The sequence below is a fragment of the Staurois parvus genome, unplaced genomic scaffold, assembly GCF_062004578.1.
Source record: "Staurois parvus isolate SC_StPar_1 unplaced genomic scaffold, SC_StPar_1.0 ptg000420l, whole genome shotgun sequence".
In the NCBI taxonomy this organism is placed as follows: Eukaryota; Metazoa; Chordata; class Amphibia; order Anura; family Ranidae; genus Staurois; species Staurois parvus.
The window spans coordinates 1,463,658-1,535,746 of record NW_028318216.1 but is presented as its reverse complement, the minus strand read 5'-3'; the positions used below and the strand labels follow the sequence as shown (position 1 = coordinate 1,535,746).

Genomic DNA, 72,089 nt, shown 5'->3' with positions numbered 1-72,089 from the left:
TCCCACTGAAACCAACGATAGGATACTATTCCTACCGATGACACCAACAATGGGAAGCTATTTCTTCCCTTAATACCAAAGATGGGGCACTACTCCTCCCAATGAAACCAACAATAGGATACTATTCCTACTGATGACACCAACAATGGGAAGCTATTCCTTTCCTTAACCTCCCTGGCGGTATTCCCGAGTGTAGCTCGGGGTAAAGTTTCAGCACCACAAGCAGTAACCCCGAGCTACACTTGGGCTTACCATGCGGCGCTGCTCCGCGATCCCTCAATCACTTACCTTGTCCTTCGCTCCCGCGATGTCCCTCCTGCAGTGTCCCCGGCAATGTAATCCAGCAGATGCCGGCATCTGTCATCTGGGTTCTGTCCCCTGCGAGCGTCGGGACGTACGGGGGACGGAACGGCGGGAAATTTTTTAAAAAGTACTAAAAGTGACATTCACTAAAATCACATAGTAAAACATTACTGTATCACACTATTTCACATACATTTTGTCCCTAGTGCTTTGTCCTGTGCCCTGCCTGCATTTTTACTGTTCTTTCTGCCTGGAAACTGAGAAACGTCCATGGCGTCCAAAAAGCATCCCTTTAGGTCAAAAGTGGTTTTAGACCAGCTAGAGAACAGCGATAGTAAATTAGAACCACTTGCAGAATTGAGTGATAATGATTCGTGGGGAAATTCATCATCAGACACTGAAAACGATTTTGCGACTTTGCTCAGTGATGTGCGAACTTGGCGCTATATTTCAAATGTCAGTGTTTTTGGTTTGATTATATTATTGAATTAAATTTATTATTATTATATTATTATTTTGTATGATTATTTATTAAATTATAATTTATGAATTCGTGTTTCAAGTTTTATCCTACTTGGGATGTTTACTAGACTCTTGTTCGGACAGATTTCAGTGAGTTATTCCTAAAAATTACAGGCCTAAAATAAAAAAATACATATTTCCATGCAAAAAATGTACCGCTTTGAGCACAGAAATATGGACATAATCAGACCGCTAGGGAGGTTAATACCAAAGATGGGGCACTATTCCTCCCACTGAAACCAACAATAAGATACTATTCCTACCGATGACACCAACAATGGGAAGCTATTCCTTTCCTTAATACCAAAGATGGGGCACTATTCCTCCCACTGATGCCAGGACATTTTCTACTTCCACTGGTCACAGTTCAGCCTCCGAAAGTCTGGAGCACAGTCATCTGGCCTGTTGTTTAGAAAGTTTGGAGACCCCTGAATGTGGCCGTAGTAATATGAATGTACAATATATAATATGTAAAGCGCTGTGTAAATTGGTGGCGCTATATACAGTCACGGCCAAAAATATTGGTACCTTGCATTTCTGTCAGCTAATTCACCACTTCACCCAGAAAATTGTTGCAATTACAAATGCTTAGGCATTCTCGTGTTTATTTCTTTTGTTTGTAGTGATATAACCCAAAAGTTGGAGAAACAAAATACCAAATCTGCCACATTCCACGCAAAACCCCAAAAATGGACCGGAAAAAATTATTGACACTCTTAATTTAAAATGGTTGTAAAGGCTGAAGGTTTTTTTACCTGCACCATGTTTGACTGTAGGGACTGTATTATATTCTTTAAAGGCCTCATTTCTTTTTCTGAAAACAGAATGATGGGCTTTACCAAAAAGTTGTAATTTTGTTTCGTCTATCCACAACACATTCTCTCAAAAGGATTTTGGCTTCCTCAGATAAGTTTTGTCAAACTCCAATCTGGCTTTTTATGTTTCGGTGTCAGCAGTGGGTCCTCCTGGGTCTCCTACTATAGTGCCCCTTTTCATTCAGATGGCTCTGTCACAGCAGAGGGAAGGGGTTGTCGCAGGAATATTATTGTTTTGGGCCAAAGAACAAGGGTCGTTCTTTACAGCATGCTGGCAGGAGATAGGCTTTTCCACTCAGGCTGTAGATACTTGCCTGTACAGCCTTAAGGGCTCATTTAAACCTGCATCGGTCTCTGAAAAGCTATTTGCAGTGGATTGCATATCACAGAGCAGCAAAGGAGCATCTGACAGGCATTCAGAAGAGAATACTGCCGCCTCCTGAATGCCTGTTTTGTTTTTTCAGCCAAATGGTGTTTTGTCAGTGGGAATACTGTGCCACAACTGCACATCTTGAATGGGTCATGCAGGCAGCCAATGGCTCAAAGCAAAGACAGAACCCCTACAGACGGGCACATTGAGTGAGGAGTATAAAGGGGGTGAGGGTGCGATACTGATGTCTAAACATTTTTTACCTTAATGCAGGGAATGCATGATTAGGGTAACAAATGTTTAGGCTTTATAACCACTTTAAAGTATTAGTTCACCTTTGGTTTTAGAAACACTTTACACTGTTAGTTCTTATCGTCAGGAAAAAAGAAACCGCAAACTAACACTGTACACCCTCCCCACCCCTGGTCCCTGCTGCATTTACCTCTGGGGTTGTTGAGCTGTCAGTACCCATGGAACTGGTCAAGCGGTCCAGGGATTTGAAATCCTCACTCTCCCTCTTCTCTGTGCAGTTCTTCTGGGACGAATCATAGGTATTCACTGTGCTGGCACTGACCCCTTGATTGGCAAGTGGCTGCATGACGTCATCAAGCACTCATGTAAAGGAATCTGTCATTCCAGTACAGCTGCAGTCTGCACAACTCAGTGTACATTCAATAGAAGACATTGCACATTCCTTCTGCAATATAGAGCTGCCTGCTACAGTTTTTTTTTAATTAATTATCTTTATAAGCAGTTTAAGGAGAAACACATTTTATTTATTTTTTAAAAAACTGTATTTTTTTTTAAATTTACTATTAGCATTTCTTTTCTGGTTACCATATACAGATTGAGGCCTAGTTCATACTAGAGCGACCTCTAATTAAACTTGAGTTGCACAAAATCCCATGACAAGGAAGATCTCATTGTTTTCAATGGTGCCCATTCTAATCAATGCAACTCAGAACGGTGCAATTTTGGAAAAGGTTCCTGCACTACTTTGGTGCGATTTTTAGTGAGATTGGCCTCGTAAAATATGTGCAGTCGCATCACATAATCGCACTGTAAATTGTATCAAAGTCGCATCACAGTTGTGTGAACCAAGCCTGAAGGTTGGATCTTTGATCTACGTGTGAATGGTACAACGTACATACAAAGTAACAATACTGTTGTTGCATTGTATTTTTCAGTGCTCAGCTCATTGTTCAGGAGCTCTAGTTTAACCTGTTGGTGCCCTTTAACAGTTTCAGAAGCCGGGAGGTAGGGTGGGGTTTTAGGGTCATGTGACCGCCGTGATTCACGATCACGGCGGTCACATGATCGAAAAGGTTCCGATCGAAAGAGGAGATCGGGACCTTTCCGGGAGTAGCGGACACATGTGCTGGGAGCGCGCAAGGCACGCGCTCTCAGCACATATGTATTTTTTAATTGCACGCAAATATGTGGCCGCTGGACGTCAAGGCCCAGACGCCAAGAGGCCGCATATTTGCGTGAAGGGGTTAAACAGCAGTGGCTGTAGCTAGTAGTCATTTTGATAGCTGGTGTTTGCAGTAACGCTACTTTCACATTGATCTGCTGCAAAAACGTGGCAAAAACACATAAACGTTTTTGCCACGTTTTTACTGCACTTTTGCATTTTTTTTTAAAGCAGAATTGCACAATTGCAACGCACACGGCCCTGCATCAAAGAGTGGCTATATCAGTGGTTCTTAACCTTTTTGGAGGTACTGAACCCCACCAGTTTCATATGCGCATTCACCGAACCCTTCTTAATTGGAAAAATAAAATATGATTTTTAAAATTCAAAACATAGGTATATATTTATACATAGGTGCACAAAATGAACAAAACCATTAAGAACAAAGAACAAAACCATTAAAACATGATTTTCACACAAAAACAAAATAATGAATATTTACCGCAAATCAGTGTGACTTCTGCTGTTGTCTTTCAGAGGCCAGTTCAGAAATGCGCGACATTACCTTGGCAAGTGCCACTCTCATGTCATTTTCGCAACAAAGTCTGTTCCTTTTCTTCGTCTTTATGTCCAGCATCCTCGAAAAGGATTGCTCGCAAAGATATGTTGTAACAAACGGTATGAAAATTCATCCCCCATAGTAATTCATCCCCCATATAGTAATTCATCCCCCATAGTAATTCATCCCTCATAGTAATTCATCCCCCATATAGTAATTCATCCCCCATATAGTAATTCATCCCCCATAGTAATTCATCCCCCATATAGTAATTCATCCCCCATAGTAATTCATCCCTCATAGTAATTCATCCCCCATATAGTAATTCATCCCCCATAGTAATTCATCCCCCCATATAGTAATTCATCCCCCATATAGTAATTCATCCCCCCTATAGTAATTCATTCCCCATATAGTAATTCATCCCCCATATAGTAATTCATCCCCCATAGTAATTCATCCCCCATAAAGTAATTCATCCCCCATATAGTAATTCATCCCCCATATAGTAATACATCCCCCATATAGTAATACATCCCCCATATAGTAATTCATCCCCATATAATAATTCATCCCCCATATAGTAATTCATCCCCCATAGTAATTCATCCCCCATATAGTAATACATCCCCCATATAGTAATACATCCCCCATATAGTAATTCATCCCCCATATAATAATTCATCCCCCATATAGTAATTCATCCCCCATATAGTAATTCACCCCCCCTATAGTAATTCATCCCCCCTATAGTAATTCATTCCCCATATTAATTCATCCCCCATATTAAGTCCCCCCTGTGTCAATTCACTTACCTTTGCTCCGCGCGTTCCTCTCGCTGTATTCCCGCGCCATTCCGGTCTTCAGGGCGGACTGTGAGAGGAGCCTAGCTCCTCTCACGTTCGTCACGCTGCCCCGCCTACACACATCCTGACAGCCAATCACTGGCTATCAGGATGTGAGTGGCAGCGAGACTGGCCAATCATTGCATTTGAGTCCCTGCCGCCCGAGAGGAGGGAGGGGAGCGGGCGCCCGGTACACGAGAGCCGCGGCTTGCCGACCACTGGGCATGTCATCACAAATCATGAGTCGGGTGTGGGTCACCTCCGCCGAACCCCCGAGACTGACTCACCGAACCCCTGGGGTTCGATCGAACCCAGGTTAAGAACCACTGGGCTATATGTATAAGTGGGTGCTGCAGTGACCATCGGCTGGAACCGAGAAGCATCACAGGAGAAGAATGTCACCAGTAAACCAAGGTTCTCCAGCATGGGTCCGAAGCTTTAACAAGCAATCACATAGTTACAGCAAGAGCAACGCTTCGGAGTCTCGCAGGACCCCTTCATCAGGCATGTGACAAGTTGTGGTAACACAGAGAAACGATTTAAAGAACCATTCACCAATCAGAGCAAACAAAATGAGTCAAGCCCCGCCCCTAAACATCATATTCCCTCCATATATATGTATAAAAAATGTAAACATCATTGCTTGTTGCCTTTATAAAATAAGTTACAAAACAGAGATCACATATGTGGATCGTGTAGTACATAAGGGGTATAGAATATGGTCACCACTTGCCCTCCAGAGGATTTACCCCCCTTCCTGATCAGGCCATTTTTTGTGATACAGCACTGCGTTATTTTTACTGACAATTGCGCAGTCATGCAATGCTGCACCCATTTATGTCTTTTTTTTCCCACAAATGGAGCTTTCCTTTGGAGGTATTTGATCACCTCTGCGTTTTTTATTTTGTGCGCTATTAACAAAAAAAGACCACCAATTTTGAGAAAAAAACCCAATATTTTTTACTTTTTGCTATAAAACATCCAGTAAAAATTTTTTAAAAATCTAATTTCGTCATAAATTTAGGCCAAACTATATTCTGCTACATGTATTTGCTAAAAAAAATCCCAATACGTGTAAAGTGTTTTATACTAGTAATGGTGGCGACCAGTGACCTATAGGGACCTATGGTGGGCATTTTGACACTGGGGGGGAACTGACTAACTGCCACTGATATCTCCAGTGACGCTAATACAGTGATCAGTGCTAATAAAAAGCACTGACACTGTACTAATAGCACTGGGCAGAGAGAGGGGGCGATCCAAGGGTTAACTGTGTGCTGTTTTACAAACTGTGCTGTGTGTATTTTACTGTGGAAGCACACTGCTTTGTATTGCTCTGATATGCAGAGCAATACAAAGCAGCATGCTGGTACTGACGGGAGAGATCTGTATTGTTTACATACTGTCCTCTCCCCTGTCAGTGTTCCTTGGCGATCGCTCCAAAAATGCTGCAAGTGGGGCTTTTTACACCACAATGGAAGCGCAACGCCCCAGTGTGAAAACATACATAGAATTTAAAGGGAAGTATTTTTCTTGAGCTTTTCATGCTTTTTATATTGCAAACATGCTTCAAAAACTCCTCAGTGTGAAAGCAGCTTAATAGCAGTCGGGCAGATGAAGCATGTCCAGAGTGCGGACCGTGGCACTGCTACAAACGGGACATTTCTTTGTCCCTACCACCTTGTAGTGTGCGGTTCCTGCAGTACTTTTCTTTGTGGCCAATCATCCTTTTTTTCTAGGGACTGTTCCAAGAATCATATGTATTTGGAATGTCCCTAATGTTTGAACACTCTGCTTTTTCTGATCACTTTCAGTTCTGTATTTTGAATTTTCACTTAGTCAATTGCATGTCAAAGTAGTTGTAAACCCAATCACTAAAATCTCAAATAAGCAGTAACATGTTAACCCCTTGATGCCGACCGTACGCAAATACGCCGCCTCTCGGCGGCTGGGCCCTGACGCCAAGCGGCAGCATATTTGCGTACCATTTGAAAACACATATGTGCTGAGAGCGCGCGCCCTGTGTGCTCCCAGCACATATGTCTGTGTCTGATGGAAAGATCCCGATCTCCCCTTGCGATTAGGACCTTTTTCAATCATGTGACCGCCATGACAGTGAACACATGACCCTAAAACCCCACCCTACCTCCCGGAGTCTGAAACCCCTTAAAGGACCGGGAGGCACCAGCGTGAAGAGGTTAATGTAAGTTTAACCACTTCAAGTCTGGACACTTTCACCCCCTTCCTGTCCAGGCCAATTTTCAGCTTTCAGTGCTATCACACTTTGAATAACAAGAGATAGAGACAAGGCAGGTTTTATCTTGAAATAAACAGAAGGGTGTACTATCTGTAGCACCCTCCTAGTTAGCTAGGGGGAGCTAGAGTCCTGATTGATAGAGAGGAGGGCTGAGTAGCAGCCTGGGTGTAATAGCCATAAGATCAATTCCAGCCCCTCTGGAATTTCTTGCTCTAGGGCTTTGGAGGAATGCCTAGAGGCAGTGGTTGGATCTGAGGAGTGGCTGGCTTGGACTCTTAAGGAATCCTAGCCAATCCCCAACTGAAGGTTTGAGAAGGGGCTGTGGCACTCTTAAAAGTGTTGGAGCCTGCTCAGTTGCAGGAGAGTTAGAGTGGAAGACATTGAGAAAGATGCGAGGCTGAAGGCAGGAGGCTGCGATGAGGCCCAGTGGGATAGGGCCTACCTGCAGGCCTGGAGCTGGAAAGGAAGAAAGCTCAGAACTTCACTGGCCCCCAGAGCGAGGACCACCTGTATGGCAGGGAAGGAGTGGCCCAGCTAAAAGGCCTGGTTGCAGCCACCAACCCACCACCGTACAGGAGAGAATCTGAGTGAGTACCCCTACACCCCCTGGGAGGATAGGGGAAGGAGTACTCTGGTGGGAAACCAAATTCGCTACCTGTTTGGGATTGTCCACTTTTAAAGTAACAGGCACCAGATCCCCTGTTCAAGGATGCCTCCACATTTCTGGGTGAAGAAGAGGAGTTCATCTAGGGTCTGGGGGGTGCATTAAATAGACGCTGGATAGCTCTCCAACAAAGACTGCTGCAGTGAAGGTTTGTAAAGAGTTCCAGGATGTTGTCCTCAGTTCATCAGTTGCCTTGGGCATCCTGTACACCCCTAACCCTATCCCAGTTCAAATCCCCTAAATTAAACAACAAAACCAAAGCTAAAGGACTGATCTCTGACTCTGGCTGCAAGCCTGTGTGAAGTTGCATGTTGACTCGCTATGCAAGGCTATAGGGGGACGCAAATGTTCTAGAAACTCCTAAGGGGGTAGTGCTACATATCTGATAAACATTAGCTACAAATATTTAAAGTGCCAGAGCAGTGAAATAGGCCACAAACTTCAAGGTGCAATGCAGAATTTGCCCTGTGAAAAACTTTGGAAATTTGGCAGCTGAGATCCAGCTGTGGAAACATTGGATGGCACCTTTTCAATATTTGGACACTGAAATAGGTCACAAACTTTGAGGCACAAAGCAGAAAACATTAAAATTTGGCAGTTAAGGTCGAGCTGTGAAAACATTGTGTGGCACCTTTGCCATGTTGGAGCACTGAAAGAGACCATGAACTTCGAAATGTAATGCAGGATCTACCCTTTAGCAAATATTATACATTTGGCAGCTGAGTTTTAGCTGCAGAACTGTTGTGTGGCACCTTTTCAGTGCTGGAACACTGGAATAGGCTGTAGACTTTGTGGCTCAACAGAGTATTTACTACTCAGCAAACATAAAAAATTTGGCAGCTCAGATCCATCTGTGGAAACGTTGTGTGGCACCTTTACAGTGCCAGAGCATCAAGATAGGCCACAAATGTCAAGGTGCAAAACAGGATTTACCCTGCATCAAACTACAGAGATCTAGAAGCTTAGGTCCAGCTGTAGAAATAATGTCTGGTGGATTACAATTTAGTTTAGTTAAATCTGTAGTATCAAGGGATTAGTTGTCATTGGTTATCTAAGACTTGCTCATTTTAACGAACGTTAACTGATTCAAACTGTCAGGGGACAGACATATTGAACTCTCCATAACAAAATCTCTTGCTGCACAGAAGCCCCTTTCAGACAGAACATTGGCTGTAGGAGAAGCCAGAAGATCTAGCACATATTGTGCAAGCTCTGGCAAGTGGTCCAGCCTGGACACCCAATAGTCTATGGGGTCCTCACTTCTAAGAATGTCCACATCAAGCCGTAGTTAGTGATCATGTGGTTCAGGTGCTGCTTGTGAGTGTTGCCTGGCTGCTGTGATTAAAAAAACAAAGGTATAATGGTCATCAGAGGGAATTTTACCACCATCAGGAAATATGGTAAAGAGGTTTTTAAGCTACACCTTCTTAAAGTATTGCATTTTGGGCTCCTTCTGGGCTGGTGGCAGTAAACAGGCTGTTTTACCCTTGTGCAATAGGGTAGACACCCAGTAGTGGTCTCTCTCTTGTCAAAAATTGTGTGTGTGTTTAGTTACTATTGACTTTTATTGTAAATATGTAGGGGGCACACTATAAAACTAACTGGATGAACGATTACCCGATTTTTCCTCGATTGTTCACAGTTGGGCGAAAGCGATGTGCTTTTGTTGCATGAAAAATATTGTACAAAAACGTCATAGCATAGCTGTGGAAGTGATATAATGTATGTGTGACCCTGTAGCCACACCTTTCAGTGCCATAATTGTTATCTCCCCATCAACAAATCTTTTGTGACGAATTATCGGAATAGTTATGGATACCATTTACGAATGTTATCAAAATGCAGCAATTGCCATTATGGGTTTTGGAATTCTGGCCATATAGAGGCAACAGAGAAAAAAGACAAAAGGGAGGCTGTGGAGCCTCTGGGTCATAAGCAGCTTCCGATTATGCGTGGTCTTTTGTATCCAATTTTCCTTGTACGAAAATAGTACACATTGAACGAAAATCGTTCATTCTGTTCCCATACGACAAAAATTTAGCAGTTTGTCTTTTCTGTAATTTTCATTTTGAAGGTCTGAATCAGCTGTCGAAAATTATGTACACACCATTGGAAAATGGCACGATTGTTCATTGTAGGAATATGTTCGTCTGATTTTCTTAGCGTGTATGGTGCATTACTCAGTCATATGAGGGGAGCAGTAGATGGGGAGCCCCTTTTTTAAACGAGACTGCCGGATTATAAGCCCCCCCCCCAGCCTGCTGACCCCTACACCCTGGGCCAGGGTTGTGGGGAAGAGGCCATTGTCCTCATTTACATGGGTACAAAGTTGCTCTACTTTGTGGTTCCCCAAAATACCCTCCTTATGTTGAGAGTATGTAGCCAGGTATGGTTCAGGAGTGGAGGCACACTCTACCCCCCTTTTCCTAGCCACCCAGGCCGCATGCTCAGATAAGGGTGAAGTATGGATTTTGAAGGGGGGGGGGTGGCATGCACTTTTTTATGGAGTCCCCGTTAAAATCCATACCAGACATAAAAGGCCTATAATGAATTTTGGGGGGACACCACGTTTTTTTTTACACTGTATCCACAGTTTGTTTGCATTCACCTCTCGAAAATTTCCATCTGACAGCTGAATGTGTGCTGAGTCACTGGTTGTTTGGATGCCAGTGGGTGCTGGCTCCTAACAAATAGGAGGAAGCTGTCACATTTGCAGTAATAATAATATCAATGCTAAGCGTTTCACTTTACACTGCAGCTGGAGGTTCACTCAGCTGAACGCCCATTTATTTGGCAGTTTGAAGAGAACTCTCTTCTTAGCCTATAGTGGGGTTCAGCAACCTGTTGATTGAGATATACCCAGTGACTACAGGCAGGTGATGAGTAGAGTAGATCGTGAGCATGTCCCTGCCTTGCCAACTCTCGAGTGCCTTTCCCTCCAGAACCTCAGAGTGGCGTAGGCACAGGCTCAACTAATCCTAGGCTGCAGAGGCATTCCCACACTGCTTGCATACATGTATGGGAAAAGCCTATGGAACAGCTCAGGTGGGTTCTGGCGTTTGTCTGAACATGAGCTATGAGTGTAGTGTACTCAACCCACTGGCCCACCTCTCAGTTTCATCCAAGACGCTTGTGGGTGATATCACGTGGGATGGACGAGAAAGAAGGATTGGTGGGGATCAGCACCAGAAACGGTAGATGTGTCATTGCAGATCTTTGCTGACACCATAGCTAAATATTCTTACCCTATAGCGAGCATGCTGGGGCTTTGATACCTTTTATTCTTTTTCTGAAATGACATTGAAGTACTGACCAATAAAATATGATATATTTTTGTACATATGCTCACTTGTGTAGTCAAAAAATAAAAAGAGCAAAGATGTTGTGCAAAAGGTAAAAACCCATAGCAACATCACATTTATTTTCTTGTAGGCAGAGCACTGCAAGAATAATTGTAAGTGGGTTCTATAAGTTTCTGATTTTTGCACTTCTCTCTTTTGTCTCTTATTGAATAAGATTAGTACATTTTGTTTGTTGAATAATAACAGTTCCTAAAAAATATTAAACAAAACTCTATCCTACTCCTTTTCCACACATCAACCCACACCAGGAACTGCGGCACTCCCCATCTCGGATTTCTCCATTCAGGCCTATTGAGAAATGTCTGCAGTATTCTTTAAACTCTTATTGTCTAGCTAGTTTGCATTCTAATGATCTGTAGCTGAGGACATATGACTTTTCAATGTGCAAATGTAATACATCAGCAGTGTGCAGTAGACATGTCTGGTGTGTACATTGTTCCCATGGGTGTTATGTATATACAAACCAAGTGTTATCTCTTACAGTTGACCATGAGCAAATATATCTTTGTAGATGTTCTTTGGTATTGGTTTTTGCACTTTTGGTGTAGCTAGACCTTGTTCACATGGGTATACTTATTTAAATGTACACTCATGTGAGGGCTGTCCTTTACCTGCACGGGATGCACCGGGGTTCCAGGTATCTGTGTGCAGGCAGTCATGTCAATTGGGATGCAACAGCTGAATGGACACATTTGAAATCTGTGTGGGTGTGGGTCTTCAAGCACATACTGTACAGTGGGACAAAAAAAGTATTTAGTCAGCCACCAATTGTGCACGTTCTCCCACTTAAAAAGATGAGAGAGGCCTGTAATTGGCATCATAGGTAGACCTCAACTATGAGAGACAAAATGAGAAAAAAAATCCAGACAATCACATTGGCTGATTTGGAAAGAATTTATTTGCAAATTATGGTAGAAATTAAGTATTTGGTCAATATCAAAAGTTCATCTCAATACTTTGTTATATATCCTTTGTTGGCAATGACAGAGGTCAAACGTTTCCTTTAAGTCCTCACAAGGTTGGCACACACTGTTGCTGGTATGTTGGCCCATTCCTCCATGCAGATCTCCTCTAGAGCAGTGATGTTTTGGGGCTGTCACTGGACAATACGGACTTTCAACTCCCTCCAAAGGTTTTCTATAGGGTTGAGATCTGGAGACTGGCTAGGCCACTCCAGGACCTTGAAATGCTTCTTACAAAGCTACTCCTTCGTTGCCTGGGCAGTATGTTTGGGATCATTGTCATGTTGGAAGACCCAGCCACGTTTCATCTTCAATGCCCTTGCTGATGGAAGGAGGTTTGCACTCCAAATCTCACGATACATGGCCCCATTCATTCTGTCCTGTACATGGATCAGTCGTCCTGGTCCCTTTGCGGAGAAGCAGCCCCATAGCATGATGTTGCCACCCTCATGCTTCACAGTAGGTATGGTGTTCTTTGGATGCAACTCAGCATTCTCTCTCCACCAAACACGACGAGTTGTGTTTCTACCAAACAGTTCTATTTTGGTTTCATCTGACCATATGACATTCTCCCAATCCTCTTCTGGATCATTCAAATGCTCTCTAGCAAACTTCAGACGGGCCCAGACATGTACTGGCTTAAGCAGGGGGACACGTCTGGCACTGCAGGATCTGAGTCTCTGGTGGCGTAGTGTGTTACTGATGGTAGCCTTTGTTACGTTGGTCCCAGCTCTCTGCAGGTCATTCACTAGGTCCCCCCGTGTGGTCCTGGGATTTTTGCTCACCGTTCTTGTGATCATTTTGACCCCACGGGGTGAGATCTTGCGTGGAGCCCCAGATCGAGGGAGATTATCAGTGGTCTTGTATGTCTTCCATTTTCACATTATTGCTCCCACAGTTGATTTGTTCACACCAAGCTGCTTGCCTATTGCAGATTCAGTCTTCCCAGCCTGGTGCAGGTCTACAATTTTGTTTCTGGTGTCCTTCGACAGCTCTTTGGTCTTCACCATAGTGGAGTGTAGCTTCTCGGCCTTTTGGCTAAGATCAAGTGTAGTATCGACCTTGCCTTTAGGGGTGTCCCTGCTTCCAGCTAGGACGTTGAGAACCACTTGCATCTATCCCAGCCATTTGGTCTGTGTGGGGTACCCTCTTCTCGGCCTTGTAGGATCGTCGATTAAATTCGGCTTCACCTGCTTGCTGCTATTGGGTTTGAGGCTTAGCCCCCACACAGAACGAGTTTGTGATCTCCCCCCCCCCTTGTTCACTCTGCGGGCAGTAGACGCTCAATAGCCTTTTCAAAGGCTAAGCAAGCGAGAGTGAAGCCGCCGAGGAAGAAGAAGGAGAAGGAATCCGATCAAGATCTCTGGGAAGCCCTCCTGAGAACTTCTCTGCGACAAGATGGGGAAGAATAAGCAAACCGCGAAGAAGCCACAGAACGCCACCACCGCCAAGACCCCGGGAGAAGCCCCCTCTGCCTCCACCTCCACCTCAGATCGCTCCGGCCCTGCAGACGGTCTCCCTCCACTGGAGCCCTGGATGAAGCAGACAGTAGTGCTGCGGCTGAAAGAAGTGGACGGCAGAGTCCCGGACATGACCCCGGAAGTCTTCGGGAAGAAAATGATCCTTGAACAAGGATTTAGCAAGGCAGAGACCCTGTCGGTGCAATCCTTCATGAAAGGTATTTTCTTCGTAACTTTTGTTTCTCTACAGGTATGCAGAAGGTACTGGGAGGCAGTGAAGACCTCTGGACCCGACTCCCTCTTCCGAAAGTTCATCGCGAACTCTCCCATTCAAAGGGACGAAAGGCGGATCACGGTGTCCATGAGGAACCCTCATGTCCCTGGTAGAGACATCGCCACCTACCTCCAAAGGTTTTGCGTCGTGTTGAAGGACCCAGTCCGGATACTAGACGCCAACGGCTTCTGGACAGGTAAGTGGTCTGTGTTTTGCAGATTGCTGAGAGATCGTCCCGCTGGAGATCTCCAACACCTGCAACAGTGCTTTTCCCTGGGAGCGTCAGCAGGACTCCTACACTACCCGGATCAACCCCAGTCAAGCCGCAGGTGCGGACAGCCGGGGCACGAGGGTAAGGATTGCCAAGTGCTTTCATGTAGGTTCTGTCGGTCTGCAGGTCACGAGACCAAGGATTGCCCAAGGTCCAAAACCTGCAACCTCTGTGGACGGTCAGAGCACGTCTACAGGGACTGCCCAGAGAGAAGCAGGACGTATGCTGGGGCCCTGAGCAAGGGCCCTGCCGCCAAACCAGCAACACAGAAACCCCCAAAGGACCCAGGTAAGAGGAACCCCCCTCCTCCCACCCCTAGCCCCCCCGGACCCTGCCCCCCCCGCCCCTGGCCCTCCTGCCCCTCCCGCCCCCGCCCCTCCTACCCCCCCGCCCCTGGCCCCCCTGCCCCTCCCGCCCCTGCCCCCCCGCCCCACCCCTCCCGGGCCCGGTTCCACCCCCCCTGACCTGTCCTTACAGGAGGATTTCCCGCCCCTTCCCTCTGCCACCCCCGTCAGCAGCTCTGCGGCGGGGATCAGGAAGCGAAAGAAGGAGCAGGCTAGCCCGGCGGCGGAGGAACCCTCCTCCGCCACCAAACGGCCTGCTGTCCTCCAGAATGCCGCAGGTCCCGACCCCGTGGGGGAGGACCTCGACACACTGGAGGAAGAGGTGGAAGAAGAGATGGCTCTGACCCGGTCAGGGCCAGATCTCTCCACCGACTTCGATGAGGTCCTCAACGAGGTCCTCAACCAGATCGGACTGAGCCAGGACCCTGGCCAGGCCGCAGAGGTCGCCCCCCCTCCCCAGGGGAGGTAGGCACAGCCCCTGCCGACTAACCCCTTCATCTCTTTCCCATGATGGCTGAGATCTCTATCTTTTCCATTAATGTGAGGAGCATCAAGGATGTGTCTAGGAGGCAGACTGTGCTGACCTTTCTTTCCACACAGCAGAGTGATGTGTACATGCTTCAGGAGTGCGCACTTCCCCCTCTGAGGAGGTACACTCACTTGTCCTCCCAGTGGACCCACGGTCCCTCCTACTGGTCTGGGGGTGGCGATTGCAAGTCCGCAGGGGTTGCGGTTCTTATCAGGGGAGGACGTTTCACTGTTGACTCCGTCCATGAGCTCGTCTGTGGCCGCCTTCTGGTCATAGACGGTTCGTGGGCGGGGGAGCCCGTTAGGCTCATCAACGTGTACGCCTCCCCGGAGAAGAACGCGCGGCTGGAACTTTTCCAAACCCTGCGGACGCAACTCGTCACAACGAGAACAGTAGTAATCAGCGGTGATTTTAACTGTCCGATAGAGGAGGATGGGCGCAGCTCCAGCATGTACGCAAAACTCGACGCCACCTCGAAGCTGCTCCGGGAGATGATTGCGGAGGCTTCCCTGCGAGACGCAGTGGGATCCGTGGGGCGCGGTTCCGTGAACTACTCATGGAGCCGCCCCGATGGATCTGTGCGCTCCAGGATTGACTTTGTGCTCACCTCCAGGGCAGTCAGGCACCGCGGGTTCTCCATGGTTCCCTGCTTTTTCTCTGACCACAGGGCCATTCACTTTCAAGGCGATCTGGGAGAGGGCTTTGCCCCAGGCCCAGGCTCCTGGAAGCTGAATTGCACCCTGCTGGACGATGAGGAACTGCTAGAGGAGCTCAGGGAAACCTACGGTGCCTGGCGAGGGGAGAAGTCTTTCTTTCCCAAGGTAAGCGACTGGTGGGAGTTCGTGAAAGTCAAGCTGCGCAGCTTCTTTCAGGCCAGGGGACGCCAGCAAGTGTGCGCCAGGAGGAGGGAACTCAGGAGGCTGCAGCGTCAGCTGCAGTCCCTGCAGGACCTTCATCTCTGTGGCTGGGACGTGAGGCAAGACCTGGAGGACACCAAGAAGAGCTTGAAAAAGCACTTTGAGGAAGAATCCAGGCACATTGTCTTCCGTGCCAAGGTGGAGCATCTCGAGAAAGGTGAGAAGTGTAACTCTTTCTTTTTCAGGAAACTCCACTCAGGACACACTCCCCTGTCTGAGCTGCGCGACAAGACTGGAACACTCCAGAAGGGGAAGGAGGCCGTGATGGAAGTGGTCAGCGACTACTACTCCGACCTCTACTCCCCCAAAGCAACAGACACGGCAGCGGCCAACAGGTTCTTGTCAGGTATCTCTAATGCTATTGATCCTGCAGGTTTGTCGGCCACCAACGCCCCCTTGACGTTGGAGGAACTGCACTCTGCCGCTAAATCCTTTAGGCGAGGCAGGACCCCGGGCTGCGATGGTCTCCCAGCGGAGCTCTATGTAGCGCTGTGGGATCTCGTGGGCCCGGACCTGCTCGAGCTGTACGAGGAGATGGTGGTGGAGGGCAAGATGCCTCCTTCGTTGAGGGAGGGGATGATCACGATCCTGTACAAGCGTAAGGGGGAGAGATGTGACTTGAAAATTTGGCGTCCCATCTCTCTCTTGAACGTGGACTACAAGATCCTCGCCAAAGTTATGGCGAACAGGTTGAAGGCTGTCATCGGACAGATAATCCACCCGGATCAGACTTGTGGCATTCCTGGCCGCAGGATTGCGGACAGCCTAGCGCTTGTCCGGGACACGGTCCAGTACATCAAAGACCGCCGTGTGCACGCGGCCCTGGTCAGTCTTGACCAGGAAAAGGCCTTTGACCGTGTCTCCCATGGGTTTATGTGCAGAGCCCTGCGCAGGTTTGGTCTTGGGGAAATGTTCTGTTCGGTTGTGGATATGATGTATAACGGCATTTGTAGTTCCGTGCAGGTGAACGGCTGGAAGACTGACCCCTTCCCGGTCCTCTCCGGGGTCAGACAAGGCTGTCCTCTCTCACCTCTGCTTTTTGTTTGCTGTATAGAGCTCTTCGCCGAATGCATCAGACGGAATCCAGAGATCGGGGGAATCACCGCTCCGGGACCAGACAGACGGGAAGTGAAGTGCTCGCTCTACATGGACGACGTGACGGTGTTCTGTGCCAACCAGCGCTCCATCGACCTGCTCGTCCAGACCTGCGAGGACTTCGGCCAAGCTTCGGGGGCAAAGGTCAACTGCGGGAAGTCGGAAGTCATGCTCTTCGGAAAGTGGTTCCTGCCTTCTTCTGCATCCATGCCCTTTGGCATCAAGACAGACTTCATGAAGATTTTGGGGGTTTGGTTTGGTGCCGAGGGCGCAGCCCTGAAGTCTTGGGAGGAGAGACTGGCCAAGATGCGTCAAAAGTTTGGACTCTGGAGCCTCAGAGACCTCTCCATCGAAGGGAAGACACTGGTACTCCGCAGCGAGATTCTCCCTGTGTTGCAGTACCTCGCCCAGGCCTGGCCCCCTCGGGTCAACACCTGTAAGGCCATCACCAGGGCGGTGTTTCACTTCATCTGGGGCTCCAAGATGGACAGAGTGAAGCGGGCAGTCATGTTCAAGGAACCCCTCAAGGGCGGTAAGGGCGTGCCCGACATCGCCACCCAGCTGAGGGTGTTCTTTGCTTGCAACTGCATCCGCAGAACTTTGCCCAGACGGATTATGGACTCTGGCGGGAACGCAATGTCTCGCTTCTTCCTGTTGCCTCTCTGGAGGTCCCTGGGGTGGGACACTTGGGATAGTTCCATCCCCTACAACTGGGACACTCCTTGGTACTACTTGGATACCTTCAAGTGCATCAGGGAGCAAGGGCTGCAGGGAGTCAAGCCTGACTTGTGGAAGCCAAAGACTATCTACAAGCTCATCCGAGCCAGCGACATTTTGGAGTCGGTTCCAGGCCTGCCTTCAGACACCTGCAAGGTGGTCTGGAGGAATGTTTCTTCCAACATTCTTACCAACAGGCACAAAGACCTGGCATGGATGGCAATCCAAGGGGGGTTGCCTCTCAGGACATTTATGCATGCCAGGAACCTGAGCAGATACAGACACTGCCCCTTCTGCATCATCCACGAGGAAACGTCTTACCACGTTTTCTGGGAGTGCTCATTTGCTCAGGCCCTGTTGGGGGCCCTGGAACCTGAACTCAAGGACTTTGTACCACAGACAGCCATCACTCACTTTGGGGTGTTGAATGGACTGTTCTGTGGAACCTTTTCTCTGGAGGACATTGACGGTGCCTGGTGGGTGCTGTGTTGCTTTAAGGACGCTTTATGGTGCGCCAGAAAGCGCCTCATCCACCAGCGGGAGAGGATGTCCATTGAGGACTGCCGCAGACTGATCCTCAGTCTGCTCAGAGACTATTCCTTGATGGACTTTAAGGAGGAAGAGGACGTCTGAAGATTTCCCCCTTCCCCCTACGTGTCTTTGTCTTTTCAATAAAGCTTCGGGCCTGTGTTTCCCCCTTTCTTCCCTTCCCCCCCCCACACACCCGATGCCTATTGTAAATTGTGATTTTCGTTTTTTTCGCTTTTTCGCTTTCGTTTATTGCATGACTTAGTACTGTGTATCAGGATGCTATGGTTTTTGGGGTAAGCGGCGTCATGCATGACGTGGCGGTCTGGGGATTCATCCTCTGCACATCACGTCAGGCATCATACCGCTGAGCGAATGTATTTATTTCTGAATGTATTTATTGTATGCTTGGAACTGTATTGCTATGTGGTGCGCTGCGTCGCAGTATAGGGTGAGATGTACCCCGATTACACGTATCATGTTGTTTTTGATGCTTCTGTAATAAAAGTATCTTTTCAATCAAAAAATAGTGGAGTTTGGAGTGTGACTGTTTGAGGTTGTGGACAGGTGTCTTTTATACTGATAACAAGTTCAAACAGGTGCCATTGATACAGGTAATGAGTGCAGGACAGAGGAGCCTCTTAAAGAAGAAGGTACAGGTCTGTGAGAGCCAGAAATCTTGCTTGTTTGTAGGTGACCAAATACTTATTTTCCACCATAATTTGCAAATAAATTCTTTCCAAATCAGCCAATGTGATTGTCTGGATTTTGTTTCTCATTTTGTTTCTCATAGTTGAGGTCTACCTATGATGCCAATTACAGGCCTCTCTCATCTTTTTAAGTGGGAGAACTTGCACAATTGGTGGCTGACTAAATACTTTTTTGCCCCACTGTATGTGTTTGAGGACCCTCACCTACATGGGTGGTGCAGCACAGCCTCTCTTTAAAATCTTAGCGGCTGGCCAAGTATATGTGAACTGCGGTCATATTAACTGTAATGGAGAGCTTTGGAATATGAGTTCAAAACCTAACTAAAGATGGGTACACACAGATTGAAATATAGGTGGTTGAGCAGGGACAGGACGAATTTTGATCTGTATGTAGTCCTCCCTGTTCAACAGAAGCTGATCCTTAGTTCGACTTCTGTGGAATGGGACTGCTGAAAAACCTTGATCGATCAGTGGCTTGCAGCCAATCAGCTGCAGCACTGACCAATGTATTTTGAGAGCAGGAGTTCCCGCTGTCAGAATACAATATCCTGGTGGGGGAGATTCCTGTATCGCTTGTGCCAGAATCCATTTTTTTTTTTTTGGTTCAGTCTGCTGCTTGGACAAGATAAAGTGTGTACCCTGCTTAACTCTCTGTAGGATGTAATGAGAGGGCAGAGTGCATATGCATACAGTACCTACCAACCTTCAGAGAGGGACGTCTTTTAGCACAACATATTGAGCAAAGAACACACCTACTGCCACATGAACCACAACAAACATATGGAACAGTGACAATTAGGGCCCATTCACACCACAGTGAAGCAAAGAACACACCTACTGCCACATGAACCACAACATACATACGGAACAGTGACAATTAGGGCCCATTCACACCACAGTGAAGTACACTACAACTAAATGAATGAGCTGAAACAGACTGCAACATATGCAAAATTGGAACAATCTGCATTTTTTCACCACGCAACACACAGGAAATTACACACTGTGCTGCACTGTAGCCGGGTGCATTTTAAAGGCGTGTTGCGGTGCTATTTACAATGAATGGCACCGTAACGCACTAACACACACATAACATGCATTACGGCATACAGTGTAGTGTGAATGGAACTTTAAACCCACTGGGGCTTTTTTGCACCACTACTTTCACTCTGTTAGCATTACAAAATAACACAATAATCTGAAGGATGGATAACATTTAGTGTAAAAGAAAGTGCAATAGAAAGAACTTTAGCAGCCAAATATAACACTTATTTACACAAATCCTATCTACATAGAGCTAAAAGAGATACATTTGTGGAGGAACAAGGTACAAAGGGACTTGGTTTCAAAAGAGGGACTGTGACGGGAGTCGCTTTGGGTGGGGGGCCCATGGAACCCAGCTCACTTTGGAGAGGTGGGGAGACCCCTGTCTCATATCCCTCTTATGTGCAAATCTCCCTGTGCCTGTTAGGGGCACAGGGTGATCTGTACTAATATTGTGTGGGCTTTGTCTCAGACTGTGCAGACATGTTTAGGAGATAGGTGGGGGTTGTTGATTGTTTAATGTCATGTGGCTGCATCCCATTGTTCTATTGTTTGTCCAGCTTGGGAGCAAACTATTATTGGATGTATGTGTTTATGTGTATTAGCTAAGTGGGGGGGGGGGGTGACTCCAGTGTCTCCAGCAGCCTTCCCTCCTGATGGGACTGTCTGTTGGTGTGAAGTTTGAATACCTGTGTGTCTTTTGTTACTAAATGTAGATTGCCCCACCCTGTGTCATTATACAGGGAGGGGGGATTGTCCCTCGAGTGTATAAATCTTGTATCTGTGTTCAAATAAAATAGTTTACCTTTGGATTACTTCAAGACTGGTGTCGTCTAGTCTTGTATGGTCGGCTGTGTTGTCTGTTGTCGGTGTTCGGACGGGGAAGCGATATTCTAACAGAAATACTCAAGCGCAGTCTGGGTCGGTTCCGTTACAGGGACCTATGCATGTGTGGGCCCCACCAGGAAGTTTTAGACTATGATGCATGAACTAAGGGGACTATAAAGGCTCGTTCACACAAGGTGCATTGTTCAGTACTGTTCAACAGAGGCTCAATGCATGGACCTTGTTCACGCAATTTATTTGCAACGGTGTGCATTGGATAAATTTTTTTTTTTTTTTACGTAGGAGAAAACATCACCAATCAAACACACTGTGGTACATAAAGTAAACAAAAAAAGTAAACAGTGCAATGCCTTGTTAAAACGCATCACACCACCACTGCATGATGCACATCAACACGCATATTATATAAAGCATGACACATACCTGCTAGTTTAAATGGGTTCTAAAGTATAATTAAAGGCAGAACTGGTAGTGAAGGGGTTATAACCACTGTCAGGTTTTTATTCATGTCTGTATTACCATTAGGGAGATTCACCCCTTCTAATTGTCCTGATCACCATTGTCACCGAGAATACAAGTGAAGGGAATTCTAAAACTTTGAGTTGCCGCCAGAACAAGAATAAAAGGGAAAACGTCCCTCACATTGGAAAGATACAGTATCTTCTTACTTCCTTTTGAATCATCAGGAATTCTGCCAAATCTTACTAATGAGATACAGAAGGAAAAGAAAAAAAAAAACACCTTTCCTACTCTAAAAAAAAGATATACTTAAGGCTTTGTTCATACTACCTACACTGCAATAATGCACAGTAAAATGCATGTTTTAAATGCTACACACAGTAGAGCAGTGGGCTTATACATTAGTGCCATTCTTTTTAAATGGCACCCCAGTGAGAGTCCAGTGCATTGCAATACACTATAACACCACAACATGTGTTGCATGCTTCAATGTGTGAAAACCTGTGCATTGCGGCGCACGCGTCTTGATGAATTAACCCTTATGACATTGAAAGACTGCATCATATACAGTATCTCACAGATTTTATTATATATTTTCATGTGACAACACTGAAGAAATTACACTTTGCTACAATGTATAGTAGTGAGTGTACAGCTGTCCCCTCAAAATAACTCAACACACAGCCATTAATGTCTAAACCACTGGCAATAAAAGTGAGTACACCCCTAAGTGAAACTTTCCAAATTGGGCCCAATTAGCCATTTTCCCTCCCTGGTGTCATGTGACTCGTTAGTGTTACAAGGTCTCAGGTGTGAATGGGGAGCAGGTGTGTTAAATTTGGTGTTATCGCTCTCATTCTCTCATACTAGTCACTAGAAGTTCAACATGGCACCTCATGGCAAAGAACTCTCTGAGGATCTGAAAAAAAAAAATTGTTGCTCTACATAAAGATGGCCTAGACTATAAGAAGAATGCCAAGACCCTGAAACTGAGCTGCAGCACGGTGGCCAAGACCATACAGCGGTTTAACAGGACAGGTTCCACTCAGAACAGGCCTCGCCATGGTTGACCAAAGAGGTTGAGTGCACGTGCTCAGCGTCATATCCAGAGGTTGCCTTTGGGAAATAGACATATGAGTGCTGCTAGCATTGCTGCAGAGGTTGAAGGGGTAGGGGGTGTCAGCCTGTCAGTGCTCAGACCATACGCTGCACACTGCATCAAATTGGTCTGCATGGCTGTCATCCCAGAAAGAAGCCTCTTCTAAAGATGATGCACAAGACAGCCCTCAAACAGTTTGCTGAAGACAAGCAGACTAAGGACATGGATTACTGGAACCATGCCCTGTGGTCTGATGAGACCAAGAGAAACGTATTTGGTTCAGATGGTGTCAAGCGTGTGGAGTGAGGAGTACAAAGAGAAGTGTGTCTTGCCTACAGTCAAGCATGGTGGTAGGAGTGTCATGGTCTGGGGCTGCATGAGTGCTGCCGGCACTGGGGAGCTACAGTTCATTGAGGGAACCATGAATGCCAACATGTACTGTGACATACTGAAGCAGAGCATGAACCCCTCCCTTCAGAGACTAGGCTGCAGGGCAGTATTCCAACATGAAAATGACCCCAAACACACCTCCAAGATGACCACTGCCTTGCTAAAGAAGCTGAGGGTAAAGGTGATGGACTGGCCAAGCATGTCCCTATTGAGGATCTGTGGGGCATCCTCAAACAGAAGGTGGAGGAGCGCAAGGTCTCTAACATCCACCAGCTCCATGATGTTTTCATGGAGTAGGACTCCAGTGGCAACCTTTAAAGCTCTGGTGAACTCCATGCCCAAGAGGGTTAAGGCAGTGCTGGAAATAATGGTGGCCACACAAAATATTGACACTTTGGGCCCAATGTGGACATTTTCACTTAGGGGTGTACTCACTTTTGTTGCCAGCGGTTTAAATATTAATGGCTGTGTGTTGAGTTATATTGAGGGGACAGCAAATTTACACTGTTATACAAGCTGTACACTCACTACTTTACATTGTATCAAAGTGTCATTTACAAAAATGTGAGGGATGTACTCACTTCTGCGAGGTACTGTATATCATTTTTATGTTACCCAGAACAACACTTTGAGTCCTTTCACACAGAGTGGACCCATTTAGCGGATCCACTTGCTCAGTGGGGGATCTCTCCACTGATCTCCGCTGAGCAAGCGGATGACAGCTCTGTGTCTCTTCCGCTGCTGCAGAGCAGACACAGAGCTGCTTGCTCTCCTCAATGGGCAACGGATGAAAACAGACCGCCTGTCTGTTTTCATCTGATCCGACGGACAGAAGGGCAATTGGATTCCCATCTGTCCCTTTTTGGTGGATTGGATGTTGGCGGGTGTAAATGGACACAGGTCTGTTTACACCCGCCGCTCCATAGAGGTGAATGGAGGTTCCGATCGGGTCTGCCTGAAAAACAGGCAGGCAGACCCGATCGGAACATCCGTGTGAAAGAGCCCTTTAATGGCCATTGCTGTTTTAGTTTTCTTTGACATCTGAGTTGTATTAAGCTGCCATTCATATGCTCTCCATGGAAACCCATCTCTATACTAGCAGCAAATTGTACTGCTGATATAGAATGGGCGCTTTGGGTGTAGAATGCCTTTTGAACTGCCATTGCCACTTTTAAAGTTAATGTTGCCTGGTTCTTTGCCTGGAATACTTAGGCTGGCAGCTTTGTTAGATTCCTTTGCTGGCAGACATCTCAAGTGGTTTTCAATAAAATCATTCTTTAATATGTCTTTGTTATAGGATCAGTTATTGATTCATTATACTGAACACATGCATATCAGCTGTAACACTGACACCTAGAGGTTTAGAAGAGACAATAACAGTAAGTTACTCAATGGTATGCCATTAGTAATTGTTACCATTCAAAGTTCTGTAAGGGAAAAATTTCCAGTTGATTCTGCCAGAAATCTTTGTGAGCTGACAATTTCCTGTGCCCTCTGCCTCTGCTGATTTTTATCAGTTGCATTGTTCCCAGCTATCTCTCTGGAACAGAGTTTCTCAACCCTTTTTCAGTCGTGGCACCCTTTAAAATTCTGCACAATCTCAAGGCACTAAATTCTACAACATAAAAAAAAAACTAAAATAAATGTTAAACATAATGCAGCAACATCCACACACTTAGGGCACCAAACCTTAGAAGCAATTTATTCTTTCAAAGCAAATACACCTTTGCACAGTGGTACGGACTAGTATTCCAATTTATCTTCTCCCTTAGTTTTTCTCCCTTATTCAGGTACTGTGACCCCATTGCTGATAGAGAGGGGCAAGGGAGGGGCAAACAAGGATGCTGTGTAGGGGCTCGGATTCCTTTTCAACCAATGACAGTCATTAGTTGTTAGGACACCAATGGGTAAAAGGCTTTAATGACGCACAATAATAACAAGTGACTTTGTGTAACTAACAGGCGGGCTTCATCCACCCACTGACTTGTACACAATTTTGGGCAATTAATAGGCAGGTTGCTCGGGGCAATAAAACATCCCCACCCCTCTTCAAATTATGGTGAAGTGTAGAGGGGGAGGTGTTTGTAGTCCTGTTCTTGGGGGACAATGCTGCTCCTCTATAGATACAGTGCAGTAAAGAAGCATCACTCTAGGACAGAAACCATGTTAGTGGCAGAGTCAGCAGGTGAATATAAAGGAAAAAGCAAGCATCACAAAACTGGAAAGCTGCAATATATTTTTTTTGTTCTTCAGTTTAAATCACAGTTCTAAACCACGCTATAGCTAATTTTTAACATGAAATGTAAAATTGTAGTTATTTTAGTCCAAAGTAGAAAAAATGATTTCTTTACTTACTGTAAAGTCCTTTCTTGGATACTACTAAGGAACACAGGAATCTTTCACCTTTGGGTTACACTGATGCCTACAGAAGGGTTAGCCATAATTCATCTTACAACAAACATGCCTATTTTGTAGAAAAGCAGTAATGAGAACATGACCATAAATACAGAGGGTAGGGACCTGTGTCCCTCAATAAATTCCAAGAAAAGGATTTTACAGTGAGTAAAAAAAAATCAAATTCCTTTCTCATGCATTGAAGGACACAGGAAGAATTTTTATTTTCAAGACATCCAAAAGCAGTCCAACTGAGGGGAGGGCAGCTCTGTAAATCAATGTTAACAGGCCAAAGAAAACAAAAAAACTGGGTCTGCCTTTGCCTTAAAGACAGACCTGAAGGACCATACTTTCAAAGCTTGCATCAAATGAGGCAGGAATGTCCACTTGGGGAACAGAGGACCAGGTGGCAGCCTCACTGGTGTCAAATAGAGGCCAACCCAGGAGACCTGTCAGAGGCAGAATCCCATAAAGTAGAGGGAACCACCTGTTCTAGAAGACCAGAAGGCAGCTCAGGGAAGAAAGAATCTCCCAGAAGAGAAATCTTGTGGATACTAGCCACCTAGTTCTAGACTACCTAGTCCATGAAAGCAGACATGATAGACTACTCAGGAACTACATCTGCAATGGAGGAGGTAATGGCTGAGGTAGGCCATGATGTAAACGAGAAACGGGTGAAAAAATGGTGCCCTAGCACCCGACACTCCTGCAAGTGAGAAGTGAATGGGGACACCCTGTCTGATGACAAGGGCCTTAAACGACCTCTTAGTGAATATCTTTGCCTACAGTTTACAGGTGCATCCAGAGGCTTAAACATGACAAGGAGAAATCTAGCTGGATTTGGCAGGTGCTAGGCCCTTCAGGGAGGTGCTGACCATTAGGATCCCAGAAGCTTGCTTCAAAAGGGGTTGGAGTATCCCACAAATGGTTTGCCAGGAAAGGGCACTACGTCTGACACAAGTGTCTATGCTCTGAAGGGTATCATGTGTGTTTCTATGACACAAATTATTCAGAAGACTTGTAGGGTAGGGGGCAGTCAAGGCTGGTCCTTAATGACCCTGTGACAGAGGGTTCCTGGAGCAGGAAGACATTTAGGGAAACTAGGTACAACTGGAGAGCTAGCATGTTCCAGAGAAAGAAAAACTCTGAAACAGAGAGGTGGCCTAGATGGGCCAAGTTCTGGAACCTTAGCTGACATAGTCTAAAGCAAGGGTTCCAGGGCTGGGAGGAAACAAACAGAACAGGGGTGAGGTGCAGCAATCCGTAGTGTGGCACCCAGGAAGGCAGAAGGCACAACTAGAGAGTGCTAAAGCCAAGAAATTAGAACCCAAGGGGGCATTTTCTGCACCTAAATGCCTGAAGAGCAAACTTCACACCTGGAAGTATTCACATAACATCCCGTCACTTATAGAAGTGAGGGTGTGCCTTCATTTACCTTTCGCCTTGTGGCCAGTCTGAGGGTCAGGGAGCCTGGGGTCACTCTCTAGAAGTCGATGAAGGAGAAGGGTGCCTTCTCTCTAGAGCTCCTGCATCTTTCTAGCATCTCATGAGATATATATGAAGGTGGTATCCACGGTAGATCCAAAGGGAAAGTCCCTCAAAGCCAAGGTGAGTCATATGCTTTCCAGAAATGGCATTGGCATTCCAACACCTTAAAGAGACACACAGGACAAAGCTATCAGAGATAAACTGGAAGGTAAGGAGAGAATTCCACTGATAAACAGATGGATCATTAAGGGTGAACACACTCTCTACCACTATCACTGACAGATCCAAAATAAACAACAAAAAGAGTATAGACAGCTGTTAGACTATTCCCCTGCAAGAGGGAATTTGTCAGACACACTCTCAGATGGAGTCAAGGACGCTTCAGGGTGCTTTCAGTCCACATAGAGACATACCTTGAATAGCATGGACAGCATCAGGAGCTTTGAAAGACCCAAGAATGGAGACAGTTGGCTGATCCTGCAAATGCAAGAACAACAGAGTATGGACTGCGGCTGTCCATAGTAGCAAAACGTTCTCTTCTGTGTCTATGTACAGACATGCTGCCTCCACATGGCAGCAATGCAGTTAGGCACAAAGTGTTAGGCAAGGCCTTAGCTAATCAAAAATCCAAGTAGTTGGTGCTGATACGACTGCAGGTGACCAGGTCACTGTAGGCAGGAAATAGGAACAAGCTGCAGTTCCATGTGGTGCTTTGCAAAGCAGGAGCAGCAGAGGGATAATGCTTCCTCTATGCTGAATGTTGGGACAGAGTGCGCATGTGACAGTTCACCTTGTGGATGTGCTTAATCTCTCAGCATTAACCTACCTCACGGACAACTGGTGGTGGCAAAAAGTGTGAAAGGTACCCAGTGGGACTATAGTAGCTACCAGTCCTTCAGAATGACCAGCCTTACAAAGTGAGTTTTCAAAGACAGTGTCACACCGTGAGGATATGCTATGGCTCTGAACCTAGAAAGCACTCTGCAGGTGAAACAGAACACTTAGGTCTGGAAGATGCACATTAAAGAGCCCAGTGTCCAAAGGTCACCTTCCAGGCTAGATCCATAACTGTCCAAGCCAGTGGAGTCTGGGTACATCCTCCAAAGTCATTGCTGAGGATACACAAATCTGGATAGATGCTCAAGCAGCAGTGTAGTGAGGAATCTGGATTTAGGACAACATGGAAAAAATCCACAAGGACAGGAAGAGAAAAAGCTAGCAAAAATACTTTCCCAGCACAGCTTAGGAAAAGGGGTGTAGACTAGTGGCACTTATTCTGGGCCAGCTTGATGTCCATTCCTCTTGTAGATGGTAGTATAACCCAATAATATCTTAATTTCTGCACCCCTACAAAGGATGAGAAAGCAAATGTTGTTGTGGCCTGCTTTAAACCCATCAAATCTGTTGTTATGACATCCTCTTTAGAATTTTCCACCGCCTGGTGCACAAATCAATTTCTGTGTCTTGTTGTGGTTATTCAGCTGCTGTAACCTCATATCATGGTCAGGGTTGCAAGCAGCCTTAATACAACAAAACAACTTTATATTTTTATCTCCAACCTTGAACAACCTACCTTACTCCTTATCGTGAAAAGACTATAGTTCATAGTGCTTATAGTTTTGCAATGTGGATCTCTTCACAGAGCAGGGATAATCATGGGTGTCATTTGGGGACAAGTAACCTTTAGCCACAAATTACCTGGGTATAAATAGCTAAATAAGTGTTAGACACGAGATGTTGAATGTCAGACCTCAGTGTTTCTTTTCTACAGTGTCTGAAATGGAATGCATCTGTGATGATGGCTGCATCTTCAACACAATCTGGGCTTTTTTCAATGGGAAAAACACAAAGGCGGTGAATACATGACTCCAACATTGCAGTAGCCAATGTCATTCCCACAGTTCAGCTTGAAATATGTGCCTTATTTAGCAACTATACCTGTTAAAGCGGAGCTCCAGTCCCCATAATCATTTTTTATTTTTTTTTAATTCCCTTGTGATTGTTATTACTTGTACATTCAAATTAGAATACTGTTAGAACAGTATTCATGCTGGTTAGCTTAAAATCTTTAAAAATGTACCTGATCTCAGACGCAGGCAGGTGGCCATTTAGGATGTGGGCATCTGAAGCCCACTTGTCTTTTTCCAGGATTCAGTGCAGCTGGCTACCCAGCATGCACCTCCCGATCCCGAGCCTGCACAGTAATGACACTGCGCAGCGCATTATTATTATTATACAGTATTTATAGAGCGCTAAAAGGTTTTCTCAGCGCTGTACATTATAGTGGGGGACAGAACATGAGACAATACAGTAACAAAACAAAACACGAGGGGGTCAAGGGCCCTGCTCTTTCGAGCTTATTGTGTTTAGTGCAGGTTGCCGTAGCAATGTCGGTGTCACGGAAGTACCCACCCTGTTGCTATGGCAACCTGTCAATCACATTACATTATTAGGCTTCCCAAAGACTCCTGGGATAGATGACGCCGATATCCCAGGAATCAATGGGAATCGCCTAATGATGTCATCGTCTAGGCGGCCAAGACAGGAAGTGCCGCCCAAAGAATTAAATTAAGGTATTTACAAACAAACAAACAAAAACATTATTTCCATTTCGCACTGTACATTGGAGGGGCTTTTGAAATATTTGAAGTTCAAAAAAAAGGCTGGAACTCAGCTTTCAAAATGTTTCAACAAAAGCGGACACACTTCGTATTCTAAAAGTTGCAATTATGTATAGTAATGTTTTACAGGTACACTCCCAGTCAAAATTAAACTTTGAGATGCATGTAAAGCACAAAGTTTCCCACACTATACTTTTTTTTAAATCTATCAAAGCTTATGTACGTACTGCATATGTATATTCTGAGTATCTGCTATATTGGTGATCCTGGACTATGCTTGCTTGTGGTACTGGAACAATCAATGCAGGCCACTTACATACTGAACACTGGATGTAAAAAAAAAAAAAAATTATAATTATGCAAGAACCAATAATAGCCATCCATTCACACTTTCCTGTGAATGTGACTGATGATGCACACAGATTTTAGGATGTACACTGATCCTGATATGCACTGGTGGGTGCACAGCAAAAAAACAAAACCCTCTAATTAAAGAGTAACTCCTTTTTTGAGTTAAAAAACAAACAAACAAACCCCTCTGAGTGATCATAATACTGTACATTCTGTGGATTTTTAACAGACTTTGTTGCAGATTCCTACGTGTTTCTGCTCTGAAGAAATAGTTGTTTGCAGAGTGAAACTGAAGGGGAGTGACTTTTTCAATATTAATCAGCTGACGCACTTTGTTTTTTAATGAGGAAAGTTGCAGGATCTCATCCCTTTACCAATAATTAACCCTTTAGGAATCTCACCAAAATGAAATTTTTGTTGCAGGGGCCTAAAATCTGACTTGTATCCAAGTGCAGATTTCTGGAAAAAAAACAGCGAGCCAATCACACATGCAGAAAATTACATTTCTGTCACTGTGTATAGAAGGCCTTCAGGTTACCATATTGCATTCAGTTTCAGAGAAACGTATGCTGCAAAAATTATGCTGTGGAAAGGTTATTTTCAATAACATTAAAATTTACAACATGGCTTGTGTAACAATTGTATATGCTATATTTTTTCCCAAAACAGTGGTGTTACTAATTAAGGCACATTTGAATGACCTTACTGATATCAGCACACCCAAATTTCCTGAATGGCATTAGTTACTTACCTACTGGTTGCAAGAAATAGCTCTATCAGTTCAGGATAGTGTTCTTATGATCTTTCCAAAAATGTCACTTTTTTATTGTAAACATTTTATTGTAAAATACACAAGATGAGGAAAAACTGAAAAAAAAAAAAAAAAAGTATTCACCTTAAAACAGGGTACGTTCCCAGCTGACAAAGAACTGCATATCTAAGCATGCCTGGTATGACACGTCACTTGCTTATTATTAGCAGAAGGACCTTATTTACCCAAGGCATTTCTATTTTTCTACTTTTGAATGGGCTGAACAGGTTTTATCTGTTGCTGTCCTTTGTGTTCTCAGATGGAGATTCTACCTCCATCCTTTCCAGCAGTGAGAGCTGCTTCTCTGCCAAGGCCAATGTTCTCAATAGTCACAGATTGTCTACATATTCCTATGGAGCATCCACCATAAGGTGCGATACCACGGGAAACCAGTCTCTCATGCAAGCAGCACCTGACATTGCTAGGACAAGAGTGGAAGCAGATTTCTTTGACAGCGTCAATAAAAGCATTTGATTCAGGTTTAAACCATTCACAGCTCCACGGATCCTAAATAAAGAGTTTTAAGTTGTAATTTAAAACAATGTTTGTATTTTTACTATGAAAAACAATGACAAATAGCAGAAACATTTCACATATGTTAACAGGTACACGAGTAAAGAATGCTTCAGTGATCACCTATTTTGGGTCCTCACACTGTCGTCATAACATTGGAGTGAACAAAACAATGTCATACCGCACAGAACTAGTGATCAGATGCATTAAAGATATCTTGTACTGGAAAAAATATGACAGCTGCCAATGCAGACCTCCCCTTCTTTAAATGTAAATTCCCTGGCTGTCATGTTGATTCAACTTTTTTTTTAGTATTCTAAGTGACCGGACCTGGAGCAATATGCCATTTGGAATTTTCTCTGATGTCCCTGATCTGGTAGTTTTGCTTTAGGTCAGGTTCAGAGAAAGTATTTAAACCAGACAAATAGATTTTTAATGTGGAGACAGCAATGACTCTCGCTTTCAAAACAGGTTTCCTTTCAGGTGCACTGTAAAAAGACTTCCGAGAACATATACAGTACAAATGTCCAACTTGTAGCTTTCAAGATTCAGGCAATGAAGTCTAGGGGTCTGTTGAATCCGCCTTTTCTGTTCATATATTGCCTGCAATCAAAGCGAGAGAGGAAGAGCATTAAGTATCAGTTTCCAGTTAAGCCCGTCTGACATTTCCTGACCATCCAATGCCTAGCTGTTCAGTTCTAATAGCAGATAATCCATTTACACCGGGACCTTGTTAAGGTTTTTTTTTTTCTTCTTCTATACAAATAAGGCAGGCTATAGATAATGCTATTTCTTTCCTGCAACAACGGGTTGCAGGAAAAAAAAAATGCTCGTCACTGCTAGGAGAAGACAGCGATTGCTGCTAGTGGCTATAGCCACTGGCAAACATCGCATGCAAAAAAATCTGACATGCTGGTTGTACCAAAATCGATCGATGGATCAAATCTATGGACCTGTCCACAGATGGATCAAATCTTGGCCGCTCCCTGCTGAATCAGCTAAGATTCGATCCATGTATGGCCGGCTTTAAAGCTGAACTCCAGGCAAAAAGCTAAGAAACACAGATGAAATATATGTATGATGGTCGTTTTACCTGCCAAAGAATTAGTTTTTCTATCCATCAAGTCCTGAAACAACTTTGTCAGATGGCATGACCCTGTCTAGCAGGTAAGGAATCTGATCTCTCAGTTATAGTTTCACTTACAGATCCCCTTCCCACCCCCTCCCTCTGACTGGAGAGTAGAAGACGAATTAGTACCCTTTGTAACACATCGCTCTGTCACTCTACTCTCTTCACCTATCAGTATACTCCTTGCTCTATAGTATACCTGATTGGCTCCCTGTGTTGCTTCCCTCTCCCCCAATCTGAGCTCTGCTGCACAGGGGCTACAAGAGGCTGATACCAACTAAAAGCCACATCCTTACACTGCATGCAGAATAAAATGGTGGCTGTTGCAATTTTTTCATGTCACACAATATTTGCGCAGCTGTTTATCAAACAGAAAATGTTTAGTTTTCCAGTCACCTATGTAAAAAATTAAAAGTCAGTAGCTACAAAAACTGTAGCTGCTGACATTTAATACATAGACACTCGCGTGTCCCCAGCGCTGACATCTTAATGGTGGGCAGCTGGTTGTGACTCCTAGCAGCTTCACAGCCAGCTGCCCACTGTGCATGCATGAGCCACACTGTGCCTTGTGAATGGTCCTGCAGTCTTCCGAGACCAGCACCGGAATCTACCACAGAGGTTTCCTTTAAAAGCTTTTGGAACATGTTTCACCTGTTTTTAGGGTATTACATGTAACATGTTGCTAAGCACCTGCCTCTTGTCCCTTCAGAACTAATCCTCTTCCCCGTGACAGCTTGCGGGAGTTCATCTCCCCCCCCCCCACAGCCACTGTCACTTCTGCCCACACAGCTGGGTCATTCATTGACAGAGATCCATGAATTAATGAACTACAATTCTGGTCTGCCATTGAAGCAGACAAAAGTGTAGTTATCAAAGGAACACAAGTATGGCAATCAGCACACTTGTAGTTCATTTACACTTCCTCCATCTTTCTAACTGAAAGGAAGATAGGAGGAAGAGTTTGCAAGAGCTCGACATTGCACCACCCACTGATTGTGAGTGCTATGCTTTGCAGGTTATTTTGAAAAAATAATACATTTACATTTTTTTCCTGTAAAAAGATGTACATTTATTACTTTTCCATAAAAGGAGAAAACTAGCCTTTAAATATACAGTGTCTTGAAAAAGTATTCATACCCCTTGAACTTGTCCATATTTTTCATGTATTTTATTGGGATTTTATGTGATAGACCAACACCAACTGGCACATAATTGTTAAGTAGAAGGAAAATGATAAATGATTTTCAACATTATTTACAAATAAATATGTGAAAAGTGTGGCGTGCATTTGTATTCAGCCCCTTTGAGTCAATACTTTGTAGAACCACCTTTCACTGCAATTACAGCTGCAAGTCTTTTTGGGTATGTCTTCACCAGCTTTGCACATCTAGAGTGAGATTTTTGCCCATTTTTCTTTGCAAAATATCTCAAACTCTGTCAGATTGGATGGAAAGTGTCTGGACAGCAATTTTCAATTCTTGGCAGAGATGCTCAATTGGATTTAGGTCTGGACTTTCACTGGGCCATTCTAACACATGAATATGCTTTGATCTAAACCATTCCATTGTATGTTATTACTATTATTATACAGTATTTATATAGCGCCAAAAAGTTTGCTCAGCGCTGTACAAAATAGTGGGGGACAGTACATGAGACAATACAGTAACAAAACAATACACGAGGGGTGCAAGGGCCCTGCTCTTTCGAGCTTACAATCTAGGATGGAGAGGATAGTGGTACAGGAGGAGGTGGCTGTGGGGGATGGAGTGGTAGGAGGAGTGGAGGAGATCGGCTGTTAGGTGAGGGCAGGGTAGGCTTCCCTGAAGAGATGGGTTTTCAGGGTGCGCCTAAAGGTGAGGAGGGTAGGTGACACTCTGATGGATTGGGGTAGTGAGTTCCAGAGGATGGGGGAAGTCCTGGAGAAGTCCTGCAGTCGGGAGTGGGAGTAGACCAGGGAGCTAGAAAGTAGGTCGTCTTGTGAGAAGCGAAGAGTACGGGTTGGGTGGTATTTGGGTATCAGGTCGGTGAGGTAGTTTGGGGCAGTGTTATGAATGGCTTTGTACGTCAAAGTTAGTAGTTTGAATTTAATGCGTTGGGCAATCGAAAGCCAGTGGAGGGAATGACAGAGGGGGGTGGCAGATGCGGAGCGGTTAGTAAGGTGGATGAGTCTGGCTGCAGAGTTCAGGATAGACTGAAGCGAGGATAGTCTGTGATGAGGTAAGCAGGTGAGGAGGGAGTTGCAGTAGTCGCGTCGTGAGATAATAAGGGAGTGAATGAGTTGATTAGTAGTGTCTGGGATTAGGAACGCACGTATTTTGGAGATGTTGCGGAGGTGGAGCCTGCGTGAGTTTGCCAGCGATTGGACATGGGGTTGGAAGGACAGATTTGAGTCTATAGTGACACCTAGGACTTTGGCTTGTGGGGTGGGACTGATGGTGGCATTGTTGGGTTTTCATTTGAGGAAATGGAGCGACATCCAGTCTGAAATGTCATTCAGTAGGCGGGTGATACGAGCGGAGACTGAAGGGGTGTGGCGAGGGGTGGAGAGGTAGATTTGCGTGTCATCGCCGTAGAGGTGGTAGTTGAAACCGTGGGAGTGTATCAGTTGCCAAGGGAGGAGGGCCGTTGTACGGCTGGAAGGTGAACCTCCACCCCAGTCTCAAGTCTTATGCAGACTAACAGGTTTTCTTGTAAGATTGCCCTGTATTTGGCTCCATCCATCTTCCCATCAACTCTGACCAGCTTCTGTCCTTGCTGAAGAAGAGCATCCCCACAACATGATGCTGCCACCACAGTTCACGGTGGGGATGGTGTGTTCAGGGTGGTGTGCAGTGTTGGTTTTCCACCATACATAGAATTTTGCTTTTAGGCAAAAAAAAGTTCAATTTTAGTCTCTTCTGACCAGAGCACCTTCTTCCATGTTTACTGTGTCCCCCCCACATGGCTTCTTGCAAACTGCAAATGGGACTTATTATGGCTTTCAACAATGGCTTTCTTCTTGCCACTCTTCCATAAAGGCCAGAATTGTGGAGTGCACGACTTATAGTTCTCCTGTGGACAGATTCTCCCACCTGAGCTGTGGATCTCTGCAGCTCCTCCAGAGTTGCTATGGGCCTCTTGGCTGCTTCTCTTATTAATGCACTCCTTGCCCGGCCTGTCAGTTTAGGTGGAAAGCCATGTCTTGGTAGGTTTGCAGTTTTGCCATACTCTTTTCATTTTGATGGATTGAACAGTGCTCCGTGAGATGTCCAAAGCTTGGGATTTTTTTTTTTCTTTTTTATAATCTAACCCTGCTTTAAACTTCTTCACAACATCATTCCTGACCTACCTGGTGTGTTCCTTGGCCTTCATGATGCTGTATGCTCACTAACATTCTCTTAACAAACCTCGGAGGGCTTCACAGAACAGTCATATTTATACTGAGATTAAATTACACACAGGTGGACTCTATGTACTAATTAGGTGACTTCTGAAGGCAATTGGTTCCACCAGATTTTAGTTAGGGGTATCAGAGTAACGGGGGCTGAATACAAATGCACGCCACGCGTTTCAGATATTTATTTGTAAAAAATGTTGAAAACCATTTATCATTTTCCTTCAACTTCACAATTATGTGCCACTTTTTGTTAGTCCATCACATAAAATCCCAATAAAATACATTTACATTTTTGCTTATAACATGACAAAATGTCGGAAATTTCAAGGGGTATGAATACTAATAGGCACGGTAATATTACCAATTCCATTACCAATTTGGAATAAACTATGTAATGTATACTGATGATTTCAAGTCATACTATATTAATGTACTTTCACGCAATGATTAACGTATGACTTGCATACTACATGTGGGCAGACTGACTGGCATGTAACACGTATGTCGCTTTAATGACTGGGTAGTTGTAAATGTGCTCTAAATGTCATCAATTAGATTGTGAAAAAAAAAAAAAACAGTAATTGTAAAATGACAAAATCTTGGGTTTTCCCGTTCCTCTATACATGTGCTTTTCCTCATGTGTGCCTGTTACTGTTGCCTGGAAACCATTGTGTTACACTGAACATTGCCTCCGTCTAATCAATGTACACCTCCTACAGACAAATGCTGTGTGCTTCATTCAATGAAGAATGACTGATAGACAGATATAATCCAGCTATCTATAAGCACGGATGGATAGTTTAAAAGGAGATGGATGGATGGATGGGAGGACGGACTGACTAGACAGATATGCAGAGGGATAAGCACTGAGATCATTTTAAAAGATGTTAGGGTAACAACCTGAAACTCTGCATATGTGTTTGTAATGAAAATATATTACACTATTAGCAGTCCAAACAATCAGATGGTTTTGCTGAACATAATGGACTGTAATTTACAAAGTACATGGTTACCACTCATACTGGTCCCTTTGCCAGCAAAGCTTGAACAATTTAATCCAGCAGTCACACTTCGATTCCTTACCTGTATTTTCGTTTTTGTGACACATTTATTGCATATGCATTAACTGACCCATCTACTTTCTTTCCCTGCAAAAGAACAGATTAAAGAGGGCTATTAGAACAAGGTCTTATCTGTACAGGACAGAGACATGACCAGCAGAAATAGAGCTTACTGCACAGTATAAAGCAGAAGGAACAGCATATCTGACTATTCTCTGTAGGGCAGAACTGGCACCTCTGGCTAATGTATCACTACAAGTTTCAGCACACCCTGTTATCCGTTTATGAATCATGCACAGATGACATTCATTTTGACTTTTTGCATTGCAATTCAAAAGAACAGAATACTCGACAAACACTAAGCAAATGGTTACAATAAAACATAGTGTTTTCAGAAAAATGCCTGCAAAAAATTGGTGAAGTTGGTGGACATGTTATTATATATTGTAGTTAAAGTGTTTCTTTGCCCTGTTTGAAAAATATAAATAAATAAAAATCAGCAGCTACAAATACTGTAGCTGCTGACTTTTAATAAAAAGGACACTCACCAGTCCAGGGGTTCAGTGCCGTCCTCACCTGAACTGATTCTTTGAGTACCTGGCACCGGCATGTTTACTCTGAACAGCCGACTAGGATTCCTTGCTGCTTTCATGGCCGGCTGGCCACAGAGCGGGCCATGCTGCTTTTTATGAATGGCCTTGTGATGTGTGTCCCAGAAGGTTACAGGTGGGGGGGGGGGGGGGGTATTGTGGTAATCGGAGAGTTTCGAAAGTGGGAGCAGGTGTCGTCCCCCTCCCCAAAAGTGCCAAAAATAGAAAAGGGGCATTAAGTGGTACTTCTCCTTTAGGGTGAAGTTCCGATTTAAGCATCTTTTAGCAAATGATAACTAGTAAATGTTTTCAAACAGGGAACTTTTAAGAGGAACACTGCAAGCAATAGTCATTAGTCACATAGGGCAGCAGAATCTTGCCTCTCCTTTCAAAAGCTAACCTTGGACATGCCTGGCCCCTCACACCTTATTAAAAGGTTGACTATGTCACCCATTACATTAGCACTTGCGCTTACACCATATTCATTGTGCTGTGCTTTCCTGTACACCAACGCATATGCATGATGTGAACAGGTTGCATAGAAATCAATTGTGTCCTATGTGCCCTGTTAACACCATATCATACATGTGCGATGGTATGCAGACATGTGTGAACAAAATTCAACTACAGAAAAAAGACCCCTATACCTCTAATCTAATTGTTTTCACATGATATTTCCACCAAATATAACCCTTGCTTATAGAAAAGTTCGGACAAATTTGTAGCATGTGGTTACTGAATTTCAAGAGGAATTAATATATACACAGGAAGAAAATTCAAAGACACCATATTGAGAAAGAAAAGATTGTCATCATGAATTTACAGTGGGTATGCTATGTGGCCTTTAGAAAAGTAGTAGAGTGTTGTACCGTGTTAGCCATCAATTAATGCAGAATATTTGGAGTTTAAGTGATACCCTTTGTTGAGTGATATAAGGTATTAAAAGGTGCAAGCTTTCTGGGATCATTTAGATCCCTCTGTCAGGCTTTATACATTTAAAAGGTAGCAACTTTAACTTTTATTTTAGCCATTAAAGGATATCTCTTAAATTCCAAATTTGTTGGCCTTCAGATGCAAATAGTTCCTAATTGAGGCTTTAGGTGGTAACCCCTGACCTCAAGCTTGTGTCTCATGACCATGTTGTGTGAGCCCATTGCCCTTTCATTGGTGCCACAAGTGATATTGCTGTTTATCCTTTGCCTTTTTTTTTTTTTTGTGCCCCTACAAATGCCAATAAATCTAACAGGCTTGTACACAAGAACCTTGATGGAACAATCAGCCTGTGGAATGTCCCCACTTTCATTTGACATTCATAACCATGGGCTAAGGTCTCTGTTCAAACAATTGGCGATACCTGTATAGCATGCGGGAGTCCAGCTGTTTGGAGAAGGATAAGAATCCTCCATGTTGCAACAAAGGAATAAAACCATTTTATTTAAAACAAAAAGGATGACAATTCTGCCTGGCAAAAGACAGCTACATTACACAGAGACTCGCTCTAGATGCAAATTCCAGTGTGGTCTTATTATCCAGTAATAACATTTCCCTTTATTACATATCTGTGAGTTTACACTATTAATCAGAAATTTCATTTGCCCAAAGAAAACATTTTGCACTGCTATTACAAAAAAAAAATAAATTAAAAATTAGGCCAACCTATAGAAACAAAAATTGCAGCCACCCGCACCATATGTCTCTCTCATACGTATACAAAAACATAAAAAACAAAATCAGTGTAATGCTGCTATTTTAACTTACGGTATATCTTGTCTATGTACCCATTATTTCCCAATTACTAATTAAAAACAAAAAAAACTTTAAACCTCAAACAAACCATTCTTCATTCATTAATAAAATTGTTCATGTGAAACACAGTCTCTCCTGCGTCTTTCTAAATTTTCCTCCAGTGTGCATCCTTGTGATGTGCTCAATCCACTCCTCCACCTTCTGTGAATCACCAACACTTGTTGTGCTCTCGCCTTAGGTTTAAGACCCACATAAGATGTAAGGTCATCCCTTTAAATGGGATCCTTTGTCCTCCAGGGAGCTGCACCTTTTATTCTCTGCTCCTCCAAGCCACAGCATCAAACAGAAAAGAAAAGCGCCATAGTACTCCATAGTACTGTTTGAAGTAGTAGTGTTTAAAAACACCTTTATTCAAACCCACTCTTCCAGAATAAAACTCACATTATACAGTGCACTTTAAGCACACGCACATATAACAGCATGAAACTGAACTATGCCAGCATTTACCTCTGGGCCATTAACACAGATACGGCGCTCTCGATTGGCAGTGAGCGTGCCGACGTCATCCAAGGCTCCATGCCAATGCATTTCATCAGTCAGACAGGAGACTTCCTCAGGAGGATTTATTAATGCATTGAAAATAGTTTATGTTTAATGTTGTTAATTAATTGGTACATAGACTAAGTTAAAATAGTAGCCCTACACCATTTTGTTTCTTGTTCAAAAATTTAATTAGGTTATTCTACTCTTAGGTAGGAGGGTGTGGACTGGAGCTGCATGAGTGAGATGTGTGAGAGCTGAGCTCCGGAACTGGTGAAATCCTTTTCTCTCATCCTGTCGAGTATTCTGTGGTGCCAATCACTCTACTACTAGCCAGGTGTCACCTCCTCACTTACTCAAAGTGTCTCCACCGCAGAAAGCCACTTTAAAGATTCTAGTGGCGGAGGCAGCAGGGGGAAAATAGCAGAGCCTCCCCTTCAGAGCTGGAGTCGCCAGTGCCTCATACTGCTAAAGTCCTAGAAGCCATCTCAGCTTGTCAGGTAACTCTCAGAACTAAGATTGAAGAAGTTAAGGTGGACATCTCTTGAATCCACCAGGACTTTCGGAAGCTAAGGGACAGAGTTTGAGGCTGAAGATTGGCTAAGCAGAGCAGGGGATGCCTTGCCCCCACCGCAAGACATGTCCAGGCAAATGCAACAGCAGCTTGTTCAGCTCACGCAAAAGCATGATGATTTGGAAAACTGCTTGAGGTGCAGTAACCTTTTCTTTGTAGATCTTCAAAAGGGAGCAGAAGGCACCAATCCTGCTACCTTTCTGGAGGAATTACTCATTACTACTTTTGGAAGAGCGGCTTTCTCCCCATCATTTGTAGCTGTAGTGTAGCAAGCACACTGCATGGCGGCTAAGCAATCGGCCTCAGGGGCTCCACCTCGAGCGTTTATTGCCAGGTTCCTTAACTACAGGGACCATGATGCTATTCTTCACCTGACAGGAGAAAAAGGGCATCATTCCCTATCACCACACCTCAAAAATCGAGGAATTCAGATTTTTTTTTTGTGGAGGTACAATGCCAGTTCTCCAGGTTCCAGGATATGAAACATCACCTGTGTGTCCTCCACATCAAGCATGTCATGTTATATCCAGCACGTCTTCGGGTGGTTGGAGAAGATGAAGTGTACATTTCCGAGAATGCGGAAGCGGTCTTAGACTGGCTTGATCAGAGAGAGGCATCTTAGTTTTGTGAGTACTGTCTGATACATTCTACTGTCCTAAGACTGCCTTGAGAATCCCCGTTCAGCTCTGCTATCACTACTACTGGCAGCAGCCCTATGCTGGAAAGCACCTCTTGCCTATCATCATGCCTCCCTCATGTCCTTCCCTTACCTCTTCCTCTTTTCCTTCTCTCCGTGTTCCCTTCCCTCTCTTGCTTTTCCTTTGCCCATTGTTTTCTTCCTCCCCTTTTCCTTCCCCATCCTACATTCTGCTTTCCTCTATCTTTTAGCATCTTTGGCAGGGGCAGTATGTGATGCTCTCAGGGCTTTCTATACAGTCATTGGGGGTGACTTTTGCTATTCCTGCTACATGACATTACCCTCAGCTGTATCTCATTCTACTATTATGTTATCCACAATAAACAGTAAACACATATTTTGCAGTGGATCTAACTCAAATTTACGATATGGAGTTATGTTTGCATGGTGGTAAAAAATTTAAAAAAAAAATCACTGTTACCTTAGAAGTATCAAAAGAGCCAAAACCCATGAGCTTTATCATTTCTATCTCCTCTTCTGTTTTTCCCTCCAGGTCCTCAGCTGCAGAAAATAAAGAGATCATGTTCACAAATATTGCAAATATTAGACATGTGGGATCAATGTTTTAATTCTACCCACTAAATTGCTTTCTAAATTATCCACAGTCCAAAATGTTAAATCAATCATTTTCTCATTGAATTTAAATTTTTTTTATTTCAGGTATTTTTATCTGAACAATCTTACCTTTTGTAAACCTATTTTGTGAAGATCCCCACACATATACTCCCTTGAATACTATGACACATCACTATACACTGTGAGTAAACACTGCTGTGTCATACAATTCACAGAACCTGCAAGCCGACAGTCGGCGTAACCCTTTCACTGCCAGAATTGTTTACATTTTTTGAACACGTTTAAAAAATCATTTTAGGCCTGAAGATTACACAAAACCTCCAAGACATATATTTGAAAGAAGACACCCTAGAGAATAAAATAGTGGTAGTTCCAACTTTTTATATCACACGATATTACCGCAAAGGTCTAGGAAATGCAATATTTCAGTAAAAAACACACTAAAGTGAATTTCAGGACAACAAACGCAATAAACTACCCAAATATTTGGTAAAATATAAAAGATGAGGTTGCACCAAGTAAATAGATACCCAACATGCCAAATCTTAAATTTGTGTGCGCCTATGAAATGGCGACAAACTCCAGTACCCTATATTTTCTATAGGTGACGCTTCAAAAGCTGTTATAGGTCACAGTTTAGCTTTATGGAGGAGGTCTTGTGCTAGAATTTTTGCTCTTACTCCGGCGTGTGGCAATATGTGTATCGCAATCGACGTTTCACACGTAATGTGTACATTTACGGTTTTACTTGCGTGTGTGTGTACTCCAAATTTTTTTGAAGGGGGGAATGTTATGTGCTTGGGTATAGCGATTTGTTTTGCAATACATTTTTATACTTAACGCTACTTTTTTTCCCATTACAGGGGGTTTACAAAGTCCCCTGTGTGATGATTTTTAGGTGACAGGTTCTCTTTGACCCTGCATGTCTCCTCTGGGCTACACAATGTATTGCATTGCACCCCGGGCCCGCAGATGGGCAAGCAGAACCCAGATAAATTGCTGGAGCTAGTGTGGGTGGGGGGGTTGTTGTTTGGGGGCATTACAAGGGGCTGTGAAAGAGATCGGGGGGGGGGGGGGGGGGGCAGTGCAGCCACCTGACTGCTTGACATGCAGGAGTTTGCCTGTCAGTTTTATGCACAATCCCGGAAGCTGCAGCCACCGGATTGTGTATAGAACCCCCAGCTGTCAGGGTAGTACTTCATCGGGACCTGGTAGTGCAAGCATTGAAGAAAATATAAATCCAACATTTCATATTCCTGATATGCGACTGCTGTACCGTGTACTTGTATGAAAAAGTATCCTGTTCTCTTTGTATGAAAGTTCCTTTGTGTGAAATCCCTAGTGTTCCTGCCAGTCCCTCTGCTTTCCTATTAAAAACTGACCGCACTAGGTATAGAGAGCACAGTGTGGCCAGCTCCAGGTAGCTATTGATGTAGTGCTTTTCTCCCTGGAGACTCAAAGCATTTTATCTGCTGTTAGGGCAGATGGTAAGGCAAGATGGTAAGGTATGGCGCACTCCATAAAATATCATGCTAGGGCCATTTTGGAAAGGATCCAAATAACCTACCAGCATTCATGAGCGTGGAAAGAAACTGGAGCATTCAGAGGAAGACAACACAATCACAGAAAGAACACACAGACTCCATGCAGATAGTGTCCTGACTGGGACTTAAACCAAGGACCTTAGTACTGCAAGGCAGAAGTGCTATCCACTAAGAATTACTAGAGCAAAATGAATTATTTAAAGATCAACCCCAGGCATGTTATATTTTTACACTGCTCAAAAAATTTAAAGGAACACATCAGATCTCAATGGGGAAAAAATATCATGCTGGATATCTATACTGATATGGACTGGGTAATGTGTTAGGAACGTACGGATGCCCCATCGTTTGATGGAAATGAAAATTATCAACCTACAGAGGACTGAATTCAAAGACACCCTGAAAATCAAAGTGAAAAAATGATGCAGCAGGCTAGTCCATTTTGCTAAAATTTAATTGCCGCAACTTAAAATGGTACTCAGTAGTTTGTATGGCCCCCACGTGCTTGTATGCATGCCTGACAATGTTGGAGCATGCTCCTAATGAGATGAAGGATGGTGTCCTGGGGTATTTCCTCCCAGATCTGGACCAGGGCATCACTGAGCTCCTGGACAGTCTGAGGTGCAACCTGGCGGTATCGGATGGACCAAAACATGATATCCCACAAGCGTTCTATTGGATTTAGGTCAGGCGAGCGTGGGGGCCATTCAATGGTTTCAATTCCTTCATCCTGCAGGAACTGCCTGCATACTCTCGCCACTTAAGGCCGGGCATTGTCGTGCACCAGGAGGAACCCAGGACCCACTGCACCAGTGTAGGGTCTAACAATGGGTCCAAGGATTTCATCCCGATACCTAACGGCAGTCAGGGTTCCATTGTCTAGCATGTAGAGGGCTGTGCGTCCCCCCATGGATATGGCTCCCCAGACCATCACTGATTCACCAAAGCAGTAATGCTGAACGATGTTACAAGCAGCATAACATTCTCCACAGCTTCTCCAGACCCTTTCACGTCTGTCACATGTGCTCAGGATGAACCTGCTCTCATCTGTGAAAACCACAGGGCACCAGTGGCGGACCTGCCAATTCTGGTGTTCAATGGCAAATGCCAATTGGGCTCTATGGTGGCGGGCAGTGAGCACAGGGCCCACTAGAAGAGGTTGTGGATCCTCAGGCCACCAGCATGAAGTCTGTTTCTGATTGTTTAGTCAGAGACATTCACATCAGTGACCTGCTGGAGGTCATTTTGTAGGGCTCTGGCAGTGCTCACCCTGTTCCTCCTTGCACAAAGGAGCAGATACCGGTCCTACTGATGGGTTAAGGAAATCTACGGCCCTGTCTAGCTCTCCTAGAGTAACTGCCTGTCTCCTGGAATCTCATCCATGCTCTTGAGACTGTGCTGGGAGACACAGAAAACCTTTTAGCAATGGCACGTATTGATGTGCCACACTGGAGGAGGTGGACTGCCTGTGCAACCTCTGAAGGGTCCAGGTGTCGCCTCATGCTACCAGTAGTGACACTGACCCTAGCCAAATGCAAAACTAGTGACAGTCAGAAAAGATGAGCAGGGAAAAACAACGTCAGTGGCCTCCAACTGTAAAATCATTCCTGTTTTGGGAGGTCGTCTCATTGTTGCCAATCTAGTGCACCTGTTAATTTCTTAAACACCAAAGCAGCTGAAACTGATTAACAACCCCCTCTGCTACTTAAATGACCAGATCAATATCCCAGGAGTTTAATCGACTTGATACTCTGATTAAAAAGTGTTCCTTTAATTTTTCTCAGCAGTGCACATAGTTACACAAGTTTCAGCTTGGATATACAGTACCATACCTGGCTGATGTCCCTGGAAGCTGGAAATCACTGAAGTAGACACCATTACTCAAAGATGAACCAATGTAACTATTTAAAATTTTATTATTAACGGAATCCATCTTTAAAAAGGGACAACACACAATAATTGCATTGTTCAGACATTCTCTCAATAAACCTTGGACGAAGACATTTACAGCCTATTTACATAATCCTGATGTAATGTAGTGTGTTAAGTTAAAGGGAGACATATGGCCAAAGCTTTTTTGGCCATACCGCTCTTGTGGGTCACAGTACAGTAGCTGCCACTGTAAGCCCTCCTAATTAAAATTCTAGCTCCCTAGCTTTGTGTTACTTTTCAGTCACAGACCTGGAGAAAACAAGGTGTAAATAAGCATCAGTAAAGTGTCACTATTCCTTATCTCTATACTAGTTCCAGTTTAGAGGCTCAAAATTTTGAAGAAGCCAAAGCATCAACATGACAGCCAGGGAACTAACATTCTCTAAAAGAAGCAGTTTAAATAATTTTTCATGACAAGCTCACTAAAAAGGTATCTATGCAATACAAAAAAATTCTACTTATCTACGTTGCCCTCCCTACCCAATGTCAAAACACTGCAAAAAATAAAGAAAAAAAAAAAAAGGTTAAAAAGTGTCGCACTACATCCCCCCCCCCCCAAACTTCCGGGTTTTAGTTACAAGCAGTTAACGTATATTATGGTCAGATGCACGTCACTCCTCACTTTACAACTCCTAAGACTCATCTGGGTTGACTTACCAAAGGAAAATAAACTATGCACTTTGCAAGGGCAGTTGCTCCAGAGCTTAATAAATGAGGAAAAGCTATGCTGACTTCCATTATTTGTGTGCAAGCATGCATTTTTTTTTCTCTTTGCATTGCCCGGTCCCCGCTGTCATTCAATTATCCAGTGTGTGAAGCTGGGTGGGCAGAGCTGTCATGAATGAACTGAGATAACATGGGAGTACAGCATAGTCACTTCAGAATGTAGTGGAATCAGCACAGTCATTCAACTTAAATTTCACAATATACTGTGTGACACTATTTCCAGGTGTCCATGTGACCTCATATGAAGGCATGGAAAATATATATATATATATATATATATATATATATATATATATATATATATATATATATAAAAATTAGGTTTAGTGACACTAACATACTTGCAGAGGGCGATAACACCATCCTTCCAGCAAGGTCCCAGAAAATACTCAGTATCCCAAATCTTGCAATCAGATGTTCAGCAACAGAGCAGGGATGTCTTTTCTTGAGTTTCGGGCTATTCAGCATTCCAGGGTAAACAAATAAGTGGCTCTTGCATTTTTAGTGCAAGGTCCACTTTGAACTACTGAGCTTTGTAAACAAGAGGCTTTTTATAGCAAAGAAAAGTGATAAGCAGCCCAAAGCTCCTAAAGAATACACAAAATTTCATGTCCATTTAATTAAAAAAAAAAAAAAAAAAAAAAAAAAAGAAGAATAAATGGTTTTGAACAAAATAAGCAAGTATGTACAAAACCAAACTAAATTTCCCTTAAGAAAATTTTACACACTAACCTGCTATCTGCCTTTCCTTAACCACTTTTGAATCTTTAGAGTCTTTCTTCTCATCATCACGCCTCTCCTTTAGCCTACCTGGCGAGAGGGAAGAGGACCTGTGTCTGCGGGGAGACCTGGAAAACACAATTAAAAGAAAAAAAAAAAAAATCACTGCAGTGCATTCATGCTTTCTGTATGAAAGGCAGATTTCCACAAAAAGGTTGTATATAAATCAAAACAATCCAATACTTTTTAACACTTTCCCACAAAACCCTCTATGCCTGTTCTGTTATTCGTACAGGTACATTACCCCAACATTTCACATTTCTCATACGTGTTTGTGTTACCATGTATTTGTATTAAAATGTATCCCGTTCCATTAGCATTGTTCCTTTGTGCGAAATATCTGGTGATCCTGCTAGTCCCCCTGCTTTCCTATAAAACTGACCAGGTCAGGACATCTCAACATGAATCCCTCTTTGCATTCTACTTGGAAGGACAGTCTGCCTGTACTCCAATGGTAAGACTTGTACTGACACGCCCCCCTGCACTAGGGAGTTCAGTGTCCTGCTGTTTCTCTGCCTCCTGCTTACACCCCCCACCTCTCTAAGCCTCTTATATAGTTAGTCTGGCTGAAAAAAGTCCATCCAGTTGTACAAAAAAAAAAAAAAGTTAAAATCCTATACCCACAGTTGATCCAGAGGAGGGCAAAAAAAACCCAGCAAAGCACGATCCAATTTGCTCCTGCAGGGGAAAAAATTCCTTCCTGATCCCCCGAGAGGCAATCAGATATTCCCTGGATCAACTTTACCTATAAATGTTAGTATCCAGTTATTTTCAGTGAATCTAGGAAAGAATCCAGGCCTTTTTTAAAGCAATCCATTAAGCTGGCCAGAATCAACTTTTGAGGGAGGCTATTCCACATTTTTACAGCTCTTACTGTGAAGAAACCTTTCCGTATTTGGAGATTAAATCTCTTTTCCTCCAGACGTAAAGAGTGCCACCTTGTCCTCTGTGATGACCTCAGGATGACCGAGTTCACTATATGCACCACTGATGTATTTATACATGTTGATCATACCCCCCCCCCCCTAATCTCCTCTTCTCAAGAGAGAATACAGTCAGTTCCTCTAATCTTTCTTCATAGCTGAGCTCCTCCATGCCTCAGTTTGGTAGCCCTTCTCTGTATTTTCTCCAGTTCCCCAATGTTCTTTTTGTGAATTGGTGCCCAAAACTGAACTGCATATTCCAGATGAGGCATTACTAATGATTTGTACAGGGGTAATATGATATCTCTCTCTGGAGTCTATACCTCTTTTAATACAAGAAAGAAATTTGCTCGATTTAGAAACCGCAGCTTGGCATTGCATGCCATTATTAACCTTATGATCTACCAGAACCCCCAGATCCTTCTCCACCATTGATTCCCCCAGTTGTACCCCCCCTAGTATGTATGATGCATGCATATTCTTATCCCCCAAGTGCATAACCTTACATTTATCAACATTAAACCTCATTTGCCACATAGTTGCCCAATTAAACAGTGCATTGAGGTCGGCTTGTAAGTTGGAGACATCCTGTAAGGACGTTATTCCACTGCACAGCTTGGTGTCATCTGCAAAGACTGAAATGGGATTTATAATCCCAGACCCTATATCGTTTATAAATATATTAAAAAGTAAGGATCCCAACACTGAACCTTGGAGTACACCACTGATGACCCCAGACCATTCAGAGTATGAATCATTAACCACTACTCTCTGAATACGATCTTTTAGCCAGTTTTCTATCCATTTACATATGGATTTTTCCAAGCCTGCAGACTTTACCTTACACATTAGCCGTGTGTGGGGAACTGTGTCAAATGCTTTTGCAAAATCCAAGTATATTATATCCACAGCAAGGGTGTGGAAATGTTAGAAAAAACTACTTGTCCAGGGACTAAATCGGTGTCCAAATCTACTTGTCCCTTGTGACAATCTAGTTGTCCAGATTAAAAAAAATATTTTTTTTAACCAAATTCGTATTTAAAGCGGAGTTCCACTCACCCTGTCAAAAAATAAAAGTCAGCAGCTACAAAAACTGTAGCTGCTGACTTTTAAAAAACAGCCACTTACCCGTCCCTCGGTCCCACGGTGTGTGTCCCACAGCCCGTTTCACTGGCCGTCCTGTATTCCAGGAGGCCGGCATCTTCAGTTTGGGCACAGGTACCCACTGCACATGCGTGAGTAGCGCTGCGCTTCATGAATGGTCCTTTAGTCTGCTGGAACCTGTCACATGTCCCAAAAGACTACAGGGAGGGAGGACACCTTCTGCTTCCGATCACCTAGGCGATCGGACCGGAAGTGGGAGTGGGTACCTGTCAAATTTGGGAACCCACTCCCCCCTGCCCCCCAAAGGTATCAATCCTTAATGGGGAGCAGTTCCTAAAGCGGAACTTCCCCTTTTGGGTGGAGCTCCACTTTAAGTCAGAGGTGATTTTAGGAATGTCTTAAAAACAAAAGGGGTTTTATGGTGACTTAAACATGTAATAATTTTAACATTGCGCTGTTTATCCCCTCTTCCCTTCCCTGCCTGTCTCCAGCACCGCACCTGGGGACTAGCAGGGAGGGGAGAGACCTTCCAGTGTAATGAGCACCGATTGGGTGCTCCTCAGAAAAGGGGAGTGTTGGGCTTATCCTCGGGCTGCCCAAGCCATTTTTGCGTTTTTTGCACAAGTTTAAAAAAATCATTTTAGGTCTGAAGATTACGCAAAACCCCCAAACATTATATATTTTCTAAAAACAGACAACCTAGAGAATAAAACAGTGCTAGTTCCAATTTCATATGTCGCATGATATTACCACAAAATTTCAGTAAAAAAATACAAGTTAATTTTAAGGTACAAAAAAGCAATAAATTACCTTATTTTTTTGGTGACAGGTTCTCTTTATTGAGACATTTAAGGTATAAAAGACTCTGGATGTCTCCTCTGTGCTCCAATGAATGTAATGCAGTGCACATTGCACAGAGGATGGCACTGTGTGGAAACATTTGGGCAGCAGCATGTCCCAGGCGTCGGGCGATAGGAATTCAACATCTCTGCACAACCACTCCTTTGTCTAAGGTTTTGCTTACCTCCCCATAAAAAGAAATCAGATTTATTTGACTTCTGTTTTTCATGAATCCATGCAGTCTGTTATTTAAAATATTTTTTTCTAGCAATAACTCATCTAAATGGTCTTTTATTAAACTCTCCAGTATTTTCCCAACTATAGAAGTTAAGCTATTACTAAACCCATAACCCTGCATTCACTACATCTGGTCTCCCACAGTACAATTGAACACGGAAAAGCAATTATTCCAGTAAATATAAACTGCTAAATACTCTTTCTCATCAGCAGTTAGAGCAGTCTTGTGACTTTTATCAGTGTCCAGCAGAGCACTGGTTAAAGCTTGTAGGAGTTTTCATTCTCCCCTGATTGTCCTATGCGGCTGCAGGACTCCTGACCCTCTGTCTGAAGAGTGCTGATTGGCCCTGTGCTGATAACATGCACTCTCCCAAAAAAAAAAAAAAAAAAAAAAAGCTCTCTAGCAACACACACCAAACTGAACATGTGTAACTTGCCCCCCAAAGGCTCTGTTATATCAGCAGATGGATTGGGGACTGTGGAAGAATGGGAGTATCATAGAAGACAGGATCAAACATCCTATTTTACACAATGCATAGGATTAACCCCTTAGGGGTGTTTTTTTGGAAGATTAGGTGTTTTTTAAACACCATTTAGTTGGACTTTCTTATTTTGCATTTGAGGAACATGCGTTGTTCCTGAAATTATTGATTCACATTGGGACATTATTTTAACACGATCACGCATGCGTTTTGTGTGTCTATTCAATATATTGATGTGCATTTTTTGTTACTTGTGTTTATGTACACATGCGTTTATTGATATTGGTTTTGCTTATGGGTTAGTCCCCATTGGACCTTTTCTATTTTAGTATCACTTGGACCATCCCTGGGTCCCTTTTTTCTGGGCACCTGTATAGTCATCCTAGGACTATTTTTTCACTTTAATTTTCAGGATCTCATTGAGATCATTTTCATTTTAAGTGTGGTCACCGGAGGTTGTATCATTTTATTCTTTGATCACTAATTTTCACCTATCCCTGAGTGATCACAGTTTGTGTAGGGATTACAGCCCACAGGCTGCACGTATATGAATAATCACCATTGTATATATTCACTTCATGTGTTTGTGTTAAGTCACTTATATACAGGATTTATGTAATATAGTAGTGTTTGATTGTGTAAGCGCTACATCATTTTTTCTTATATTCATCCCCAAACTGTTCCCACAAAGTTGGGAGCTTGATATTGTCCAAAATGTCTTGGTATGCTGACACCTTAAGAGTTCCCTTCACTGGAACTAAGGGGCAAAGCCCAACTCCTAAAAGACAACCCCACACCCTAATCCCCCCTCCACCAAACTTTACAATTGGCGCAATGCAGTCAGGGAACTTCTCCTGGCCACCGGATTGCCATACAAAGAAGTGTGATTCGTCACTCCAGAGAACTTGTCTCCACTGCTCTAGAGTCCAGTGGCAGCGTGCTTTACACTACCGCATCTGACTCTTTGCATTGAACATCCACTCCTAGATTGTAAGCTCCAAGGAGCAGGGCCCTCCTATCCCTCTTGTATTGAACTGTCTTGTTGCTGTATTGTCTCCCATTATATTGTAAAGCGCTGAGCAAACTGTTGGCGCTATATAAATCCGGTATAATAATAATAATAACATTTGACAAAACCTCAAATGAACAGATAAAACCAAATACAGAAATAAAGAAATCATAAAAACAATGTGCAATTCTGTTGTGTATCTGAAGAATAACAAATACATGTAACTTCAGAAAAAGCATCACATAAGCTGTTCCAGTAAATACTGAACCTGGAATAAAAAAAATATATTTTTTAAACATATTCATTTACCTAGAGCGACGCCTGTGAGGAGATCGTGAACGACTTCTCCGTCTCTCTCTGGACCTTGAGCGCTCTCGTCTCCTCCTCTCGCGTTCCCTGGAAGTAGATCTGGAACGTCTTCGTTCTTAACAATCCAAAAGAAAAAAAAAAGTTATACTAAAAAAAAAAAAAGCTACATGTGTATGTATACTGCAAACAGAACACCACAAGCAGAGTGAGTTTATCTATTGTATTAGGGCTGCTTCACACTGCACTTTCCCATAAACTTTTATGAGGTCCTGTGGCTTTGGTGAGGTTTCCAAAACTCCTGCACACTGCATCTATGATGGTAATTGATCACCACTGGGTTTTTTTTCTCTACAAATGAAACAAGACCAAAGATTTTGAGAGAAAAAAATATTTTGTTTTACATTTTGCTATAAAACATGTCCAATAAAAAAGTAAGTACAACCCATCCAGCAGAATGCATCAGTTTATATGGATGAGACCATTCAATATTGGCAGGGGTGATTAAAATGCTTGACTTTATTCAGGCAAAATGTTGATCCCAAAAGGAAAAAAACTGCTTACTCCAATTGTAAAATGTGAACTGGAGATTGGCTCCAATTTGTTATTGCTTTCAGAAAACTGATGCAGCCGCCACATCTAATGATTACTACGAACATATTAAATTTTTGGTTTTGGGTTTAATACCACTTTAACCACTTGCCTAATGGGCCCTTTCACCCCTCCCTGCCCAGGCCAATGTTTAGCTTTCAGCGCTGTTGCACTTTGAATGACAATTACGTGGTTATGCACCAAAATAAAATTTTTATCCTTTTTTTGAGACATATAAAGCGTTCTTTTGGTGGTATTTATTCAGCACTGGGGTTTTTATTTTTTGCTAAATAAATGAAAAAAAACAACAAAAAGTTTTTCTTAGTTTCTGTTATAAAATGTTATAAGTAAGTAATTTTTCCCCTTCATTGATGTGCACCGAGAGGCATTACTGATGTGCACTGATAGGCATCACTGATGGGGCTGCACTGATGATCAGTGCCCTGATTGTCAGTGTGGATGTCCCTTCAGAGGACTGCTGCTTACCGCCTCTTCATAGAGCATGAGGAGAGGTCTGCTGATAACCACCATTTCCTGTTTACATGTGATCAGCTGTGATTGCTGATCACATGGCAAAGAGCCTATGTCATTGGCTCTTTACAGTGATTGGTGATCTGCTGAGTCCAAGTGACACAGCCCACCACCGATTGCCACGCGCCAAAAATGGGAGGATGTCTTAAGACGTCCTCCCAGGACAATAGCGGTCCCGCTAAGCCATCATTGTACTACAGACTGGGTGGGAAGCAGTTAAAGTAGAACTAAAGGCAACATTTAAAAAAAAAATTGTATAGAGTAAGGGAGGGTTATAACCACTGCCGGGTTTTTTTTTTAATTTGCTATCTGAGCCCCATTTAGGAGATTTCCCTTCACTTCCTGTCCCATAGCCAAAAACGGAGGGAGAGATAATCCCTCCAAAGTGAGGGTAATCCCTTGAGACCACCCAGATCACCAGAACTAGTGTCCCCACTGGAAGATTTCCCCTCTATTCCTGTACTGGGGACAACCCTAAATGTAGGATTTTCTTTTCATAACAGTAAACATCTTAGATTGTAAGCTCCCAGGATCAGGCCCTCCTAACCCTCTTGTATTGACCTGTATTGTTTCCCGTTATATTGTAAAGCGCTGAGCAAACTGTTGGCGCTGTATAATAATAATAAACAGGACAAATCGGGTGAATCTCCCTAAGAGGGACACAGACAGCTATAACAACTGATAGGTGACAATCCCTCTGCACTCCAGACAACACTAAGAAAAATGAAATTGCCTTTAGATCTACTTTAAGAGCAGCTCGGTTGTGTAAGGCCAGCAGGACAGATGAGCTCAGTGCGTGGAGTGAATGGACGACAAGGAAGAACATCCCTCGTTCCCAGGACCCTTCTCCCCGGCCCAGGACTGTCTCTAGACCCTGTGCTGTCACCTCTCCGCCTGTCCGGGGACCTGCTCCGGCTCCGACCCATCTTCTCCGCACACCGGAAACACTCCGTCTGGCCCTTTCCAGAACCTGTGCACTTTCCCCAACCTTCCGGCCAGTGACAACTGCTAGCGATAAACGTTCCGGTGCAGCAGTTAAACGCCTCACCAACGCCCACTGTGCCACCTACGCATGCGCAGGCTCGGCATCTCTCAACCGACACTACCCAGTAGTACCCGCGCTCTTCGAAGATGGCGGCGCCCTTGGTGCATGTTGCCTGCTGGGTGCCCCGGCTCTCCAACTGCACTGTTCGCCTCATGTCCGCCTTCTCCAACCCGCTAGTGTCTGGGGCCCGGCGGGGGCTCTTCAAGGACATGTTCCCGGCTGAGAGCGCCCCCCTGAAACTGCCCGAGCTCCTCTCCTCCGGACCACAGACTGTGTACTGCGGCTTCGACCCCACGGCGGACTCCCTGCACATCGGTAACCTGCTGGCCGTGATGGGCCTACTGCGCTTCTACCGGGCCGGGCACCACGCCATCGCAGTCATTGGGGGAGCCACGGCGCAAATCGGGGACCCGAGTGAGAGGAGCCAGGAGAGGGAACCGCTGGGCGCAGAGCAGCTGGCGGACAACGTGCTGGGCCTCCGGGAATGCCTGGACCGCCTTTTTGCCAATTCACAGCCGCTGGCCCCTGAGGGCCGCAACCAGCCCCCGGGCCGCTTCACCATCCTGGACAATGCCACCTGGTACCGGAAGTGGCAGGTGGTGGACTTCCTGGGCTCTGTGGGCAGACACTTTCGTATGGGTACCCTGTTGAGCCGCCACAGTGTGCAGAGCCGCCTGAAATCCCCGGAGGGCATGAGCCTCACCGAGTTCACCTACCAAGTCTTCCAGGCCTATGACTTCTACTACCTGTACCAGAACCATGGCTGCCGGATACAGCTGGGGGGCACCGACCAACTGGGCAACCTCATGTCCGGCCATGACTTCATCCAGAGGTGAGGGCATCGCCATCTCTACATCTATGGTGACTTCCTGATCTTCATGGAGGAGAACCAAACCCCTCCAATACCCTACCGCAAGGGGCACCTAAATAGGGATCAGCCCAAAGGAGGGCCATATGACCCTCAGGAGCTGCTGCCACAGTGACTTGGGGTTTAACTGGGGCTCCCCTACAGTGAGGTCAGGGGCATAACCCCAACCACCACATGGGTCAGACATATAACTCCGGCCCCTCAAGTTCCCTGCAGGGATCAGAAATATAATCCTGGGGCCCCTTTCTCCGCAGAGAGCCGAGGTATAACAGAAGGGCGCACCGGTCTAGTGCGTTACCGTAAAAAAACATTTATTGAAGTAATAAAAATAGATATTGTACTCATAAACGTCAAAGGCACATTGTAAGGAACAGCACAGTCCAATCCACACTACACGTTCATCCTCAATGGAACCCTGGACTTCCAACAGGCTAACGCGTTTCGAGGACTTGCCTCTTCCTCAGAGCCAACAAACAAAATCCCTGTACCCTCTCTTATACAGGTGAAACTCGAAAAATTAGATTATCATGCAAAAGTTCATTTATTTCAATAATGCAACTTAAAAGGTGAAACTAATATATGAGATAGACTCATTACATGCAAAGCAAGATCTTTCAAGCTGTGATTTGTCATAATTGTGATGATTATGGCTTACAGCTCATGAAAACCTCAAATCCACAATCTCAGAAAATTTGAATATTGTGAAAAGGTGCAATATTCTAGGCTCAAAGTGTCCCACTCTAATCAGCCAATTAAGCCATAACACCTGCAAAGGGTTCCTGAGCCTTTAAATGGTCTCTGTCTGGTTCTGTAGGAATCACAATCATGGGAAAGACTGCTGACCTGACAGTTGTGCAGAAAACCATCATTGACACCCTCCATAAGGAGGGAAAGCCTCAAAAGGTAATTGTAAAAGAAGTTGGATGTTCCCAAAGTGCTGTATCAAAGCACATTAATAGAAAGTTATGTGGAAGGGAAAAGTGTGGAAGAAAAAGGTGCACAAGCAGCAGGGATGACCGCAGCCTGGAGAGGATTGTCAGGAAAAGGCCATTCAAAAGTGTTGTCGACTTTCACAAGGAGTGGACTGAGGCTGGAGTCAGTGCATCAAGAGCCACCACACACAGACGGATCCTGGACATGGGCTTCAAATGTCGTATTCCTCTTGCCAAACCGCTCCTGAACAACAAACACCGTTAGAAGCGTCTTACCTGGGCTAAAGAAAAACAGACCTGGTCTGTTGCTCAGTGGTCCAAAGTCCTCTTTTCTGATGAGAGCAACTTTTGCATCTCATTTGGAAACCAAGGACCCAGAGTATGGAGGAAGAATGGAGAGGCACACACTGCAAGATGTTTGAAGTCCAGTGTGAAGTTTCCACAGTCTGTGTTGATTTGGGGAGCCATGTCATCTGCTGGTGTTGGTCCACTGTGCTTCATTAAGTCCAGGGTCAACGCAGCCGTCTACCAGGAGATTTTGGAGCACTTCATGCTTCCTTCCGTAGATGAGCTTTATGGGGATGCTGACTTCATTTTCCAGCAGGACTTGGCACCTGCCCACACTGCCAAAAGCACCAAAACCTGGTTCAATGACCGTGGGATTACTGTGCTTGATTGGCCAGCAAACTAGCCTGACCTGAACCCCATATAGAATCTATAGAATGAAGAAGAGCTGAAGGCCGCTATTGAAGCATCCTGGTCTTCCATAACACCTCAGCAGTGCCACAGGCTGATAGCTTCCATGCCACGCCGCATTGAGGCAGTAATTGCTGCAAAATGGGCCCAAACCAAATACTGAGTACATATGCATGCTTATACTTTTCAGAGGTCCGATATTGTTCTATGTACAATCCTTGTTTTATTGATTGCATGTAATGTTCTAATTTTCTGAGATTGTGGATTTGGGGTTTTCATGAGCTGTAAGCCATAATCATCACAATTATGACAAATCACGGCTTGAACTATCTTGCTTTGCATGTAATGATTCTATCTTATATACCGTATTTTTTGCACCATAAGACGCACTTTTTCCCCCCCAAAATAGGGGGGAAAATGTCAGTGCGTCTTATGGAGCGAATATGGAGCGGCCGGTCCGGTATTTCCACTGCCGCCGTGTCAGAATACCGGGCCGGCCGCTCAGCTCTACAGCGGGACCTTATAGAGATGACTGCTGACCTTTGGGGAGGGGGGGGAGCGGGTACCTGAATTTGACAGGTACCCGCTCCCACTTCCGTGGAGTTGTTCTTTCATCTTACCCGTTCCTCTATCCAGCGGCGCGGTCTTCCCGGCTTCTGTAGTGTGGGCATGACAGCCGGGTGCCAAGTGCGCATGCGCAGGAAGCGGTGCTTTTTGTGAATGGTAAGGCGGCACCTGGGACACATGACAGATCCCAGAAGCCGCCGGACCAATCACAAAGCGCAAGTGCTTCTCGCTCATGCGCACTGGGCACCCGGCTGTCATGCCAAGCGCCATTACAGAAGCCGGGAAGACAGCGCGCGGCTGGATAGAGGAACAGGTAAGATGAAAGAACAACTCCGCGGAAGTGGGAGCGGGTATCTGTCAAATTCAGGTACCCGCTCCCCCCCTCCCCAAAGGTCAGCAGTCATCCCCTGTACTATCCACAGTCTCTGGTCATCCCTGTACTGTGTCCGCAGTCTCTGGTCATCCCCTGCACTGTATCCGCAGTCTCTGGTCATCCCCTGCACTGTGTCCGCAGTCTCTGGTCATCCCCTGCACTGTGTCCGCAGTCTCTGGTCATCCCCTGCACTGTGTCCGCAGTCTCTGGTCATCCCCTGCACTGTGTCCGCAGTCTCTGGTCATCCCCTGCACTGTGTCCGCAGTCTCTGGTCATCCCCTGCACTGTGTCCGCAGTCTCTGGTCATCCCCTGCACTGTGTCCGCAGTCTCTGGTCATCCCCTGCACTGTGTCCGCAGTCTCTGGTCATCCCCTGCACTGTGTCCGCAGTCTCTGGTCATCCCCTGCACTGTGTCCGCAGTCTCTGGTCATCCCCTGCACTGTGTCCGCAGTCTCTGGTCATCCCCTGCACTGTGTCCGCAGTCTCTGGTCATCCCCTGCACTGTGTCCGCAGTCTCTGGTCATCCCCTGCACTGTGTCCGCAGTCTCTGGTCATCCCCTGCACTGTGTCCGCAGTCTCTGGTCATCTCCTGCACTGTGTCCGCAGTCTCTGGTCATCTCCTGCACTGTGTCCGCAGTCTCTGGTCATCTCCTGCACTGTGTCCGCAGTCTCTGGTCATCTCCTGTACTATGTCTGCAGTCCATTAGTTCAGAATTTTTTTTTCCTGTTTTCTGCCTCTAAAACCTAGGTGCGTCTTATGGTCAGGTGCGTCTTATGGAGCGAAAAATACGGTATTTGTTTCACCTTTTAAGTTGCATTACTGAAATAAATGAACTTTTGCACGATATTCTAATTGTTCGAGTTTCACTTGTATGTGTATGTTATTTGTCGTTTGGACCCATAGTACAGCCCAGCAACAACAGTGCGCATTTTGTTTTCACCTAAAAACACACTGACACCAAATTTTTTTTATTTAAATCCTGACCTTTGACTTTCACCTTTGACCTTGACCCAAACACGCGGCCCCACAGTAAAAAGCCCAGTTCTGTGAGGCCGCATATTTGTGTTACATCGGCGTCACGGGGTTAATCGCCTCTGTGTATATGAGAGCTAGTCCTCTGTTTTCCCCTCCTACTCCATATTCATCATGTGTTACCAATCATTACTATTAATATTATTACTTCTATACCATGAACTGCAGGTGCAGGTAGATGGGCTACTATGGACTTGTGCATATGCATTACACATTATGATAGAGTGCAATCGAACAACGCATACAAAGCAGGTGTGTGTCTTCCCTGTCTTTACTAATAATCATGTTGCTGGTTGATTCTCACTAGCTATATCTGCAGTGAGGGTTTGTAGATGTCACTACTTTGCTGCTTACTGATCCCATTGTTGGAGGTTCTGTTATGAGTAAGCAAAGCCCTGCCTCTACCAAGATGGCAGCCTCCACATAGAGACACAGTGCAGAACAAGGCATGGTAAGCCATTAATGGGGAAAAGATCAGCTGCAATTAGACCAATACAGGTGACTAGTCCTATGCTCTCTGTCTGACTTTTTATAGCACAGCTTCCAGAGTTCAGTTCATCTTTTGACAATTTTCACTTCCAACCTTGTGGTAACAGTTTGGGGAAGTCCTTTTCTGTTCCAGTATGTCTGTGCTGCTGTGTACAAAGCCATCTCTGTAAAAACATGGTTTGATGAATCTGGTGTGAAGGAACTCAAGATGTGCAAGGCCCCTGACCTCAATCCTACTGGACACCTTTGGAATGGATCGGAATTCCAACTATGAGCCAGGTCTTCTAATAAAACATCAGTACCCAACCTCACAAATGGGGTACAGATTGTCTCAGACACAATCCCAGATCTTATGGAAAGTCTTCCCAGGAGAGTGAAGGCTGTTGGAGCTGCAAAGTTGGTTGGGGGTGGGGGGTCAATTCCGCATAACTGACCAGGGCTTTGGAATGGGATTTCCAAAGAGCTCATATAGTTTTGATGGTCAGGTTTCCACAAATGATATAAGGATCAGCTCACAAAGGTATATAACAAACATAAAGCTCTCCATTTTTCCAATATGACTGTAATTGTTAAATCTTATTAGACTTTGTTTCAATTAAGTGTCACTTTTTCTTTTACCCCTTCATGCTGACATAACACAAATATGCAGCCTCACAGCTTTTTGCGTACATATTTGAGTACCTGTCTTTGTGCTGGGATCGCGTCACACAAAGCCCTCCCAGCACAAAGACCAGGGTGTCACTGAGAGCCCCGGGTCGCGTTCTAACGATTGGGACCATGGGACTCCCGATTACAGGAAACATGATCGCTGTGATAGTCTCTGATTGGCTATCACAGTGATCAGTCACTATAGCCCGCCCCCCCTTGTTTGTTTTTTTTCATCTATGAATGGAGGAGAGAGATACATTGTATCTCTTTAACTTCTTGCATAGAGAAAAAAACAAAACAAAAACTGTTTAACAAAAATAAAAAAATATAAAGAAATATAAAAAAATAAAGAAAAAACACCTAGATCAAGGTTTGATCTAGTTCAGTGCCAGGGTTAGTTTTTGGGTCAAGGTCGGGGCCAAAGGTCAGGAATTTATTTATTTTTTTAAATTTGTGTCATTCAGTGTCCGTGTGCTTTAGGTAACACGAAAAACAAAATGCGCACTATTGTTTCTGGGCTGTACTACGTGAACACACCACAAAAAGCATACACATATATGGTATCGCTGCAATTGTCAAGAGCTGGAATAGTTATTTTGGGTTGTTCTTTGGTGGTAGGTTATGGTATGAACAAGAAACACACAGCTAAATTTAAAAAAAAAATTTTTTTTTTTACTATATTTGGCCAGATTTCCTTTGATAATAGAAAAAAAATGAGGCGATATCTATTACCATTTACCACCAAATGAAAGCCCGATTTGTCCTGAAAAAAAACAAGGTTTAATCCACCTGGATGTACAAAGCAGTTGTGATGATATGTACGGTTTTACTAACACATGTCAACGTTGCAAAATTGTGCTTAGGCGTTAGGATTTGTTTTACCCTTAGGCGTGAAGGGGTTATTGAAGTATCCATACTCCTTAGCTTTGTGAATTGAGCCTAAGATATAGAAGGGTTGTTAACCACATCAATCCCTTTCCTGATCCAGTTACTGAATACATGAAATCTGCTGGCATTGTAGAGATTTACCCTCAGTCTCTGTATGATTGTGTATTTCATCCCGCAGGATGACAGGAGAAGACGTGTTTGGGATCACCATACCTCTCATCACAAGCACTACTGGAGATAAGTTGGGGAAGTCGGCAGGGAATGCTTTGTGGATGACCAGACATAGGACCTCTCCATTTGAACTGTATCAGTTCTTCGTCCGGCAACAGGACAGCTGTGTACAGCGGTGAGGGTCACTCTTAAAGTTGTAAGGCTTTTCCTCTCTAGATCAAAGCTCTGCCAACTTTTTTTCACTGGTGTGGTAGCCAGCAGATGCCTACATGCGGCTGCAAAAATAATTAGAAAATGATATGCATAAAAGTGAATACTACAAAGATTGTTTTATGTGATTGTTCTGAAAATAGTATAATACAATGTTAAAGAGTATTTCAAGGCATAATTCACCTTTACCAAAACACTGCCTATGCAGATAAGGGGTGTCTGTAGATGAAAACAAACTGCACAGCTCTGACTAAAGTTGAATAATGCCCTTGCTATAGGTGTAGACCATTTACGTACTTCTTGAAGCCTGACTGGAAAAATCCCAGATGGTTGCTAAGAGAAGCTCACCTATTACTGTTCACCATCACAGCAGTGAGCTCTTTCTGTGATTCTAACCCCCTGACATGCACTTTCCCTCCCCTGATGCAATTGCTCTGAGCTCAGCATTTGAGAGATCATGGCTGTGATGGTGGATGTGAGCACTAATAGCTGGGCCTCCCTTAGCAACATTATTTAACCACTTGCTCTCCAGAGGATATACCCCCCTTCCTGACCATGCCATTTTTTGCGTTACGATGCTGCAATACTTTAAGTGACAATTGTGCGGTCATGTAACGCTGCACCCAAATTAAATTTACGTCCTTTTTTTCCCAAAAATAGAGCTTTCTTTTGGTGGTATTTGATCGTCTGTGCATTTTTTTATTTTTTGCACTATAAACAAAAATATTTTTGACTTTTTGCTATTAAATATGTCCAATAAAAAAATGTAAAAAATCTAATTTAGTCTTAAATTTATGGTAAAGTGTATTCTGCTACATGACTTTGCTAAAAAAAAAATCCCAATACGTGTAAATTAATTGGTTTACATGAAAGTTATAGCGTTTACAAATGGCAGCATATATACTGGAATTTAAGAAAAAAATTTTTTTTCTCTTTCTAGTAATGGCGGCGATTAGTGACTGCGGTGGGCATTCTGACACTGGGGGGAACTGACCTGGTGTCACTGACATCCCAATACAGTGATCAGTGCTAATAAAAAGCACTGACATTGTACTAATGGCACTGGGCAGGAAGGGGTTAATATCTGGGGCGATCAAATTAACTGTGTGCTGTTTCACAATATGCTGTGTATGTGCGTGTTCCACTGTAAGCACACTGCTTTGTATGGCTCTGCTATGCAGAGCTAAACAAAGCAGTGTGCAGGAGCTGACAGGGGAGATAACTGCGTTGTTTATATCTCTCCCCCGTTGCTAATACTCAGCTATCACTGGGTGCTGTCGAGTAATCACTGGCCGGGACCCGGTAACTGACAGCTGAGGCCGCGAATGGCCCCTACCCGGAACTGCAAAATTGTGTGTATATATGTGTGTGTGTGTGTGTGTGTATATATATATATGTGTGTGTGTGTGCATTTACAGACCAAAGATGTCCTCTCCTGGCACTTAGTGTTTCATTATTTCTTGTGGCCGAATTCTCACTCTACACCTGCCCACCTACATTTACAATTTGTCCTTAGTGTAGTTATTTTAATTTTGCAGCTTCCTAAAGCTCTTCACATTCATCCCGCTGCCGGAGATTGAGCACATCATGGAGCAGCATAGCAAGGAACCAGAGAAGAGAATACCTCACAAGAGACTGGCTGCGGAGGTGACAAAGCTGGTCCATGGCAAGGAAGGTTTGGAGTCTGCCAAGAGGTGAGAAGCTACATCTCACTACAGATTCTGCTCTCTTCTCTCACAAACTGTCATTGACCAGATTGCAAGAAGAAATGTCTGTATTTCAGTGAGGGAACTCATTGGCTTTTATGTTTTGTGCAGGTTTTCATTTGTTTCTTCACAGGTTTGCTTTAAAGCCCAGCTCCATGGCGTTTTTAAGGCAAAGTACATTTTCAGAAAATACAGCTGATTGCTTTTGACTTTGCCAGAAATGAACAGAAACTTATACATGGGTATTTCACTGTGTAAACTAGTAATCTCCCTATGTGATTGAGATCAGCCGAGTAAAACATATTTGACATCACCCAAGGACAGAAAGTATACATACAGTGTACAGCAATGAGTTCTGGTACAGGGACTTCCCATCTGTTTCCAGAACAAAATTGAGTTGGGCTGAGCATTGCTCAGCCATTCACAGGAAGCCTTGTATTTTTATGGATTAATACAAGGCCTCCTGTCATTTCCTAAGGTGGAGATAGTTACATGATCCACTCTCAGTCTCCTCTCCACCTCAACCAATCAGAGGATCCCTTGTTTTTTATTCATACAAAGCTTCTTGTGAATGGCTGAGCAGTGCCCAGCTCGATTTTGTTCTTAGAACAGGACAGGAAGTGCCCTTATTATCACTGCTGGAACACAGCACTGTATACTGTATGTAGCTAATACTACATACGGTTTATACAGTGCTGATAGCAGCCACATTTCTTAGTAATGGAAATAGTTTAGGCTCAAACACACTATTTGAAGCCACACAAAACCTTAGTCTTTAAAAGATCCTGCCTCCCCCCCACTCTCTCCCAATTAAAGACTTCACATTAGCATTTCTAATGTAATCACACCTTTTGCAGTGCAATTCTATGAGAGAGACTAATTCCCTTTTAAAGTTTTAAAGATGTAAAGTCCACTTTAACTTGTACCTACAGGTAAGCCTATAATAAGGCTTACCTGTAGGTACAGTAAATGTCTCCTAAACTTGCAATGTTTAGGTGATATTCACACGGGATGCAGCCAGTGACGTCACTGGTGCATGCGCTCTGAAGGGAAAGCATACCCGTGCATTACCTTTAGAGCTCCATGCCAGGGCTCCCGCACGTATGCGTGGGAGTTATGTCGCGACCCCGGCAATTCATACAGCTGGAGCCTGCGGAAGAGCGAGTGAAGATAGAAGTGCTGGGGAGCCATGACAGCACTGCACTAGAGGGCTCTGTGTGCATGTAAGTCTGTCATGATGTGATAGTATGCGGTGCATACTAGTAAGTTATGACTTAAACCTGCAGGGAGGCCCCATTTATTTATTTTTTACCTATTTATTTATTGTGTCAGTTTACTACTGTTTTAATTGTAGAGATTTCAAATAAATTGTTAAAGTGCTTCAGGTCTGGAATAACTGCTTTTCATGTTCAGTATTTCAGAGGATTAGAGAGATGTGATGTATAGAGTTACTATTAAGGGACTTGAGGCCACACCTCTGAAAACCTCTGTTGACATGTATGTAAAACGCAAATTGGTCTGTTTGATGACTAACAGAAGCAACATTCTGAATTATAATTCAGTCTATCTCACTGAAACCTTTAATTCTACATTACAGTACTTGAACTAATCTTGTTGTTCTAGAAAGGATGGCTTTAACAACTTGGCTTTCAGCTTTTACCTTGTGTGCCCCCAAGGTTTATTTCATGCAGACGAAGACTGGTTGGTTTTACAGGGTGTTTGCAAATGATAAATCGTATGCAAAACTGAAATGTAAAAGTACATATTACTTACACAGGTGATTGGTTGAAAAACATGGGTACACAACAGCTAATAAAAATTCACATGTCAAGGGGAGCTATGATTTACAATATCAGGTTATACATTCCAATCGTCTCACCTCAGAAAACCATACTCCTGAAGCAATCCTGTGGATAAAACGTTTATCAAACTGAGTTCAAAGCAAAAAGTGCCGCCTTCTAAAGGGAGGAGCCTCAACATATCCTGTTTTACTGGCGAGGTTGCTTTCAGAATACAACATTAGATTCTTTCAAGGTGAGATTGTGCTATTGGGGTCTAGATGAGCACAGGCTAGCACCTAGGCCTGGAGGAGCTGCACAAGTTAGGGCTTGAGTAGAATATTTCTTGAGCAGATTTGTATTTTTGCAGAACCCTTCCTTAACCCATGCTTCTTGGCACACACAAATGCAAGCTATGCAGTAGCCTCACCATCAGTACCCATGGTTGTCTATTTCAAATGATCAAAGCTTCTCTCTTCATCAATTTGGGCAGCCTTTTGACTGAAAAGTTAGCACCTTGATCTTGCAGTACTGGCTCTGGTATCCATATATATTACACAGAAGGTTTAGTTATGTTCCTATTGGTCCCCCAACTTCCCCCAGAGCCAAAAGACACATACTAGTAGGTTACCTGGTACCAGACTAAAGTGGCTGCAGTTTGATTCCTCGATGATCCCAACCTGTGTGGGGAAAAAAAGAAATCTGGGAATCAAGCTTGCAACCTAGCCCTGTTAACAAAGGTAATGCTACAGAATGAAAACAAGTTGGAAAGTCTGATCTTTGTACTGCTTTTCTTTCAGGTGCACGCAGGCCCTGTACTATAGCAGTATTGATGCTTTACAAACCATGTCTGATCAGGAGCTGCAGGAGCTCTTCCAGGAAGCCCCATTCACTGAAGTGCTGCATGAACCTGGTTCCAGGGTTCTAGATGCCTGTCTAAAAGCCTCTGCCATCCCAGAAGGTGCCCGTGGGTATGTATATTTGTGTATGTATGGACCCTCCGAGACATCCTGCTGATCTTTATTATCATCACATACTAGTGTCACATAGTGCCTAGCAGATGTGAAGTGGCTGTTGCAGGAACTCCAGAAACTCTAGTTTCTTGAATGCCTAGTGCTGCATTGCATCAAAATGGTATAAGATGACAATCTTACTGGCTTGGCTAAGGTGACCTGGTCAGCCTTAAAGTTTAAACTTCGTGAAATGTTTTTATTTTAAGTCAGCACCAGGCATAGTACATACAGTGGATGAAAAGTGTCCCTTGTGCTGGTGGCTGCTGTGTTGCTTGAAATCTTCAGTTCTCTGCCCCAACATACCCTTTCAGTTGTGATCTTCCAATGATTTGGGGCTTCATATGAGTGACTGCACCTGTTAAGACACTCATCAAAAGTTTCAGCTTTGCTTGCCTATTCTGCCTCCCTGCTCCATTCAAGGAAAATACACAAGTGGTTCCCAAAGTGAAAAGTGCTGTATGAATGGAGGAGGTGAACCTTTCATTCATCTGCCCAATCCGTCTGTATATGCCACATTTCAAAGCAACATTGAGAAAAAAAAAAAAATCAGGTTCCCTGTGACATGGTGCATTTGTCGTCTCCATGCTGGTTCAGCTCACAAAAGGAATGTTGCAGGACCTAAACTGTGGATGCTGTGTGCCAAAAAGGTAAGCAGGTGACAAAGGACTATTCACCAGTATTGCCTTTAGGCTTTATGTAACTGATCTTTGCCCATGAATGATTTACCATGCTTGTTCTGTGTCAGGGTGGACATCTTGCTAAAAGCAGGGCTTTGCTTCCTTATGTCATGCCCAACTGATGACTGATAGGATAATATTCAAGAAGCAGCAGGGAAGTTGGAGGAAGCACAGTTCCACAGAATGAATGAAATAGAAGCAGGGAGCTCTTTGCACTGCAGGCCCTCAGGTACAGCTGCCTCTACAGCAAGGACAGTGAGCAGCATAAATGTGCTCTGTGAGTTGACCTAAAGGGGTAGGCAACCTTAAAGTGGAGGAGACCTACCTGAACAACATTTGAGAAGTCAAAAATCACCGGGGCACATTGTCGCCTCCTCACACCTTAAACCTGTAATTGCTGTGTTGCAATCTCATGCATTGCATGGCAATCATGTGTTTAAATCAGGTGATGAGGAGGAGTATCGCTTTCTCACACTCTCTCAACACACACTCAGATTGCTTTTCGGAGGAGCAGCAATGCCTGCTGCACTTGTGAATGAGCCCTTAGTTTCATTCAGCAGCGGCACCCTTGGGGCTCATTCACACGTAACGTTGGTAAAACCCTGCAATTGAGTCGTGGTTTTACCGCCTCCAGTCCCTACCCCCTTTACATGCTGAGGCAGAAGCCAAAGTTGTACACATGCCACAGTAGAATTTAAACCCCCTGTTGCTTTTGGTGGGTGCTACTGCCTGCCAATCGCACCCGCAGTGTATCTGCGACTTTCCCAGGTTAGCTGCTTTTTGCCATACACTTACATATCCTGCAGGTTTGGTGCACTTTCTGAAAACTTTCAGAAAGTGCACCAAACCCACAGAATATAATATAAGTCTATGGCTAAGTGCAGCAAACCTGTAGGAAAGCTGCAGATGCACTGCACCCATGGTGTGGGTAAACCACAGCACATCAGTGTGAAAGCAGCCCTATACTATTATGCCAAGTGTATTGCTTCACACTGACCTGAAGATCTCTTCTTTCCTTCTGCTGGCACCACTCTGGAGACCATAAGCTGGGATAAGAAGTGGAGTGCAGTTGTTGTCACTCCACATGGGACAGGAGTCGGCACCATAGAGGAGGCATCGGCTTACGCAGTTCTTGCTCCCTAATACAGCTCCAACTTTACAAGTTGTCCCTCTGCATTGCAGTCTGTTTGATGCTCTGGCATGATGGGTCAGCAAGCCCAGTTGGCGATCTTCAGGTCGCTGACCCCTGAAGTAAACCATTACAAAAATGATGTGCAGTGGCTAATTATACTTCAGTTTGTTGATATTGGACCAATGAAGGAAAGCTTATTTCTTGTATGCTGTAATTGGTATTGTGCTGACTATAAAGTACCTTTGTTATGAGACTTAATGAAAGAATGTTTACTGTTCTAGCTTTGAAATAATCAGCAAAGGCGGAGTCAGCTTTAACCACAGAACAGTGACCAACCCAGATGAAGTTCTTGTGCTTGGTACGCACATTCTCAGGAACGGGCTGTCTCTCATCAAGGTGGGGAAGAAAAATATCTACATTGTGAAGTGGTTGCAGCTGTGAAGTCAAAGAACCCTCCATATGCTGTGTGTGTACTGGAGGAATACCCATACTGAGCTAAAGCCGCCTCCTTCCAGGTTTTATACAAAAGGCTTGTTACTCTCACTAAGTGAGAACCTGTTTTGTACATAAATGAAACTATATTATATTAAACTGGATCAGTTGGATTCTTAAACAAAATGAGGTTTCCACCAACTTTGATTTATGAAGAGAGTGGCAGAGGGAGGGTCTTGTCTGATGTTCAGGTCTTGACTTTGTTCAGTAAAGAGATTCCATGATTTTGAAAGGTTTGGGCTGGACTGTTCTTCTTGCCTCTTTATTTAACTGATCTAGAATAGGTTTGTAGCCAGTAATGTCAGGACACCCAACCTGGATGCTATGGGGCTCTGGGTATTAATGCAAGAGGTAAGGTTGATGGCTTGTGAGCTTCCACCTTAAGAAAAAAAAACACACACACACACACATTGCATCCAGAAAGTATTCACAGTGCCACATTTTGTTATGTTACAGCATTATTTCAAAATGGATTAAATTATTTTTTTCCTCAACATTCTACAAACGGAGAAGAAAAAGGGGCCATTTGGTGGACTATAATAGGCACTACAACAGTGATGAGTAAAATAATTACTTTATTGAACATACATAGACATACAACAATTATTAAAATCCTCTGCAGAGAATGTACTCCCACAGTAATTGGAATTGTACACTCAATGCCAAATCGTATATGTACATATGGTATTGATACATTCCACAAGAAAAGTATACCGTAACCCGGTACAGGTTTGGAAACCGATATTCTGATATCAATGTATGTAGTAACTCGACATGTTTTGCGATAATATTGCTTCTTCAGGAGTTAAATTTCTACATAGAAAGAATGATATAAATTTCAAAACCGCATTTATATTGGCCAGTATTCATCTTACAGATCAATAGAGTAAGTTGTCATACCTTAATCTACAGGCAACGGTGCAGGGGCTAAGAAAAAGGACCTCAGGCCTTCCCAAGACGGGCCTGTCAATGGGGGGATCCCATTAAACCAAAAAGCCCCTCGAAAGGCTTCCTGACATATAAAAAGTATATGCGACTGTTAAGAAACATGATGGGGGCCTCCTAGATGGTAGATAAGGGTATATTGGTATAGAAATTAGACTAACCTCCCCAGTGATAGGGGTGTGCCAACTTCACCAATCCCAGTCCAAGTGGAGCGCATATAAAAGAAACCAGCAATAAACTAGTATAGTATGGAAGTACAATCTCCTCACCAATTCTGGTCCAAGTAAAGTACGTGCAAAAGACACTAGCAATGCGCTAGTATAATATATGAGGAGATCCCTAAAAAATGACACAAAAGGAGGGAGAATACTTAATTGTCATTTAGTATATAGGGGGGGGGTGTTTTTATTAAAACCACTCAATCCCCCACCGTTGGAATATCACGGAACAGCAATGATGAAATCTGATATGCAGAGAGGAAAGAAGTGAATATCCAATCCTACCTCCGTGTATGGAAATTGAGCCACAAGAGAGTGTTCTTCAATGTAATGGCACTGTATTTGCATTAAATTGGTCAAGTAGGGTCAATCAAAGTTCCATTTGTAAAGAAACAGCCACAACAGCTGAGCATTATCCCATAAACACAGCACAATTAAGGGCAGAAGGTTCCTACGTGTGTCTGTAATCAATGACGTTTCACTATACCTGTCCATATGAGGGTACGCCAGCCATAAGGGGTCCCGAAGCCACCGGTTGCCAAAGCCTCCAAATCTGCCTCGCCCACCAGGGCCTGTTCAAAAACCACCTGCATTGCCCCACCATTGCAGCCTTGTGGACCACCACCACAGGCCATCTCAATTTGAGAGATCCCGGCGCGGGACGTCCGCGCAGCTGCATGGCGGCATGTAATGTCACCACATGTGGCCGTGCGTGCACACCGCACTGCGACCCTACAACAGAGATGGCGACAGATGCACACAGACCGTCGACACTAGTGGCTAATGCCGACCATCACTGCAGGGCCAGGAAACACCACGACACCAGGCCCCACCTCCACACCAATGTAAAGGGGCCATTGAGGTCACGGCGCCACTGGTCTCCCACTGACCAAGGGCCAACAGCAGGGACACCGAACCCTCCTCCTGCCCCCACACATATGCCTGTAAATTTGACCGAATTATTATAACGATTGATTATCATATATGATGTTCCAAAATTTATGCAGTAACAATTCAAAAATCCAACTAGTACAGTGAAGGAAATAAGTATTTGATCCCCTGCTGATTTTGAATGTTTGCCCACTCACAAAGAAACAATCAGTCTAAATATCGAATGGTAGGTTTATTGTAACATTGAGAGACAGAATAGCAACAAAAAATTCAAAAATGCATGTCTAACAAACTATGCACTGATTTGCATGTTCATGAGGGAAATAAGTATTTGATCCCCTTCACAAAACATGACTTAGAACTTGGGGACAAGTCCCTTGTTGGCAATCACAGAGGTCAGACGTTTCCTGTAGTTGGCCACCAGGTTTGCACACATCTCAGGAGGAATTTTGGCCTACTCCTCTTGGCAGATCCTCTCCAAGTCATTAAGGTTTGGTGGCTAACGTTTGGCAACTCGAACTTTCAGCCCTCTCCACAGATTTTCAATCGACTGGCTAGGTCACTCCAGGACCTTAATGTGCTTCTTCTTGAGCCACTCCTTTGTTGCCTTGGCCGTGTGTTTTGGGTCATTGTCATGCTAGAACACCCATCCATGACCCATTTTCAATGCCCTGGCTGAGGGAAGAAGGTTCTCACCGAAGATTTGACGGTACATTGCCCCGTCCATCGTCCCTTTGATGCGGTGCAGTTGTCCTCTCCCCTTAGCAGAAAAACACCCCCAAAGCAGAATGTTTTCACTACCATGTTTGACAGTTGGGATGGTGTTCTTGGGGTCATAGGCAGCATTCCTCCACCTCCAAACATGGCGAGTTGAGTTGATGCAAAGAGCTCGATTTTGGTCTTATCTGACTGCAACACTTTCAACCAGTCCTCCTCTGAATCATTCAGATGTTCAGTGGCAAACTTCAGATGGGCCTGGACATGTGCTTTTTTGAGCAGAGGGACCTTGCGGGCACTGCAGGATTTCAATCCTTGTCGGCGTAGTGTGTTGCCAATTGTTTTCTTGGTGACTGTTGTCCCAGCTGCCTGGAGATCATTGACAAGATAATCACTTATAGTTCTGGGATGATTCCTCCATGTTCTCATGATCATTGACACTCCACAAGGTGAGATCTTGCATGGTGCTCCAGACCTAGGGAGACTGACAGTTGTTTTGTGTTTCTTCCATTTGCAAATTATTGCACAAACTGTTGTCACCTTCTCACCAAGCTGCTTGGCAATAGTTTTGTAGCCAAGTCCGTCCAGCCTTGTGTAGGTCTACAATCTTGTCCCTGACATCCTTGGACAGCTCTTTGGTCTTTGCCATGGGGGAGAGTTTGGAATCTGATTGTTTGATTGCTCCTGTGGACAGGTGTCTTTTATACAGGTAACACAAAGAGATTAGCAGCACTCCCTTTAAGAGACTGTTTCTAATCTCAGCTTGTTACCTGTATGAAAGACACCCGGCAGTCAGAAATCCTGCTGAATGACAGGGGATCAAATACTTATTTCCCTCATGAACATCAAATCAGTGCATCATTTGTTAGACATGCATTTCTTTAGAATTTTTTGTTGCTATTCTGTCTCTGTGTTACAATACACCTACCATTCGATTTTTAGACTGATCATTTCTTTGTGAGTGGGCAAACATTCAAAATCAGCAGGGGATCAAATACTTCTTTCCTTCACTGTATATTAATACAGTAATTACAGCTGATGGCACGTATATCCATATTGATAACAATACTTGGACGGTTATTATCAAATTGGTTACATAACATTATGTGAATTCCTTACAGTAACAACAAACCAAGATAAGAATCAGTGGGATTATACAGTATCTATATACAATAACACATGTAACCATATCAAATAACAGTATTTGAAGAATTATCACATTTAAGAGCCACAGATATGCATAACTTATACAAATGGTTTGTAGGACAAAGTTTCATTGATTCCTGGCAGAGATTGTTGTGGTGGTTTATGTAAGGATATATATTATTTATAAAGGGCGTGTCCCTTTCCCTTAGATGAAATATTACAGTGCCTCCAGCCGTTAAAATACGGCAAATATTTAGTAAACCAATAATTTGGACACCTTGATAATTTGATCACCACTTATTATTATACCTTGAATTCTTTTAGCCAATATGATTTCGTACCATACACACAAAATTTGCCTTATAATAGATAAATATAAAAATTTATTTATGTACAAAAATTATATATATATTAACACAAAACGCAAAAGACTGGTGATAAATGAATATTGGTACACACAATCAAAAATATATCCTACCAATGTAAGACACACTAATAAGGTCTCTAACTAATTTCATCAATCACAAATTTTAAATGATATGATTATTTATTAAATTTATTAATAATTAATAATTTCGAATATCTCAAAGGTTATATTCTCGCACGCCGTGGCCATAGGATTGCAAGAAGTAAGCCCTTGATATGTGATACTCTGGTTATTAATATTCAATAAATTATGAAATATGAAAAATTTATAATATGGCAATAAACAATTTTTAACAGTAACACAGTATCTGACTACAGATATCTAACTACCCAATATTGTTGTAATACACTAAGGTAATTTTATGATTCTACACAACGGAGAAAGTAATTAATACAAAATCAAATAAATATCTCACCACACCCGGACGTCAGACTAGGCAACTCTCCCGTGGATTTAGCTGGCAGTGGAACGCCTTTAGACTGATATATAGGCAAGTGATAGATTCAATAGGGGAGAATGTAGGAAGTTATAAGTTTAGAGGTTTAAAGTTTTAAGAAGTTTGAAAAGATGGAAGAGTAATTATTTCAGCAGAGATCTTCTTCAGATGTCAGGTCTTTCCATGAGGTCTTTATGAGGGATCTTTCTCTTAAAGCACATGGGCTTTTATATCCACTAGTCCATTGTTCTAAGATACTTTCCCACCAGGCTTCCTGATTGGCTAGTTGAGAAATGTGTGTACATAAGCTATTTCTCACCTGCCCGCCAGGTGGCGGTCATGTATCACAGAACAATGTGAGTA

General features: G+C 43.9%; 2 protein-coding genes across 3 annotated transcripts; one reads left to right on the top strand and one right to left on the bottom strand.

Annotated features, from left to right (window-relative positions):
* Positions 1–30,947: 30,947 nt before the first annotated feature.
* Positions 30,948–53,292, bottom strand: SNRNP27 (small nuclear ribonucleoprotein U4/U6.U5 subunit 27). Its single transcript, XM_089687176.1, has 6 exons — positions 53,115–53,292; positions 51,110–51,224; positions 46,158–46,273; positions 41,069–41,148; positions 36,523–36,587; positions 30,948–31,537 (listed from the first exon to the last, which is right to left on the bottom strand). The coding sequence occupies exons 1-6, from the start codon at positions 53,152–53,154 to the stop codon at positions 31,483–31,485; spliced, it is 471 nt and encodes a 156-aa protein (XP_089543302.1). The 5' UTR covers positions 53,155–53,292; the 3' UTR covers positions 30,948–31,482.
* A 38-nt stretch (positions 53,293–53,330) lies between these two features.
* YARS2 (tyrosyl-tRNA synthetase 2) lies at positions 53,331–67,072 on the top strand. Of its 2 annotated transcripts, XM_089687174.1 has the most exons (5): positions 53,333–54,105; positions 59,946–60,113; positions 61,687–61,842; positions 64,433–64,603; positions 66,736–67,072. In XM_089687174.1, exons 1-5 carry the CDS (start codon positions 53,360–53,362, stop codon positions 66,893–66,895), a joined length of 1,401 nt encoding a protein of 466 aa, XP_089543300.1. In that variant the 5' UTR covers positions 53,333–53,359; the 3' UTR covers positions 66,896–67,072. The 2 variants fall into 2 exon arrangements, with proteins under 2 accessions (XP_089543301.1, XP_089543300.1); XM_089687175.1 differs by lacking the exon at positions 59,946–60,113 and having other exon boundaries at positions 53,331–54,105.
* The last annotated feature ends 5,017 nt before the right edge of the window (positions 67,073–72,089 follow it).

Excerpts from the sequence above, each read along its gene's own strand:
- YARS2 (XM_089687174.1), top strand. The coding sequence starts at position 53,360 with ATGGCGGCGCCCTTGGTGCATGTTGCCTGCTGGGTGCCCCGGCTCTCC. Across the intron at positions 54,106-59,945 it reads GGCCATGACTTCATCCAGAG|GATGACAGGAGAAGACGTGT; the intron begins GTGAGGGCATCG and ends TTCATCCCGCAG. Across the intron at positions 61,843-64,432 it reads GGTTTGGAGTCTGCCAAGAG|GTGCACGCAGGCCCTGTACT; the intron begins GTGAGAAGCTAC and ends CTTTTCTTTCAG.
- SNRNP27 (XM_089687176.1), bottom strand. The coding sequence starts at position 53,154 with ATGGGTCGGAGCCGGAGCAGGTCCCCGGACAGGCGGAGAG. Across the intron at positions 46,274-51,109 it reads CCTCACAGGCGTCGCTCTAG|GTCTCCCCGCAGACACAGGT; the intron begins GTAAATGAATAT and ends TGTGTTTTCCAG. Across the intron at positions 31,538-36,522 it reads TCACAAAAACGAAAATACAG|GCAATATATGAACAGAAAAG; the intron begins GTAAGGAATCGA and ends CTTTGATTGCAG.